A 72,089-nucleotide genomic window follows, 5' to 3' on the forward strand; every position below is an offset into this window, starting at 1 on the left:
ACTTTAAAATAAATTAAACACAGCACTTGGGGAGTCCTCTGCACATTTGAAGGGGAAAAAAATATTATTAAATGGGCCCACTTTGAAATAAATAAAACATATCTGCACCCTAAAAAGAGTTAAAGGTAAGAATGGAGAAACCAGCTCGAGTGCGCTAGAATTTGAAAGTACACAACCGGAAAAAATATGCCTCTTCCTTCAGACTTTCTTACAGAGTCCATCCTCCAACACACACGAACGCGCACATGACCAATGAGGGCACGACATAAGTTTGTGCCCAGATGGAAGGCTGACAGGCAGGTAGGCCATCCAGTTATTTTATCCGGGCCGGCTCAGATGATTGGTCGTGCTTTTTACAGCGCTACGGCTTCCAGAGATTATTTTTTGTATGTATTTATTGTCAAAGCATTTAATATATTCATTGCTATCGGGACGTTAAGAGCATTCCATGGAATATAACAAAAAGTGTTTTCTGAAATACATTACATACCCCATTGAATTATGACTGACGATCGTCAGCTGTCTTCCTCTCCCTCGTAAAGGCTGCACCACCGTTGACAACTTCTCTCTACATATCAAACATACCGGTAAACCAGCATCGTTTGCTGTGAAAGCAGATAACTCTGTCCACGCAGAATTAAATCCTGTGTTCCTCCGGTACTTTTCTTTGATTTATCCATAGTTCGCTCATCGAGCCGGGGGTCAGGTTATTCGCCTCCAAGAAAAGGCGCTCGCGCGGGACCGGAGCAGGATGTGACGCATATTTTAGTTGACCTAATTAAAACCGTTTTGTTTTTTATTTATGTGTCACAGTATCACCTCAAAATACAACATACGAAACATTTTCAACCATGCAACAAAATATAAATAGTCCTACAAATACTTTTATTTTATTCTTATTTTTGTCTAAGCTCAAGGGAGCCAGAGCAGAGGGCCTTAAAGGGCCGCATGCGGCCCGTGGGCCGCGGGTTGCCGACCCCTGGTTTAGAGCGAAGCGAATATTCGCATCGCGTCCGGTCTGAACGCAGAATTAAAGCGAGCTCCGCGCTGCACTGGAAACGCGCCATTACATCACCAGAAGTCCTAATTTAAGGGGTCATTCCTCCCAAAAAAATGTTTTACTCACTATATCAACAGCCCCACCAAAGATATTTTCCACCAGCCGCCACTGCACAGACCTTATTTCCAGCTATTTTCCAAAACCCTCTGGAGTAATCCCATTGCTTTCTGTCGAGGGAATCCGAGCGAAGCTTACTTCCGGGTTTTAGGACGCGTCACTGCACCACTTGCATAGACCTCACAGCGGGCGGAGTCATAAAGTCCGCGAAAATAAAGCCCGCCCATTTAGAGGGAAGATATGATTGGTCAATTGTACTGTCATTTGACATTACTCTCTCATTGAGTTACTGTAGCGGGCCCTCTGTGAATGTAGAGAGGGACCAACAAGCTCTCCCGTCTTCACATAACTCGCAGAGACGGTATTTAACCCTTCACATTCCAACAGAAACTGAACGGGCAGATTCGAAGGATTTATTTCTTTGGAAATATTATTTTAAATACAATTAAATCAAGTTATTTTGGTAAAACTAATGAAAAATGTAACAACTCTGTGAGGCCCTCTAGGCCCTCACAGAGGGCCTAGAGGGCCCTGACGGCTCGCCACTGGTGTGTATAATAGGAAGATGAATCCACGATGATATCCATCCAGGACCTATGATCCAAGACCACAGCCACGACTCAAGATCCAGGGCTCGCGATCCAGGACACAGGACCACAGCAGCATGATCAGCCATGACTGCGGATCCCGGCGTATATAGACACCAAAAATAAATTTGGGGAGGCTGGGTTAATCGGAACATGAGAGTACACAGGTATAGACAGAGAGAAGGAAGAAGTAAGATGTCCCCCGACAAACTAAGCCTATATCAGAAAAACTAGGGGCTGAATCTAATCAGCCCTAACTAGAAGCTTTATCAAAAAGGAAGGTCTTAAGCACACTCATAAAAACTGATAGGCTGTCTGCCGCCCGAACACAAACTGGATGCTGATTCCACAAATGTGTAGCTTGATAAGAAAAGGTTCTGGCTCCCATTGTACTTTTAGAGACTCTATGAACAACCAACAACCCTGCATTCTTGGAACGCAATGCCCTAGTAGGACAGTAGGGTATAATCAGTTATTTAAGGTAAGATGGCGCCTGCCCATTAAGGGCTTTGTAGGCGAGAAGAAGAATTAAATTCTGTCCTGTGTTCTATAGGGAGCCAGTGTAAGGCAGCCAGAACAGGAGTAATGTGGTCCCTTTTCCTAACTCTGGTTAGTACTCAGCATTTTGAATCAGCTGAAGCGACTTGACAGACTTCTTGGTACACCCTGATAATAAGGAGTTACAATAATCCAGCCTTGAAGTAACAAATGCATGGACTAGTTTCTCTGCATCGTTTTGAGGCAAGATATGCCTGATGTTTGCAATGTTACATAGATGGAAGTAGGCGGTCCTTGACATTTATTTTATGTGGGCGTTAAAGGATAAATCCTTATCAAATATAACACCAAGATTCCTTACAGTCTCACTGGAGGCCAAATTAATGCCATCCATAGTTAGTATATCTTTAGATAATTTGTTTCGTAGATTCTTCGGGCCAAGTACAATAACTTCAGTTTTGGTCGTGTTTAACATCAAAAAGTTTACGATCATCCACGTTTTTAGGTCCTTGAGGCAGTCTTGAATTTTATTTAGATGATTAATTTCATCAGGCTTGATTGATAAATATAGTTGGGTATCATCCACATAACAATGAAAATGTACAGAATGATTCCTTATAATATTGCCTAATGGAAGCATATATAATGTGAACAAAATAGGTCCGAGCACGGAGCCCTGTGGCACTCCATGGCTAACTTTGGTTTGCATGGAAGATTCATCGTTGACACGTACAAACTGAGAGCGTTCAGATAGATAGGTCCTAAACCAGCCTAAAGCAGTTCCCTGTATGCCAACTAAGTGCATCCATCCCTGACTCCACCGTCACCCAGAATGTTTCCCCTACTGACCTGGTCAACACCTACAACAATGCTCTCTCCTCCTGTCTCAACCAACTCGCTCCAATAAAAACCAAGTATGTCTCTTTCACTCACTCGGCCCCCTGGTACACCGATCATCTCCGTTGCCTCAAAACGAAAGGTCGCCAGCTCGAAAGACTCATGCCTGATTCCCTCAATAACTACCGGCCCATCTCTAATTTCACATTCCTGTCAAAAATTCTGGAGCGAACTGTTGCCTCCCAACTAAAATCCCATCTGGACTACAATAACCTTCATGAACCTTTTCAATCTGGTTTCCGTACTTGCCACAGCACAGAATCTGCCCTACTCAAGGTGACCAACGACATTCTCCTCTCTGCTGACTCTGGTTCCCTCTCAATTCTCATTCTCCTTGACCTAACAGCCGCATTTGACACGATCAACCATTCCATCCTCATCAACCGCCTCCAGTCTTCCATTGGCATTACCGGTACTGCCCTCTCCTGGTTTAAATCCTATCTCTCTGACAGACATCAATTCATCTCCATTAACAACTCCAAATCCCCCACAGCCCCCGTCAATCATGGCGTCCCTCAAGGTTCTGTACTTGGTCCCCTTCTGTTCATCATCTACATCCTCCCAATTGGACAAATCCTCCAACAACACCAACTCCAGTTCCACTGTTATGCTGATGACACGCAGCTCTACCTCTCAACAAAATCAATTTCTCCAACCACACACTCCCAGCTCAGCACCTGCCTCACTGACATTAAAATGTGGATGCAAAACAATTTTCTAAAACTTAACTGTGACAAATCGGAACTTATAATCATTGGCCCAAACTCACTTACCCGCTCAACCCAAGATTTTTCTCTTACCATCGATGGCTCCATTGTCAACCCCTCCACTCACATCCGTAACCTTGGCATCATCCTCGACCCCACCCTCACTTTCCTCCCTCACGTCAACCAGGTCACAAAAAACGCATTCTTCCATTTAAAGAACATCGCCCGCATTAGACCCTCCCTCTCATCGACCGCTGCTGAAACTCTGATCCATGCCTTTATAACATCCCGACTGGATTACTGCAACAGCATACTTTTTGGATCACCTGCATTCACACTAAAAAACTTCAATATGTCCAAAACTCAGCTGCCCGCTTGCTCACCTCCACCCGACGCTCCGACCACATCACCCCTATCCTCCATGACCTCCACTGGCTCCCCATCAAACATTGCATTGACTTTAAAATATTACTTTTCACTTTCAAAGCTCTCAACAACCTTGCCTCCCCTACCTCTGTGACCTCATCCAACGACACAACGCCACCCGTCGCCTCAGGTCTGCTGAAGCTAACCTACTGCAGCCCATCAGGACAAAGCTCCGGACCTGGGGTGACAGGGCCTTCGCAGCAGCCTCCCCCACACTCTGGAACTCCCTCCCCAGCCACGTCAGATCCGCCAACACTCTCACATCATTCAAACAATCCCTCAAAACTCACCTTTTCACTCTTGCCTTCAACTCCTAATCAACTAACCCCTTGCCCTTATTCCTCCTAGCTTAGCACTTTCTACTTTTGTTGTTATTTTTGTTTTACTTGCTTGTAAGCGCTTTGAGCACCAGGAAAAGCGCTTTATGATTAATTGTTGATTCATTAAATGTAATGTATTATTATTATTATTATTAAGTGCTCTAGTCTTTGCAATAAGATATCATGGTCGATTGTATCAAATGCAGCACTGAGATCGAGCAAGACAAGAATAGAGACAAGTCCCTTTGTCTGAGGCTATTAGAAGCTTGGTTAATGTTGTGCCTGTAGTGATGGGGTGTATACCCATGGAATCTGTGGAATCTCAGCTTTCAGAAGATGTGTTGTTTGTGCAGAAAGTATGAATTATAAATGATCGTTTTTGTGAGTTATGAGCAGAAATAGCAATTTTGTCATTTAGAGGCTTCTTGTGAGACTTCTTTTTCGAAAAACTTTTTTTTTTCGTATCGTCAGTTAGCCAAGTTTCCTCCGGTCAGATGGGTATGGAATATTAATAGTTTCATGAATGACACTTCAGATATAGCACTGTTGCTACATATATTTAAGCGTCTTTGGGTTCAGAAAAGCGCTATATAAAATTGATATATTATTATTATTATATAGCATGTTCGGACCCGAGCTCGGGTCCGTGGAGCTTAAGGGTGACACAAGAGACTAAGACAGTACTTTCCACACTTGAATGACTTTGTTCAGTATAAAGGATTAATATCATTTTTGGTGTTTGTTTTAGTAACAGAACTTGTGTTTTCTTTATTTTATTTCTTAATTCTTGTAGGTAATTGTTTCTTTAACTTAGTTACAATTATCAACAGTTTTACTCTGTTGAGTTGTAAAAGTAAACATCTCAATAAACATGATAAAAGCTTGCCACTTGTCGAGGAGTTATCTATCTGCATAGCTGTAGTCATGACGACAGTGTCACGGACGTACAAAGTGTGGACCCAAAAGCACGGACTCAGACACAGGTTTAAAGCACAAAAGAGTCTTTACTTAAGGTTTTGATACAAGATACAAAAATGCTGTGATTCCAAAGCACAGGATCTGCAGATCCAGAAAATACATACAATAAATATCTACACTGAAGCTTACCTATCAATAACTAGACAAATACTAGTACCTGATCTTACCCAGAGTCGGCCTGACCCATTAAGCGACATAAGCGGCCACTTAGGGCCCCGCAGCCGTGATAAGTATGTTTAATTCATTTTGTTAATATGCCTAGATTGCCTACTCTTAAAGTTATACATTATATTATTGAGTCAATCAGATAATACATTAACCATGCTTTACCTGAACCTCATCATGAGAGGACGGCAGGATTGCAATTTCCCGTGTTCAGTGAATGCAACAGAGGCAAGGCACCAGACCAACCAGAGAGTTGAATGGAAATAAACATCTGTCTTATTGGCTGACAGGTACCTATCCTGTCAGCTGTGACAATGTTTAAAATAAACTGTCAGTCTCAGACTCAGAGTTTTTGAAGATGGACATAAGAAAACATTTTCTTAAAAAAGACGACAATTTTCAAGTGGTGGTTCACACCATAGATATATATCTATGGTTCACACAACAACCCCAGAGCCAGCACTTGAGCTAGGAGAAATTGCAGCTACGTTGAGGTTACTTTGAATCGCGGGGGTAAGCTAAACCATTAGCAAGTACCTATAGCTAGCCAGATATATTAAATAAACACTTTGTCATACAATCTAAATGTAATGTTTTTAGCGTTACCTGGTGATTTCAAAGAAAGCTCTCTGGGAAATGTTGACTTACTGTTCGACATGAAGCTAGAAGATACCTTACAGTACACAGTTGATTCTGAGTCCTGTCAGTTAAAGTGTTTCATAGTTAGCTTAGCTAAGCATCAACCAAGCACTGAAATATATGGATGGTATGTGACAGTATTTCTGAGAAAAAGTCAGCTGAAATGGTGGCATAGTTGCCACTGCTTTATGTGTAGACAGCATGTTTGAACATATTTGCCACGGTAAATGTGGCTGTTTGGCCACTGGCGTTGCCATAACAACACCAGAATTTAAATGTGCAACCTCTTTTTGTGACAGATTTTTGCATTAAATGATAATTATTCTGAATGATATTCCTATTGACAGTGAACATTATGAGATGGACAGCCAGAGAGAATAAATGAAAAACAGTTATGAAATACTATATGACAAAACAAGAATACAGTTTAAAAGGGGAGAGATTTGTAAAATATCCATAAAGAAAAATCTGTTTACAGTTCTGTTTCATATGGGTGTTGAGAGATGTATCCATACATCTCTTAATGTTGCTCTCAAAGTGCACCAGATTGATGCTTTTAACTTCAATATTTAAAAAAATATCTTCCCGGGGGAACATGCCCCCGGACCCCCCTAGAGGATGTTAGGTCCATGCTGTTTACATGCTTATTTATACAATATGTGTGCTTATGCTAACATCATAAGACACAAGTTGGTTCCGTGTTGTGTGTAGTGAGAACGCGCTAGAGCAGGGATGGGCAACTTTGATGGTGGTGGGGGCCACATCATTGATGTACTGGCCACCAGGGGGCCGCAGATTCACTTGGAACACACACACACAAAAATTCCATGTGTTGCATGTAATTATTAACAAATATACTAAGTCGGACATCTTCATTGACATTTTACAATCGAAGGGAACATCCTCTAATAAGCTCACTAAACAAATATCAGTTCACAGAAATGTTATTTCATTTTTACAAGTGGCATGTTTGTATTGAACAGGTTATTAAACAGTGGAATACAACTATTTTAAACTATTGGAAAGCACGGAAAATGTGTGTGTATTGAGATTAACCATTAGATGACATACACATGAAGTCATGAACACTAACCCAGACATTAGTTGTCTAACTTGAACCTAAAACACTTGTAGCCTGTCTCTGCATTCCCCTTATTCCACAATAAGGGGAATGTCAACACAGACACCTGTCACTCTGCTGTTCCTCAGCACCACTCCCCCTCCCTCCCGCTGAAATTATGAATGAAAAGCGTAGTAATCATAGATAACACGGCAGGGTCCGTGACAGTTTGTTTTCATCTGATTTCAAATAAACAAAGTCTTGGTTTTAAGAATATTAAACTTGTTTCTCCAAATTCAGATGATAAATACAACTTTTAAGCTTGTAAAGGCATAATTACAAGAGGCAACTTAACGTCACAGCAGGCATAACAACAGCCGGTGTTTCTTGTGAGGGTTTCCCCGGGAAACAAACACAATACACACAATATGCGTACAGAAGATGTATTAATTACGTTGTTTATAAATTAATCTGAGGGCCGCAAAAATAGGAGGTGGGGGCCGCATGCGGCCCGCGGGCCGCCATTTGCCATCCCTGCGCTAGAGTGAGGAGGGCCCCCAAGCCAAAGCTCGCTTAGGGCCCCCAAAAGTCTAGGGCCGGCCCTGATCTTACCTTACTATAACTATGAACTTGGACTATGACTATAATGGCGTGTTTCCACTGCACCGCTTTAAGCGTGTCGAGCCGTGCGGGGCCCATTTTTGGTAGCGCTTCCACTTGGCCTAGTTTTGGCCCGGGGCTACTTTTTCACCTTTTTTCTGGCCCGACTAAATCGTGGTTCTAGGGCCAGGAACAACCAGGCTGAGTCGGGCTGAGTATGCTAAACTAGAGAGAGAATCGCTGGCAAGGGGGCTACTACAACAAGATGAACATATTTGACCGTGATTTAATTGTAATACACGTTTCAAAATGATGCCGAAGTAACAACATACTGATACCGGTTAGTAAAAACCATGAATTAATGCTTTGACAAGTCTGCAGACAGACGGGCGAAAAAACCCTTTAAAAATGCGTGTTTTCTAAATGGAGCTTGGCTAAGCTAACGTTATATATGCTCCGACCGTCCACACTCACAACAACGGCCTATACAGACATAAATAAACCAGCGACTGTATTCACCATGACACAGGCAGTCTGTGGTTTGTACTTGTTTAACTTTTGTCTTGTTTCTGAACAGATATGAGGAGCTGTGAGCTCTGAGTGCTAACAGCTAACGGCTGTGTTGTTTTTTGGGGCGCTCATTGAAGATGACGTCACGGCTCCGCCTACACTCTGTTACTATAGTAACTACCCCAGTTCCTAAACTGTAATGGAAACGCAGCATTAAAGTGAGCCGGGCCTAATAAGGCCTAACCAAACGGAGCGAGGCCGAGCGAGGCTGGGCCTATTTATACTGGCATCACCAGGTGCAGACAATAATGATGTGACAAACAATCCCCGGGGCGGGAAACAGACAACGGGAGGAAGTGTGCGACAAACCAGAAGACAGACCATCAAAATAAAACCCTGGAACTAAACTAAACATAAAACATGAACGTGAATAAAACTGAAACTTGACAGTCTTGCGGACAACAGACAGTGAGGGCAGAACAATCAACATCCCCCCTCCTGTGACCCATGGTCTGTATGTGTATTCAGAGCCAGTAAGCAATGGACTTTCAAAATAATATTATCAATAAAAAAAACTGTTAACACCCAATAAAATAATTGGCCACATTAATAATTAATGTGTTAACGCGATGATAACGTGCTAACTAGCCCAGCAATAGTTAGAAGATTATGCAATACGCTGCACACTTCTGGTTCAGTTCTGTGTTTGCATACCCACACCCTTGTCTGTGTGATTTACTAGACCTTTGCTCCCATTCCCTCTTGAGTGCTGAGTGGGGGCGGGAGTACATGAGCTGGATTCCCCATGACTGCTTTCACCCGTGGCATCCTTTAAAAAGATGCAGCAGTTACTCAACCACTCTCCGTATTGGCGGGTGTGTGTGTGCACTGAAAATGCATTATACACAGGGGTGCACATCACTTTTTTGCCCTGGTTCTCAAAGGAGCACCTGGAGATGTTGCTTGGTGCTCATCCTTAAAATGAAATAAACCGTAACTTTTGAGGGGGTCTTGACTTTATTTGCCAGACACACGGCACTGAACACACGTGCAGAGGTGAACACAGAACACACATGCAGAGGTGAACACAGAACACACATGCAGAGGTGAACACAGAACACACGTGCAGAGGTGAACACAGAACAACATTAGCACGACCAGTAATCCTACAAGCTGTCATCACTACCCTCCTCACTGTTCTCCTCTCAGTTCTCCTCTCTGTTATCCTCACTCTCTTCCTCTCTGTCAGACATGGTAGCTGATGATGTAGGCCTACTACTTCCTCTCTGGTTGAGTCTGCGATTAGCTGCTGGGTTTGGGTCGAAAGTCTCTGTTGTCATCTTAGACAAGTGGATGTAATCAAATAAGTATGTGAACATAAACAATAACCTACCATAGCCAATAACAAATGAATGTAACTTATTTTATTTGTGTTGTTCATTCATATCTTATTTGACCTTAAAGGTGGGGTAGGTAAGTTTGAGAAACCGGCTCGAGATACACTTTTTGTTATATTCCATGGAATGCTCTTAACATCCCGATAGCAATGAATATCTTAAGTGTTTTGACAAAAAATCCATAAAAAAATGTCATCTGTAGAAGCCGTAATACTGTAAAAAGTACAGATGGCCTACCTGCCTGTCAGCCTTCCATCGGGGCACAAACTTATCTCGTGCCCTCATTGGTCATGTGCGCGTTCGTGTGTGTTGGAGGAGGGGCTCTGTGAGGAAGTGGCAGATTTTCTCCGGTTGTGTATTTTCAAATTCTAGCGATCTCGAGCCGATTTCTCAAACTTACCTACCCCACCTTTGACATTTATTTATTTATGCATTTTTTTTTTATCTCTCCAGTTTTAAGGGATATGTCTGGTTACTGCACTATAGTATACATTGGAATGATTTCAAACCTGTTTATCCCAATAATTATAAAGGAGTGCCTTGGAAATAAGTGTGTTTACATAAATAGTGACCAAACCGTTTGAACTTAGACTAAAGTGAACTATCTAAACACTCAGAGTCCTTTACCTCACTGAGCTGTAGTATCAGCCTCTCAGTCTGACTGGACAGGACTCTCCCTCCACATCATTGTAGAAACATCTTCTTGTTATATCCGTTAGAGCAGCTAGCACCAGATGCTAATAACAACACCGGCGCCAGATAAGCCAACATCCATGGGCGCGGGAAGGCGGATGCTGAGGGTGCTGCAGCGGCGAATTATTATTTGACGGTTATTGCTGCTCATCAAGACACTAGAGAGGACGGCAGGACTGTAATTTCCCGTGTTCAGTGAATGCAACAGAGGCCAGACACCAGACCAATCAGAGAGTTGCATGGAGATAAGTGTGCTTGTGTCATTCAAGCTCGGCTCTGTGTGTATGTGTGCGGAAATAGTGCATTTAGTGTGTGAGAGAGAGGGAGAGAGGGAGAGAGGGACCGGTGCCAGCAGCAGGGACCATGTTGTTAGCATCTGGTTAGCTAGCTGCACTAACGGACATACGGAGCTGTTGGTTCCACAACAAGCTGGAGGAGTCCTCTCCTCTCAGACTGAGAGGCTCAGGTGAGCTAAAGGACTCTCTGAGTGTTTAGATAGTTCACTTTAGGCTAAGTTATCTCAGTGGGTCTCAAATGGTTTGGTCACAAATTATTCAAAAGATTATTTCCGCGGCACACCTTCATATGATCATTATAGTTATACAAACAATAAGAGAATAAAGGAAAAACAGTTATGAAATACTATATGGCAGTAAAACAAGAATACAGTTTGAAAGGGGAGTGATTTGTAAAATATCCATAAAGAAAAAGAATATCTGCTTACAGTTGTGTTTCATCTGGGTGTTGAGAGATGTATCCATAGATCTCTTAATGTTGCTCTGAAAGTGCACCAGATTGATGCTTTTAACTTCAATATTTAAAAAAAATCTTCCAGGGGGAGCTTCCCTAGACCCCCCTAGAGGAGGTGAGGTCCGCTCCCCACTCGTAAAAAAATAGCACTTTAGCACCCCTGCCTATATGCCGTGAGCTGATGATCGAGCCTTCGTTGTAACAGTCGCGGGTGTACTGTGTGTTTGCGTGTGGGGAGTGCTTTTGTGCGTGCTCTATAGTGCCCGTAATAGTGTTCACTGGAGTCCAGCACCTCAGCACCCCCACTCAAAATACCTTCCCGCGCCTCTGCCAACATCCCCCATTTTCATCACTTACAGCGCCCATCGTATAGGGCAAATGAAACGTGTAACCGGGGTGAAAAGGGTGTTACATTCACTTAATTATGAATATTGTTACATCAAGGCCGAAAATTAGGATGAGCACCAAAGGTCAAAAATGTTTTTTTCCCTCTCACAGCTGTCAGCGCAGCGACCTCCACAGATCTGGCGCATGCGCACCAGTTATGTGCAGCCCTGATTATACAGCAGACTGATTGCCCATCTGTAAGCTGTTAAAGATAATTGTATGTGTTGTGAGGTTGTTTAACACCTCGTAAAATGTGTACATATGGTCCTGGGGAGGGGAGATAGGAGAGAAAAAAAGAAACGGGGGAAAGTTTACCGCCCATGAAACATCAAGATCATAATGTAACATCTCAGAGACCTTCAGGTCCTCCTTTTTAAAGACATGCACACATTCACCTCAACCTAAATGTGCATACTGTATTCACAGGCTTTCAGTCTTACCACGAGAAATTTAGTTATTTGTGGTAATTGTAGTTTTCATGAAAGATCTAAATGTAGCACTGCATGTTAGGGTTGGGTAAGGATTTTATGTCAGTATGTACTTTTAGTGGGTGTTAGTTGGCAAAGTTGGAGAAGAGTGTATGTTGTTACAGATACAACAGAGGGTGAAACACATTCCAGGAAGTTCAGTTTTAGCATTAGCACAATGGGTTGTGCACACTACAAAGTCATCTAGCAGGATTGTGCACTTGTACTTATTTTACAGGCCAACAACGTTCAGCGCTGGATAACATGGAAATGTGTTTATCTTGTGTTCTCAGTTAAATAAAAGAGTGGGCACACTTTGCTTAGGTGAGTCTGACTAAAACAAATCATTAAACATCTTGTTTTGCTCTGTGTTACATCACTTCATGTTTGTTAATTTATTCATGTCATGTTTAGTTAATTAAAATCAGGTTTATGTTATATGTTTCACGTTTAGTTTGAAGTCCATGTTGAGATTTAGGTTTATGTTTACTCATGTCGTTGTTTACGTGTTAAGGTACAGTCCCTCATGTCTCGTCTCGTCATGCACTGTCTGTGTTTGCACATCCTGTTATTTTGTGCTTACTTTTCCCTCTCGTTTAGAGCCCTTTGGAATAGCGGAATAGCATTAGGTCCAAACTGGGTTAGCATAACCGTCTTTCCTCTCAGGGTGGTCTCACTGCTGGTGATGGGATGTGGTATTGCTGGGTGGTTGTAAAGTGTAGCAGATCATTGCCAGATCCAATGCTTTTGCCGCCTCCCCTGATTTTGGTGAGTTTATCTGTCGTAGGCCAACCGGCCTCAGACACAAAGGTGAAAATAAAAACACATAAAATATGTAGGAAATATATGGGATCTAATGGCCGCAATCTTATGAACCATGATCTGACTTGAGGTGAAGGTAACACTGAAAACACTTCACTGAGGCTGGGACAGTGCTGGATGAGGTTACGTCTGGGGGGGATGGATCTGGAAGGTTGGATGCCCCTTGAAGCGATTAGAGTATCAGCCCTAACTTCTGATGTTTCTTTCTTTCTCTCTCTTTTTTTGATTGGATCAAACTGGCTGGCCTGGTTTTCATTCAGTTCAATGCACTTGTTTTGTAGTTGATGAATAATTGATAATAAGGTGTGGTTGAATTACTATAATATCCAGAATAGCAAAATGTGTCTCTTGGTTTTTCTTACACAGTAATGTTACTTTACATCATTAGATTGTTTGGTTCATGTTCTGCATAGGAGTTGCTCCTTGATACCACCTACTAGTGTTCAGTGTCATGGAGGAGACTGAGATCATGCCCCTGGTACTCTGTCTGGCAATAAGGGGATTTGAAGAAGAGTTTCAGAAGAAATACTTGAAAGAAGCCCCATTATCTCTTTGGGGTTTTCCCTTTTCTGTAGTGTGTTCTATAGTTTGTTGTGGTCTGCAAAGGGTTAACCTTAAGGGTCTAAAATCCCTGTGTTCCCTCCAGAGGGGGTTTCTCTTTCAAAATAACAACATCCTTTTGTAAAGGGTTTGATGACGGATTGTCTAATCTGTGAGTAAGTATGAAGGTTTGCTCATCAACTAGTTAACTTAGCATGGAATAATACATGTTGTATTGTAACTATTTAAGTGTTAGTAATAATATAAGGGTTTTCTACAATTGTTTCTATTTTTTGAAAATGGTGGAAAGTAACTAAGTACATTTACACAAGTACTGTAGTTAAGCACACATTTGAGTTACTTTGACTTTACCCAAGACATTTTATTTTATACTACTTTGTACTTCTACTCTACCACATTTTGGAAGCCAATTTGTACTTGACATTTATTTTACAGATGTATTTACTAGGTACTTTATAAATTCAGATTTTGACACACAATACTTAGGAAAAACATTTTAAATATGATTAATTTTGGTGCAGATTAAACCATCCAACATTATATTTAAGTAACTCAAACGATTAGTGGGTTAAGAGAAAATTATGTAATGTATTTATTAAGTAGCTGCTTTTGCTTTAAAATATTTTTACGAGATTTAGTTTTTTCTGCAACGAGTACTTTTACTCCCTGCAGTACTTTTACTGTGGTATAAGTACTTTTACCCAAGTAAATACTCTGAATACCCTTTCCACTGGTCTTTGATGTTGAAGATCGATCTTCGCATTGAACTCTCTGCAATAAAGGTAAATAACATGTTTTCATTGAGTTGTTGTCTCTGTATCTTTAAAGCTAAGCTCAGGGTAACACAGGGTTAACGTTCTTATGTTTCTGATTCACGCTTACAGGTGTAACAGGAGCGCCTCGCACACAGCTGATGAACACAATACTACACATTGTACTTCCCTGTGGACTGCTGTCATGTTACAGTGGCTGTGAGGGCAAATAGGCAAGGGTTATTGTTGGATGTTGTTCAGCTTTGTCTTGATTGTTTCCTTTTCTTTTTAAGACATGGAAGCCTGCTGAAGATACAATGTCGGAAGGGAGAAATATAAACCAGATCCTCTTAAATGGAGCAGCTGCAGGCTTTTTACAGGACTCAGACCGACGTGTCACTCTGCTCCGCTCTATCATTTTCTCTGTACAGACACAACCAGTAGTTACATCTGAAATATGATGACATTTGAAATCACAAAGCACAATGGAGTCTTTGTGAAAGAGAATCTAGTTTCTGTGGCTTCTGGCTGCTACAATATACTCTGAAAGAGAAAATGAGAGGCTTGTGTTCCAGAGACCTGAGGTCATGACTCTTTGGATGAACTGTTTTTCTCCAGTGACTATTTTTGACTTTATTTAGACATGGTGTGTAACTACTTCTGCCCCCAAAAAAATCATAACAAAATCAGAAAAATTATAATTTTCCCACTGAGAAACTTCTCTTGATTTGTGTTACAGTATTTCTGTAAGGCAAGGCAAGGCAAGGCAAGTTTATTTATATAGCACTTTTCAACACAAGGCAATTCAAAGTGCTTTACAAAAAACGAAAGACATTAAGAAAATGGCATTTAAAATCAGTCATTACAAATAAAAGATAATAAAATAAACATAAAAATAAAAAATACATGGATAAAAGTTAAAGTGCAGTCTAAGATATGAATAGTTCAATTAAAAGCAGCGACAAAAAGAAAAGTCTTCAGCCTGGATTTAAAAGTAGTAAGAGTTGCAGCGGACCTGCAGGTTTCTGGGAGTTTGTTCCAGATATTTGGAGCATAATAACTGAACGCTGCTTCGTTGAAACAATTCTAAAAGGGGGAACAGTAAGCATAATGTCTGGTTCGACGGATATAAATACAGTTAATTGGTACCCAACATCTCAATAAAAGGTTTTTACAAGAACAGCCAAGGGGTCATTTTACCCCTGCAATTTCAAATACTTTTAACTCTTTCAAAATAAAACCCCTGCATCTCGTATGTATCACAATTGCTCTAATCACCCCTGCTAGCATATCATTCTTTCCCATGTATGCACCATGCACAGATGTACAAAAATAACCTTATTGCCATTATAAAAGGACAACAAAATACTCAAAGACATGCAAAGGCTCAGCCAAGCCCCCAGGAAGTGCGCCGGACTCAGATGAAAATATTCGTTGTGGCCAAACGGCGGTACTACACTTTCTTTAGGTTGCTGGGCCCGGAAACACTTTTCCCCATTGACTTACATGGGGAAAGAGTGGTCTGTAACTCGTTGGATACTTTTTTTTAAACTATATCAACAGCCCAGTATGAACACTTGTATAGCCCTTATTAAAAACATTCGTTCCTCAAGTTGTAAAAATGTGCTAATAACGTTATTCTGAGAGTTATTTCCCTCTGCATTATGAACGCGCATCTAACCCACGGGACCGCCCCGCCCGACACGTTCATGTGACGTGTTCAGCACTACATGAGTTTCTCTTTACCCATGGATGCACAATAACAACGGACCATATCACCTTACTGCCACCCCACGGAGCTGTAATAATGGATATATTGCACATGTTCATATCATGCTCATATCATTTTTCATGGCGTGAGAGGACGCTGGCGCTGACTGTTCGCCGCTTCTCTGTCCGAAAATCTCGTCTTTCTTTGTGTTAATCTAAGAGTTTCTGACCACTTTCTACTGCTATAGTTTTCTAACTATTCTGTGGCTTTTGTGTTCTGATCTGGACATAATTGTTACACCAGATTGCCATTTTTGACAGACGCTTTGGTTTTCTACCCTGCTACACCTGCCATTGTAGCCCACCTGCTAACGCTGCTCCATCCATCAAATAACCAGCCCCATTCTTCGTCCTGCCCCTCCCCGTGGGTCCTGACTCTGGTTCTTTAAATCTCCCGCTCCTGCTTGTCCCCCCATCTGCTGTAAAGGACAGCCTGCAACTGACCTCTCATCCTGTCTGACGGCTGCCAACAGCTCCACTTTCAGCGCCGCTGGTCTACAACCATAGCCAGCGCTGTGATAACGCTAGCATCCTACCGCGGCACTACGATGTTACGATACTCTGTCTCCCAACTTTTTAATCTCAATAACTTTTCTGCGCTTCCTCTAAGCTTGTCTGTCATTAATTGCCTCGGGCTTCTACGCAGACCGAGGTATGTCCATAGAGGTTCCAAACGCAGATTTGTTTACTCCCAGTCCGGAAAATCATCCATAACATCTATCTGGTCGATTAACCGCCATGTCATGTCATCTGAGCGCACTTATTACTCCATATTATACACCCACCACTGGTCCGTTACAATACCAGCTGTACCGAAAACCTGGAGTGGATTCCACTGCCCTCTTCTCAGAGCTGGTCCAAATTCCTGGAGTGGATCCCACTGCCCTCTGCTCAGAGCTGGCCCAAATACCTGGAGTGGAGTACACCAGCTGGGCGTAAAAAAGTAGGGTTTAACTCTAACGTCGGGCTTAGCTACGTCCAACTTAGTGATTCGAATTTACACCGAGTGCACCAAGCCTGACTAGTCTCGGGCGTAGCTGCGCCTGGTCTTAAGATGCGCGTCCACGTGAATACACGCGAAACAGTAATTGTTGCCAAGCAACGCCATTTTTCCATTTTACAGATTCAGAGGACCGCAGAGAAGAGGGAATTCCCACACCCACAGCATCAGCGATGACTCAAGGGGAATCCCAAATGGCCACACTCCGAAAGAGAAAGAGGGATTAGTCAGAGCTACAGCGGGAACTGACGGAGAAAGAAATCGGTGCTGGAGGGCCAATGAAACTTGTCTTATCGCCCGACATGCAGTTGTGCGATGAACATTAATCATGTCTCCCACAGTATTTTGAAAGGCCCCGTTCACGTAGAATCTGAGCGCAATCAGCACCTGCAAGGTTGGGGAGAGCGCAGCGTTTCGATCTGATCCGTGCTGGAGTTGAGGGGAGATCTCCTCGATTAAATCAAAAAGGGCTTGTCTGCCGAAACGAAACCTCTCTATCAGTTCACTGTCTGAATAGATGTCCAGTGGGTTTGTTCGATCAGGGACGACTCTTTCTCTTCTTAACCTGTTAAGCCCGAAGGTCCCCGCCGACGGGGACCCTGGTTATTTTTTTCACAACACTGTGTCTCAGGGCATCTTAATATTTAAAAACCTATTAATGTGTTATACCAGATTAACGAAAAGAATCTCAGCTAACTGACAATACGAACCATTTTTACAGAAACAAAACACAAGTCTCACAAGAAGCGTTAGCATTAGCCCTTAGTTAAAACGGGCAGATGCTACTTCCGGTGCTAACTAGCAAAAACGATCTTTAAAACTTAATATTTTCTGCACAAACTACATATCATCTGAAAGCTGATACTCCACAGATTATTTTTGTTATAAGTATCATCACTGTAGAACACAAACTCACTGAGCTAGCAGCCAGAACAGAGAAGAAAAAAAACAACAGTTTTCAAAACCATAACAATAATTATGTCTTACCGTTGCTGTTTTGTGATCAAAGCTCTTGTTCAAGGGAATAAAAACGCTGTTTAAGGTTAATCCAATGTCTCTTAGTCACTTTAGAATTGTTACATTCATTACATCCATGGCAGCAGAGTAGGTATAAAGTTTCGCAGTCCCGAGCTAATGCTGTCTCATGTGCTGTTTACGCAAACCTCTCTCTCCTTGACGTAAGTGTTTAGCGGGACTTACTAACTGTCACTCGATTCTATTGGCTCTAACGGTTCAGAAAAGGTGTCAATCACCAAAATCGACCAATGGGTTCCAAAGATATGATCCTGCTTAGTATAAACTACGCCCGCTCTGGCTCCATTACGCATTACGCAGCCAGAAGGGAGAGCTTCACCACAGAGCAGGTGCTAGAGATGCTAGCTATGATCATACCAGATGACTCTTTGTCGGATGAGGAAGATCTCCTCCAGCCAGACCTGGATCCGGACAGTAGTGACTCGGATGTTGAACTTCCACCACGGGAAAGGTATGTAATCTCTCTGTTTTTATATATTACTTATGTGTTTGGTGGAACTGCGTCACAGTGCTAGCTTAGCCAAGAAGCTACAGGAATGATTAGGCAAAATGCTAAATAGTGTTACTTGTCTTTTTGGAGTTACATTTTCTAAATGAATGGCCAGTGAATGAATATATATGTGTTTACTTATTTATTTGGTGTAATATTATTCATTTATTGTCCAATATTATCCTTTTTCTATATTACTTTTGTGTTTGGTGGAACTGCATCACAGTGTTAGCTTAGCCAACAGGAATGATTAGCCAAAATGCTAAATAGTGTTAACTTACTTGTCTTTTTGGAGTTACATTTTCTAAATGAATGGCCAGTGAATGAATATACATGTGTTTACTTATTTATTTGGTGTAATATTATTCATTTATAGTCCAATATTATCCTATAAGTATAAGCCAGTGAATTAATCTAATCTCTTTGTTTTTCCACATGTGTTAGATGAGGTGTGACCCCAGCAGGTCAAAGCCACACACCCAGAAGACTTTCAGGGAGCAGCTTGCTGCAAAATTGTTGGAGTTTGCTGAAGGCCCTGCACCTCCACCACCACCCCCTCCTCCACCACTCACATGCATGCCCGAGTATCATGGGGAAGATGCCACCAAGGTCAGGAAGAACTCCAGGAGGTGCCTAGATGCTGGACTCAAAAGGGTGAAGACACCTGTGTACTGCAGGAAGTGCCAGGTCCCGCTGTGCTTCACTGTCAAAAAGAACTGTTTCAGAGAGTGGCACGACCTAAATACTGGAACATTCAGGTAGGTATAAAGTTCAGGTAGGTATAACATTTTGCGAGTGTTTATTTAAAAAAAAAAAAAATTGTTGTTTTTATATACCCAGTGTGATTTTATTGTATAGTACGTTGGTCAAATGTTTGTTTTTACATGCCTATAGTGTGTTGGTAAAATGTTTGAAATAAATCTGCCCCAATTGGAGTCAAATGTTATTGTGCAAGTACACCTACACACAATGACCTACGGTGTAGTTGTATTGTATAGTGCGTTGGTACAGTTACATACACACAGCTACACTTACACATACACACCTACACATACCCACACAGCCACACTTACATACCCACACAGCTACACTTACACATACACGCCTACACACACACCAGAGATGGAGTACTCGAGTCCTGGACTCGGACTCGAGTGCCGATTTTCGGGACCCGTGACTTGACTCGGACTCGCGCACTGATTGATGACTTGGACTTGGACTCGGACTCGAACACAGGTAATGATGACTCGTACTCGGACTCGGCTCGGACACTCCTTGGATGAGTCGGACTTGGACCTGTTTCCTGGCGTGTGCACCTGCGAGGCGAGTTCACGTACTGGGCGCGCCCCGCTGCTATACCAGTCTAAAGATGCCCAGAGACACACCCCGCATCGTGCTGTATGCTTTTAAAGATTTCGTTTCCATATTGGGAAAGAGCAGCGAAAAATGCACATTATGTGGACAGAAGATAGAAGAGAAGACTGGGACAACGTCGAATTTCAATCGACACCTTTCACGGCGGCACCCAGAAAAGTAAGTAGAAATGCTATTGTTAGTTTGCTAACCCACGTTAATGTTAGCCACTAAATTGACTCCACAAAGGTTTTAAGATGTCGGGTTAGATGGAGGTTGGGGTTGATATCACATCCTAGGGACCAAGTGCAGTTTTATTGTCTAGATACTGTTAAAAAGCTATACATGTCCTTGGTGATACTGCAGATGATGAGTAGCCTAGCCCTAGCCTACAATGAACGTGAACATTAGAGACTGAAAAACACATCTTTTCAACTCTGTCTACCCATTAGCCCCCCCCCCCTCTCAATCAACTTCCTCTTGACTGCCTTTTTATTTTTTACTTACTTGTTTACCTGTCCTTGTTTGTCTACCCTCCCTCATACTGTAAAGCGTCTTTGAGTTGTGAAAAGCGCAATATAAATAAAATGCATTATTATTATTCTGTTTGCTGTAAGTCATCATTTGTAAAATATTATACTACATGGGCTGTATGATGTAAATCTTGTATTAAATAAAGTTAATATTACCGACGTAGATTAACGTCCCTGTAGCTTCTTATTGTATTTGCAATAGGAGTTGAACGTTGCCGTTTGCTAGTACTATAATACCACGCAGGGATAACCCAGAGTTTAGAACCTTTGTGTTACGATGTGATGTTACGATGTGTGAAGCAGGTAGGACCCAAATGCAGATTTACGTGAAATTCCTTTATTTCAAGGCTATAAGGACAATGACAGAACAGAACGATAGTTACGGCTGTAACTACGGTTCTATGAGTCCCGGATGACCGCCAGAGGCGGTGCTTTAGCACTGGATATGTCCATCGCGCGCATGCACAGCTCGAGTACCAATAACAACAAAGTCACCTGTGACCCACGTGACACCGGCTACATCAGCCGGTGTCGACAGAGGATCTGTTCCCAGAATCTTCTCGCGAGCACACAAGAATTCTGAGTGACAGGAAACTCTGGCGGTCATCCGGGACTCATAGAACCGTAGTTACAGCCGTAACTATCATTCTATTTCGTCCCTACTGACCGCCAGAGGCGGTGCTTTAGCACTGGATGACCTATACCAACCATGTCATGAAGAATCCAAGCACTTACTCACCTAGTTGGAAGCAGCGGAGCTTGGCCACAAGACCACCCCCAGGGGGTGAGGAGTGGCGACATTGACCCGGTAGAACCTGGAGAATGTGCCAGAAGACGCCCATGACGCCGCGGCGCAGATGGTCTCCAGGGGCACCCCTCTTAGGGCAGCCCACGATGTTGAGACGCCTCTTGTAGAGTGGCATCTGGCCCCTGATGGCGGGGGGCGGCCACTGGCCCCATAGGCACATGTGATGGTATCCACCACCCAGTGGGACAGCCGCTGCTTCGAGAGAGCACGACCCTTCCTAGTGCCGCCATGGCAAACGAAGAGCTGCTCTGACTGTCGTATACAGGCCGTAGCATCAATATACGCCCTCAGGGCACGCACAGGGCACAGCAACTCAGGTGTGCCGTTCTCCTGTGGAATGTTAAAGCGTGCCAGCTGGATAGGCCGATTGGAGTGGGCTAGTGGAAGCACCTTGGGCAAGAACGCCACATTCGGCCAGAGGGTGACACCCGAGCCATCGGAGTTCCACCTCAGGCATGTACTGCTTACGGAGAGGGCATGAAGCTCTCCGACTCGCTTCCCTGAGGTTATGGCAAGCAGAAATGCTGCCTTCAGGGACAGCCATTTAAGCCCGACCTGGGCCAAGGGTTCGAAGGGAGGAGATGATAGTGCATCCAACACTAGGGGCAGGTCCCAAGCCGGGGCCCTTGGGGTGCTAGGGGGGCGCTGCCGTAGAGCCCCTCTTAGAAAGAGGGACACCAACCTGTGGCGCCCCACTGTGGCGCCATCGACTCCGACATGTCGGGCAGAGATAGCAGCCATATACACCTTCAAAGTGGAGTGAGAACGTCCACTATCCAGAAGGGACTGCAGAAACTCTAAAATGGTGGCCACGGAGCAATGTCCCGGATTCTCAGCCTTACTCACACACCAGTGGGAGAAGAGCCTCCATTTGCACTCATACTGTGCCCGAGTGGATGGAGCTCTGGCATTCAGGATAGTTTCCCTGACAGATGCCGTGACACCGCTCAACAGTGGGTTGGGCCCTGCAGAGGCCAAACCCAGAGCTGAAGGCGGCGAGGGTCGGGATGCCAGATCTGACCCTTGAGCTGTGACAGGAGGTCCTTCCTGTCGGGGAGACGCCACGGTGGGCTGCCGCAGAGACTGCGTAGCAGTGGGAACCAGACTCTCCCCGGCCAGCGGGGGGCGACTAGAAGGAGCCTGTGCCCCTGGGTAAGGACCCTCTGAAGCGTCTGAAGTATCAGAGGCAACGGCGGGAAGGCATACAGGAGAGTGTCCGGCCAGTCGTGCGCCAGGGCATCCTGACCCAATGGGCTGGTCACCTCCGACCAGGAGAACCAGAGGGGGCAGTGCCTCGACTCTTCCGAGGCAAAGAGGTCCACCTCGGCCCTGCCGAAGAGGCTCCAAATTATCTCCACCACCTCCGGGTGAAGCCTCCACTCCCCCGGTGGAGGCTTGCGCCGTGAGAGGAAATCTGCGACCTGATTCAGGTCCCCTGGCAGAAAAACTGCCCGCAGACTGGTGAGGCGGGGGAGCGCCCAAGGCAAGAGGCTCTGCGAAACGCGGAGCAGCTGTGCGGACCTGGCGCCCCCCTGGTGGTTGATTTGGGCAACTGCGGACATGTTGTCCGAACGAACGAGCACATGCCTGCCCGCCAGTTGGGGTAAAAAGTGCATGAGTGCGAGCAACACCACTCGAAGCTCCAGCACATTGATATGGCGTGCACCTTCCTGGGCAGACCACTGACCCTGCACAGTCCTGCCCTGCCACACCGCACCCCACCCCGAGAGACACGCATCCACAGTGACAGTCTCCCGGCGGGATGGGATGGTGCCCATGGGCACACCCCTCAGGAGATAGGCCCTGTCCCTCCAGCGGGACATAGAGTGGAGGCACCGCTGAGACACCCTGACTCTCTTGTGCCTGTGCCGCTTGGCGTCCAAGTGACGGCTGTTCAGCCACATCTGCATGGGGCGCAGTGACAACAGGCCCAAGGGCACGACGGCTGAGGCAGCTGTCAGTCTGCCTAAGAGCCGGAGGAACTGTATGTAAGGCACCCTCTTGCCTAGTCTGAAGATGCGAAGATGGTGGGAAATGTCGTCCACACGACGAGGTGTCAAGTAGGCCCTCATGGTGACCGAATCTAGGACCATCCCCAGATAAGTGACCTGCTGGGAAGGGTCCAGGCAACTCTTCCCGGTGTTCACTGTCAGGCCCAACCGGGCAACGTGGGATGAGAGGCGCGCCGTATCCTGGGCCCCTTGGGCCCGGGACGGCGCGCAAACCAGCCAGTCGTCCAGGTATGGCAGGACCTTCATGCCCTGTGCCTGCAGGGGAGCGAGTGCTGCCGCAACAACCCTGGTGAACACCCTTGGGGAGAGGGAGAGACCAAAGGAAAGCACCCGAAACTGATAATGTCGACCCTGAAAGGCGAACCTCAAGAACCTCCGGTGATGGGATGCAATTGGCACGTGGAAGTAGGCGTCCCTCAAGTCCACGGTTGTGAACCACTCCCCCTGTGTGACAACACGAAGGGTGTCTGCTGTGGTTAGCATATGGAAGGGTAGTACCCTCAGGAATCTGTTGATTCCTCTGAGGTCCAGAACTGGACGGAATCCGCCAACTTTCTTGCTCACAAGAAAGTACGTCGAGTAGAACCCCCCGCTCTGACGCAGGGGGTCCACTGGCTCGATTGCGCCTTTGGCCAAGAGGACGGACAACTCTTGGGCTAGCGCTAAGGCCTTCGCCGGGTCCTTGACAACTGTCATTCTGACCCGGCCGAAGGCTAGGGGCCGGCGTCGGAACTGCAACTCGTAGCCCCGGGTTAGTGTGGAAACCACCCAGGGGTCGGAAATACAGGCAGCCCAGTAGCTGAGCTGCTGCTGGGAAAACCAGCCGACGACCGGCCCCGGGACTTCAGGGCCTAGCCCCCCGGCCCCTGGAGCCCCTCGGGGGGCGCCGGTAAGGCTCTGAAGCGCGAGGCCGCCTGGAAGCCAGGCGACCTGGGGCACGAAAGTCATTGGTTGAGTGGGCCGCTGGGAACTCTGCCGACCACCCCAGTAAGCCGGTGGCTGAGCACCGCAGCTCCTGGAGAACGGGTAATCCCGCGGCCCCGACTGGATGAGTCGCGAAGCTACACGCAGCCAGCTGTTTGCAGAGAATCCTTAACAAATGTTCCGAACGAACGAACGCTGTAGGCTACAAAAAATGTAGCCAAGGTACTCTCGCGCAGCGAGAAGATGAAAAGGAACAGATCCTCTGTCGACACCGGCTGATGTAGCCGGTGTCACGTGGGTCACAGGTGACTTTGTTGTTATTGGTACTCGAGCTGCGCATGCGCGCGATGGACTTATCCAGTGCTAAAGCACCGCCTCTGGCGGTCAGTAGGGACGAAATAGAACACTCACCGTGGACAAGCCAATACACAAGACAACCCGACAAAGAGAGACAGAAAACCCAGAACTTAAATACACCCAGGACTAATCACATAAACACGAGACAGGTGAGGAGGGAGGAGAAAACACATAGGTACCAGGTGAACACAATTGGGTAATCAGAGAGGGAAACCGACAGAAAGGAAACAGGCAGGAAACGGGGGTGAACACTTTACAAAATAAAAAATAGGAAACCCAAAGATAGAAAAGGACACGAAAAATACCAACAGACAAATCCTAACAGTACCCCCCCCTCAAGGGACGGATCCCAGACGTCCCAAAACAAAAAACAAAAATCCAAAAACTCAAGCAGGGTGGGTGGAGGGGGTCCGGAGGAGGGACGCATCACTAAGCCACCAGGGTGGGAGGAGGGGGTCAGGAGGACGGGACTGAACTGACCACCCAGGGGCACGGCAGAGGACCAGGAAGGGGTCTCGGGGCGGACGGCCCGGGGGCAAGGCAGAGGACCAGGAAGGGGTCTCGGGCGGGCGGCCCGGGGGTAAGGCAGAGTCCAAAAAGGGGGACTCGGGCGGACGGCTCGGGGGCAAGGCAGTGGACCAGGAAGGGGTCTCGGGCGGACGGCCCGGGGGTAAGGCGGAGTCCAAAAAGGGGGACTCGGGCGGACGGCCCGGGTGCAAGACAGAGTCCAAGGTGGGGACCATGGAGGGGCGAAGGCAGCGGCAGGAAGAGTCAGGGGGCCGGGCCCGAGGGCGAAGACCAGACAGCTCCGCAGGCCGGGCAGGAAGGCGCTGACGGGACAGCGCCGGAGGCCGGGCATGACCCGGTGTCGGAGCTGGTGGGACAGGCCTCGGCAGGATCCCCCACGGAATAGGACCAGGAAACGGGATTGGCAGGACCCCCGGCAGGAGAGCAGTCGGCGGGGCCTCCAACAGCACAGAACAAAGGGTTGGCAGGACCCCCGGCAGGAGAGCAGACGGCGGGACCCCCAACGGGACAGGACAAAGGGCCGGCAGGACCCCCGGCAGCAGAGCAGTCGGCAGGGCCTCCAACGGCACAGGACAAAGGGTTGGCAGGACCCCCGGCAGGAGAGTAGTCGGCGGGACCTCCATCGAGACAGGACAAGGAGCTGGCAGGACCCCCGGCAGGAGAGTAGACGGCGGGACCCCCAACGGGACAGGACAAAGGGTTGGCAGGACCCCCGACAGGAGAGTAGTCGGCGGGGCCTCCAACGGGACAGGACACAGGGTTGGCAGGACCCCCGGCAGGAGAGCAGTCGGCGGGACCTCCAAAGGCACAGGACATGGGGTTGGCAGGACCCCCGGCAGAAGAGTAGTCTGCGGGACCTCCAACGGCACAGGACCTGGGGTTGGCAAGACCCCCGGCAGAAGAGTAGTCTGCGGGACCTCCAACAGCACTTCAGTAGGGACTTTAGATGGGACTAGAGAAGGGACTAGAGAAGGGACTAGGAAAGTGACCTGAGGAGGGACTAGGGAAGGGACTACAGAGGGGACTAGAGAAGGGACCAGAGGAGGAACTAGAGAACGAAACTCGAGAGGAGACGCGAGAGGGGAACTAGAGAGGGGACTTGAGGAGGGACTAAAGGAGGGACTAAAGGAGGGAACTGGAGAGGGGTCTCCAGAGGGGACTAGAGGAGGGACTAGAGAAGGGAACTTGAGAGGGGACTCGAGAGGCGAACTAGAGAGGGGACTCGAGGAGGGACTAGAGGAGGGACCAGTGGAGGGAACAAAAGAGGGAACTGGAGAGGGGACTCCAGAGGGGACTAGAGGAGGGACTAGAGAAGGGAACTTGAGAGGGGACTCGAGAGGCAAACTAGAGAGGGGACTCGAGGAGGGACTAAAGGAGGGACCAGAGGAGGGAACTCGAGAGGGAACTCGAGAGGGGACTTGAGAGGGAACTCGAGAGGAGACTCGGGTAGGAACTTGAGAGGAGACTTGAGAGGTGACTTGAGAGGGAACTCGAGAGGTGACTTGAGAGGGAACTCGAGAGGAGACTCGAGAGGTGACTTGAGAGGGAACTCGAAAGGAGACTCGAGAGGGGACCTGAGAGGGAACTCGAGAGGAGACTCGAGAGGGGACCTGAGAGGGAACTCGAGAGGGGACCTGAGAGGGAACTCGAGAGGAGACTCGAGAGGGGACCTGAGAGGGAACTCGAGAGGGGACCTGAGAGGGAACTTGAGAGGAGACTCGAGAGGGGACCTGAGAGGGAACTCGAGAGGAGACTTGAGAGGGAACTCGAGAGGGAACTCGAGAGGAGACTTGAGAGGGAACTTGAGAGGAGACTCGAGAAGAGACTCGAAAGGGGACCTGAGAGGAAACTTGAGAGGGGACTTGGGTAGGAACTTGAGAGGGGACTCGAGAGGAGACTCGAGAGAGAACTGGAGTGGTGACTTGAGAGAGTTGGTTCGCCAACAGAACACGGGGGGCTGGAGTCGGCCGGTATGCTGACTGGACTCGTGGAGCTGGCGTCGGCTGGAGAGCCAGCAGGAGACGAGGTGCCGGAGTCGGCCGGTATGCTGACAGGACTCGGGGAGCTGGCGTCGGCTGGAGAGCCAGCAGGAGACGAGGTGCTGGAGTCGGCCGGTACGCCGACAGGACACGGGGAGCTGGCGTCGGCCGGAGACGAGGGGCTGGAGTTGAAACCATGGCTGTTGGGGCCAGGACTGAGGCTGGAACCATGGCTGCAGGGGCCGGCACTGGAGCCGGAACCATGGCTGTTGGGGCTCGGGCTGCTAGCCTGGCCTTGCGACGACTCCTCTTAGCAGCCGCCTGAATACTCCGTGGACCTCCATAAGCCAGACGAGTTCCGGAATACGACTCCTGGACAGGAGCAGGAACTGGGGCAGAAGCACGGGTTGACTTCAGGCGGAACCCACCAAGGCGTATGGTGCCAGATTGGGAATTGGGAGACATGGAGCTAGCATGCCTAGGGCTAGCAGGCCGGGAATCACATGCTTGAAGGAAGTCCAAAATCCAGTCAGGTAAGAACTCAACGAAACATGGTTTCTCTGCTGCCAACCGGAGCGCCTCTACCAGAGCGGCCCTCTTCTGCCGAACACTGGACGCTCCCTTCCACCAATCGAAGCAGCAAGCCAGATAGAAGGTTAAATGCTGCAATTCAACCTCCCATGGATCATCTGCTGGGTCCATTTGTGGTCGGGTTGTAATGTTACGATGTGATGTTACGATGTGTGAAGCAGGTAGGACCCAAATGCAGATTTACGTGAAATTCCTTTATTTCAAGGCTATAAGGACAATGACAGAACAGAACACTCACCGTGGACAAGCCAATACACAAGACAACCCGACAAAGAGAGACAGAAAACCCAGAACTTAAATACACCCAGGACTAATCACATAAACACGAGACAGGTGAGGAGGGAGGAGAAAACACATAGGTACCAGGTGAACACAATTGGGTAATCAGAGAGGGAAACCGACAGAAAGGAAACAGGCAGGAAACGGGGGTGAACACTTTACAAAATAAAATAGGAAACCCAAAGATAGAAAAGGACACGAAAAATACCAACAGACAAATCCTAACACTTTGCATGTGGGCACAACACGTTTTGACACAGATTAATTAGCTATACCATATGATATCGCCCGAGGAAGTCGTCATACTTATACATATATAAATAAAGATATGTGTCAAAGCTCTAATCAAATTAACAGTGTATACACACAAATGAACAACTTTGTTTGTGTCAAATAACACGTTGTATTGTAGTGTTTATTTTAGTGTTGTTTTATGCTTATCCACATTTTGATTTCAGAGCACAACAGTTGGGCACAACATAAAGCTCAACAGTGAAGCTGGCAATGCTGAACAAAACCATCACTAGATCCTGTTACATCAGCGTAATATAAAAGTACATAACGATTGATGTTACATTAGCATAATTACGAATGGCTCGGACGTTACACAATTAGCCGCTAGCTCCTAACTGCCGCGGCCGCCTCGTTATTCGTTAATATCAAATCCATAATAACAATCCAGAACGCGCAGTGCTGTTACGTGTACGCAAATTGACGTGCTTGATGTGAACGAGCCTTTTGGGGGGCGTGGTTAACGTTGTGCATGCTCTATTAGCGCACATACAGGTACTTCTCAGGCATGCTGGGTAATCTGTGACGTTTCACTCTCTCAAAAGTTGGCCCATTTTGTCATCCATGCGCCAATAGAGAACCGCAGTGACGCGTCCTAAAACCCGGATGTAAACTACTTCCGGTTCCTTCGTCAAAAAGCAATGCAATTTCTTCATAGGATTTTGGAAAATAGCTGGAAATAAGGTCTGTGGTTGAGACACATTTAAGAGACGGATCACGTTTTGTTCAGCCGGATAATCTCCACATGTCTATCCTACCTTTATAATTTTCGAAGCATAAATCTAGTCGCAAGAAGCAAAATGCTAACGTTATGCTATAAAGGAACTGCAGCAGGGTCGCTGCTTCAACGTCACGCCAACTTAAGATCCATATTCAAACATACAGATTGTAAATGGAACAAGTTGAAGCGTTTGTTTGAACACTTTGCAGGAGGCAGGTATTGCTTTCAAGCAGAACAGGGCAAACAAACTTAGAGGAGTGTTTACGTGTTCGGCGTAATGACGTAAAACGGCCTGGACAACTTCTGTAGTCCTATTCAGCCACTTGGTAACAACCATCGTTTTTCAGACACGTTAACTCTTCAAAAATCACCAGTGCGGTCACTGCTGATGTATTTAATGTCGTAGAACAAAACGTGATCCGTCTCTTCAATTTGTGTCAAACACAGACCTTATTTGGAGCTATTTTCCAAAACCCTATGGAGAAATTGCATTGCTTTTTATCGAAGGAACCGGACATGGTAAAAATGCTAACTTACTTCCAGGTTTTAGGACGCGTCACTGTGGTTCTCTCTGAGCAGCTCTCATAGGAGTGAATGAGGCCCCGCCTTCCACGCTGTATCCAGTTCTTATTATACATCCATGGGCTCAGCAGCCAAGCTGTGTCACGTGACTTGAATTTTTTATTGAGCCGTCCCTTATAGATACTATCTCTTTACGTATGCACACACACACAATAGACCAGGGGTGCCCACACTTTTTTGGCTGGTGAGCTACTTTTGAAATGACCAGCTCACCGAGGTCTACCAACCAAAAATATAATCCCAAATTGCAAGGGTTGCTGAATAACACGTTTTATTTATACATGGGATAACTACAATAGGGCTGCAACAAACGACTAATTTGATAATCGATTAATCTATTGATTAATTGACTATTTGGACTATTACTGTATGCCTTGCACAATTTCTCAAGCGCTCTTATTTAGCCATCAACTTTTAGATTTAGCTTGAGGTTGTTTTAGGCATGTGGAAACTAACAATGAAGACAATAAAGATGAATACTTGATTCAAAAATACATATATTATTAAATTAACTTAACAAATTGTTTACAAAATTAACATTCCTTTTTATTTATACAAAATAAATAATATTTCATATCAAAAGAAACAACAATGTTTTAACAAATCGTATTAAATAATCTGACAGAACTGTAAACAGAATAGCTGAAACTTTAACAAACTAAATAACTCAGTTACCTCTAATCATTAACCCATGTTTGAATCATTGAGTTAACTCTGTGTGTTGCTGCTAGCATACATAACACCTGACGTGGAAACATTACTTGTGGATGGGGCTACAGAGCTGCTAGAAAGAGAGTCGAACCCGGTGCATTCCTCCGTCTGAATGTGGAGCACTTTTGCTAAATATTTAGACAAATTGCTTGTGTTAACGCCCTTAGCTAAACACTCTTAGCAACGAGCATTGTCCACCTCAAGACGGGTAACATTTAACCACACCTTGGAGCGCTTCTCTCCGCCATCTCCGCCGTGTGTTGCTGCATGTAGCAGCCGCGTGTGTAAACTGCCCCGCCCCCTCGCACACAGACGGGAGAGAGAGATCTCGTCTGGATTGGAAAGGTCAAAAATACACCGACCATAGACGCATTTGTTTGTCTTTTTGCATGTTAGAAACGAGTTGGCGACACTAAGACTGCAAGATAATGTTTGTGTAGCAATAATACATGACCTTTCTCTTTCTCAACTCGCTACTCGGAGGGAAGTCGCTGCTATCCCTTGTGAACACTCCGATAATGCCTCTCCACGTTACCTTTCTTTGGCAGAGCGACGCTTGCTTTACAAATAAGGCAAATAACCTTTGAATGTGACATCACAAAAAAATATTCTTTCTCCCATTCTGGGTGGAAGTGGAATGTCTTTAGCTTCTTGCTCGGTCCCGCACTCATTTTGTTGTTTGTCTCTTTAACTTAATTTGAGTTTTCCCGGCACTTGACTGATTTTGTATCGCTTTGCGTTCTGGGTTAACAGACTGGAAAGCGATAGGTCGCTTTTTCTGTCAATCATGTAAACTCCTGAATTAAGGAGAAGCCCCTCACTGCAGTGCGCAGTACCTCAAGATGGGCGGGAGCTCAAGATGGGCGGAGCCTCAACGCCCCTCCTTCTCAACCTTTGAGGCACGGGAGCTCAACGTGGGCGGAGCTTCACAGATGACGCGTTGCATCCTGTTTCCGGGGTACCAGTTCTGTTCTGTTAATCATGTCGTCAGAGTAAGATGGAGGCAAATTAACTATTTGTTTTTGCTGCGGTTTAAAATGTGTTGATTTTAAGTCTCACTTATTTGCTGTCAAATGTGTCAAACTACATTTAATAACTATTAATTATAACTACAAACTACTTTTGTGTTGCTTCAAAATAGTAGGATTGCTGAGTGCTGAAAACTTTAGGAAAGTTTTTATATTATTTTTGCACTACTTGAGAAATACTAATAACTATACTATGCATAACATATATTTCAATTCGATTTTTACAAAATAAATGTATATGCAGCGTATTTTATTCCTGCCTATTGCCTAACTATTTTATTTGTGTTTATTTTCTTGGACCAGAAACACATCACAAACTGATGAGAGGGATGTTCTCAGAGGGATAGAGCTTGTGCCAGAGCTGGCGGGGCGCATAAACAGTCAATGTGCGGAACAACTGTTCTCAGGAATGAAGAAAAACAATAACTTTTTGAACATGACAACACCCTCAACACACATATATCTGCACATAAATATACTGCACCACGACAATGTGACAACAAACAACAAAGCTAAAGAGCAATACAGAAACATCATCCCAGCAGATGTGGAAATGCAGCTTGATGTCAATGGGAGGATATCATTAGGTGAAGCATTTCTTAGAATCATTATGTTCTTGTTCTTTTATGTGGTTTTCTGGAGAACTAATAGTATTTCATTTCAACAGCTCCTCCTTCACAAGTTGGGATGGCCACTGCATGTTCAGAACCCCACGGAGATGGTCAGGAGCAACAGGAGTGTCAGTTATCTGCTTGATACTTGTACTGTATAAAGACATACATGTTGTGTTGTTGATTTGTTATCAAGTGAATGATGCCAAGGACCAGGGAGACTTTACTAGTATCAACACAGTTATGGCAAGCAAAGGTTGCTGGGGACAGGAGCTTCAGGAGGTTCAAAACAAACAAGTAAAGTGAACTAGTCAGCAGTTCAACATATTGTATGTTTGCTAAATATGACTTCAAATGCCGGTTTTCATTTTCTTTTTTCTTCCTTTACCTGGCACAGGTTCTGGACGAGACCCAAAGCCCAAACACACATCTAGCCTTTGTGAGCAAGATGGCTCTCACGCGGGCAGATCTTTGGAGTCAGGGTTTGGCTAATGACTGGATGGGATGGTAATCAGAGGGATCACGCTCTTTGTTCTTGTACTCTTTCTAACTGATTTTGTTTTAATTGTTGGCACGTTTCATGTACTCTGTATTTTACTGACTGTGTGTTTGTATTCTGCCAGATCCTGAACAGCTGTCTTACAGTTATTGAGAAGGTATTGAAGCTGTTCTAAAATATGTAAATATATGTATAAAACATACTATATTATATCAAACAATTATAAGATATTACATTATGAAACTACATCTGTTACAGAGAGTAGATGGCGTTGTGCTGCCAACAGCCATGTTATAGCTGCCTGGTTTCCACCATCTTCCACCATCAATCCGATGCAACACCTGCCGGTATCTGGATCATGATTATCCATGTTGCTGCTCCATGTTCTCGTACCAACTCATTACTGAAGTCACATCAACACAACTGCTTTTTGCTTTTCCAGGAAAATGCAGCAAACCTCCAACGGCTTCTCCTTCCAGTGTGGGAACCTGGACACTCTGTGTGAGTACGTGTAGTCTTTGCTATTGTTTGTTTACTGTACAATGAAGTTTGCCAATGACGCAAATAGTGTTTCTATCTTTCAATTCAACGCTTCATTTAGTTGTATAATACAGATCCTACAACTTTATAATATAACGTTTGTATGTCAAAGTATATCTGTTAATATTGGAACGTGTGATATTAACAGATACTGAGGCCACAAGCTAGGGAGATTTTCTTTCTAGATCCCCTCCGTGGCGCTGGCTGGAGAGATGATATCGCACCAAACCATTCAGGTCTTTTGGCGCACAGTTCCATCACATCCGGACAGTGCAGTTCTGTTTCAGACCACTTGTCTATCTTTTTTTAATCTATGGCTCTGTTTTATTTGAACTAACATGGGATGCATTGTATTAAATAAAAGGCATTGAACAGAACCATAGATGCCACTTGACAGCGGGGCTGTTCTGTTTTACCCCTTAATGACTTTTTTTTGGAAGTTCAAGTTTGTTCCTGTTCCAACAGTGTTCAAAGATTTTCTGCATGATTTTCGAGTACTTATAAAGTTGAATTAAATTGTACTTATTCTTAACTTTCACATGCATTGTGGTCACAGACACCTTGCTCAGATCTTGTGCCCTGGGCCTTGGGCAAGTCTTGGTGTGGATGATGTCCAGGTTAGAATTGTTACAATTATTCTACTGAAGAGTATGATGTTATTGTCATCTTTGACTTTTCTTGGCCTACAAGGGTTCTCGAACAACTGTGGGGGAACAACTGTGGGGTGTTTGTCTTGATGGTAAGATACTGGATATACAGTATACATATAGTAGTCCTATGTTTCTGTTTATAATAATGTATACAAATGTATAATGCTTTCAGCATGCTATGCACTCCATTATTGCTCATAGTTTGAGACATGCTGTGATTTATTATATCCAAAACAACATTCACGGAGGAATATTATTTGTCAATGAACACCATAGCATCACAACAACCTAACATAATATACTATTTCTTTATTTACAGTACGCATTTTACATTGTGGCAAGAGCCCAATTTGATTTCAATGAGGTATGTAGAAATAAGGGTTTCATATTTCAGTTTTTCATTGATATCACTTGTGGATACAAGACTTTTCAGGACATGTGTTGTTGACCCATCTGGTTGTGTGCTTTTTATATTCCAAGACAAACATGCAGCAAATTAGGCACTGGTGGTGCCTAGTTCTCCTCAAAAACGTTCCCATGCCGTATGTTTCTTTAATTTTACAATTTACATTTGCATTCTTGAGACTATTTGTTACACTGTAACCTGACTATATCATTTTTAATGAATGTTTTTAATGTTTGTCTTTCATTCACCAAGGTCTGAACAAGAGAGGTCGCAAGACTGCAAGAGGCGACGGGAGGAAAAGGCAATGCAGGTAGAAGTTGTTGAATCACAAATGATAAAGTCTTGAACCAGTGTGAGTGTTAAACATTTAACCTCTCTTTGTCAAATATATTTCAGGATGAAGAGGTTGTGAGGTTCCACAAAAGAAGCAGGCCATCATTTGAGATGGGGTCATGAGTGACCGCGCTGGGGGGGAGCTGTTACAATCAGCTGCATTAGGTTCACTAATGCCTCAAAATGTATTAGTTGTCACGATCTGTCTGTGTTTTATTTTGTCCTGTCTTGTCTGTTGCTTCCTGTCTCTGTGTTCAATAAAATTGAAAGTCCTGAATTCAAAGTGTTTCTTAAGTAAAAGAGTATAAGTATTATCAGCTAAATGTACTCGAAGTATCAAAAGTATAGTACATGCGGAATGGTTCTGTTCACAGTATTATATTACCATTGATATTATCCTGTCAATTCTATCAATTTGTCAATACGATGGCACTTTTTTAATATATTTTTTAAAATACTGGTAGGAAATACAGTAGCTACTATATGATTTCATTTATTTCACATGTTTTTCAGTAAAAAGTGAGTAAATATACAATATTGCCTCTGAAATTAAAATTAAAAAGGTGTACGTTAAAAAACAAATGAAGGCTCTTTCTTGAAGTCATAACTGAAATAATTTATGCAATTAACATGCAAATAGACATTAAAATATGATTTGAAGGCTGTTAATGTGTTTAATTTGAGTTTTACATTTTTAAATGCCGTTGCCATGGCGACAGATCACTCGCCATCATCACAGACTTCAAGGTATCATTATATTACCGGTATCATTATATATATATATATATTAATAATATAAGATATATATATATGTTAAAATAGTTAATACTCTGACGCTATGATTAACAGAACAGAACTGCTACCCTGGAAACAGGATGCAACGCGTCATCTGTGAAGCTCGTCACGTGTCTCAAAGGTTGAGAAGGAGGGGCCGTCCCGTCACGTGCCTCAAAGGTTGAGAAGGAGGGGCGTTGAGGCTCCGCCCATTTTGAGCTCCCGCCCATCTTGAGCTCCCGCCCATCTTGAGGTACTGCGCACTGTGGTGAGGGGTACTACGAATGAAGTGGCAGGGAGGCCAAGGGAGGAGGGATCAAAACCTGTTTTGTCTATTTTAACGGAGCTGGATTTTTTTTTTTATGAATGACTCGCGATCTACCAGCATTGCCCCCGCGGTCAACGTACTGGGAACCTCTGCAATAGACAATAGTAACGTTTGTCAATACATGATACATAATTTACCTAGTATCAAATCACCGCTACCAACAGGGACACCCCTCCTGGCATGGTCCTTGGATAATGCGGCAGTGTTTTTCCGCTCGAAACTTGTCCAGGGCTCTGCTTTTTTGGACGCCCTCGGCTCGAGTTCAGGGCGTTCCGAGCTGAATAAGGGCTTCAAATGACGGCAAGACGCCCACCTGGCGGAAACGCTTCTATTATAGTGCCTAATTTCTATATTGTGTTTCTTTCAGTTTTACTCTGTTGACTTGTGGATGTAAACATCTTATTAAAGAAAATAAACACTCGCCACTTGTCTGTCTGCATAACTGTACTCATAACAACAGTGAGGGCAGAACAGTAAAAAGGCAGATTCGTCTACATCAGTGTTTCTCAAACTTTTTCATACCAAGGACCACTAAATACCAATAAAAAAATACCAATAAAAAAACACTCGCGGACCACCTAACTCCACTAATATACAAAAACACATAGTTTTTTACAAATCGCCTGAAAATGGTACAAACAAGTGGCCACATGTGATGAAGGTGTTTATCTGGGCTATATCATGCAATCGAAAGTTAAACTTAAGCTCGCTCCAATGCGGAGATATTCCCGCGAGAGTGCGGAAAACTTAAATGTATTTATTTATTTCAAATGTGAAATGTTACCAATATACTCACGGACCACTAGGGGGCGCTCACGGACCACCAGTGGTCCGCGGACCACACTTTGAGAAGCACTGGTCTACATCATAGGTCAGTAAAAGGCAGACCGCGGTCCGGATCCAGACGCCGACTTATACGGACCCGGACCTATAATCAATACATTAATAGGGGATTTAAATTTTGACGGGGCGATTCTATTTTAACCGCCGCCAACAACCGCGCTTAATTGCTTCGCTTTACATAAAACAGCTCCGCTCCGGCCTTCCCGCGCTATGCGCGTGACCTGCAAGTGTTTTTGTTACGTATGCTGGGCATTCTTATGAGAGTGATAGATGACAGAATGCCAGGAGCAGGGCCGTTTCTAGCTATTTGGGGGCCCTATGCAAGATGCTGTTTGGGGGCCCTATTTTGTCAAACTACATTGGGAGGATTACAAAGCTTTTAAGATGATCTGTGGAGATGCATTAATCTGTTACACTTTAAGAGGAAAACAGGCTCAGGGCATGACATTAAGGATTTTGGGAGATGGCCCTGTGGGCCATCTAAGCTAATTTACAGATGGCCCTGAGTCCAATAGAGATGGCCCTGAAAAATGCGCGCGGACGAAAGGACTCACGAAAGGTTTGGGGGACCTGCAGGTCTTAGATGCTGTCTGGTGCATTCTCTAGAATTATAAGATGAACCACCACAATATTATATTGTACAATTTCAATTGTATTCTTAATTTCACTTCTTCTTGTTTGTGTTTGCTGATTCAACGACTCAATGGCCCTCTGTCTGTCAGAGGGCCACTGACTGGGGTTGAAGATGGAACATTTTGAAGGGACACTCCCTTTCTGGAGATCTTGGAATCTTTTCTCCAGGTGCTTGATGAGCACATCTGCAAACACATACAAAATGTCAAATTATAATCCCTGTCTCTGGACCACCATAAAAAAATCATTTATATCATAACAAATGTGAAATTATATTCCTGTCTCTGGACCACCATAAAAATATTATCTATTAAAACATGTTATGCCCATATTTACTTATGAAGAAAATATTTACTTTTGAAGAAAAAATATTGAATATTTACTTTGAAGAAAATATTATTGGGCACATACCTATCACTTTGATTCTCTTTTTTCGGGGGGGGGGGGGGCTGCAGCTCAGTCTTTCTCTTCTTTCCAGGTTGTTCACCTTGCTTTGGTGGACTAAGAAACATTGTAATACACTCTGACTTTAAATTATTTGATCATTATGTATTCAGCATCAGAATCCGTAACAAACTGAAATTCCCGCGAAAATGTGGTTGCATTCGATTCATTGTCCGGGTAGTATTCAGTTGCGCCACTTATGTGACAGACAAGAATAGTCAACTCTAATGTCTAACACTTAATGTGGAGAAAGAGATGTCCTGTATGGGTTGATTGTGCGTTGATCTGTTGGTAATGCCTCGGGGTTCCGGTGGGCATGTAAACACATGCATAATGCTGCGCTATACTTTGTGGCCTCACCCGGTTGCATAGCGACACTTATTGTTTAGGTGTCTTTTAATAAGCAGGTAGTCATATCATTAGCTAGAACTAGCTGCATCTGATCGATATGGACATAAACGCGAGTGAAGTCTAATCTGACGGGAGAGAGAGATCACCTGCTGCTGCTGCTGAGTCGACACGCAGCTCTGCATAATCACATGCAGCGGTGAGCGGACAACACACACACACACACTTCAGGTTAGAATATCACACGTAGCTATTTTAATTACTTCTCAAACTACCTAAACTAGTTATAGATGTGTTTAGTTTTACTGTCGGGTCACTCATTACTGGATCCGCGAGCTGCATGATACTGGCATAATAGATTGCCCGATCGGGCCACCAGCAGGTGAGGCTTCATTGCCCGAGCTAAATGCTAGATGGCCCCGGGCCATCGGGCCATCCTTAATGTCGAGCCCTGAGGCTAAATTAACGAAAACCTCATACACACATGCAGGTGCTCATTGGTTACAGTGATGCAAACACAGGTATGGTGAAAAAAGAGAGAACTATTCGAAGCAGAAAAAAAGCAGCGTCAAATATACCATCTGACAAAGGCCTGTGCTATAATGCTTCAATTAACTGGCTATTCTTTATAATATACTCAGATCAATAGGAGACAGAGATGTTAAGTTATAAATCAAGGGTTTTTATTATTATTTATAGCAGGGGTGGGGAACCTTTTTCCTTTCAATTTTTACAACATCCTCCGAGGGTCGTACAAATTATTGAACTCAACCTCTGCTTAAAAAAACTAAAATCACAGCCCATTCATTTCGCGTTTCTTTCATGCTGTGCAAAGAAAAAGCAACCAATCCAGATATCTCACCATGACTCACGTATGCATGCATGTGCACGGTGTGGCATGACCACCAAAACAGAAAGATATTGACACAAGATGTGTGCAAATGTATTTAGTATCCTATCCATGTGAACATGATTTAAGTGGGAGGGGGACCTAACCTCCTTTAGGGGAGTCCGGGGGCATGTTCCCCCGGGAAGATTTTTTTTTAAAATATTGAAGTTAAAAGCATCAGTCTGGTGCACTTTGAGAGCAACATGAAGAGATCTATGGATACATCTTTCAACACCCATATGGAGCAGAACTGTAAGCAGATTTTTCTTTTTGGCTATTTTACAAATCACTCCCCTTTTAAAATCTATTCTTGTTGTTTTTAACAACTTTTTTGTTACTGTCATATAGTATTGTATACCTGTTTTTCATTTAGACTCATTAATAACTATAATGATCATATCAAGGTGTGCCTTAACCTCACTGAGCTGAGGTTATTTGAGCCTCTCAGGAGAGAGCTCTCTTCCACCTGGTTGTAGAAAAGCTCTTTAAATTCGTTAGCATAGCTAGCTAACCAGATGCTAATAACAACAGATCGCCACTGTGCTTACAACTAAAGACACAGCCACGCAAACACTGCGGGATGTGTACGGCTCCTTATGGGTACTGCAATATTTGAACACTCCTTTCAGACGAGACATGTACCACGTGAAGACATGTTACGCTCGTGTTGTGTTCAAGGAACCTGTCCTTGGCCAGGAAAAACAGGTACTCGCTTGTTTAATTATTTTTGCGGTCTAGATTTCTTCTTCTTTTTTGAGGTGAGAAGTTGTCCGTCAGTCGGACTCACTCCCCACCCCCAAAACGAAAACTCTTCGGTTCTCCACGAATTACACAAGTCACCCAAATCAGCATTAAAAAAGCGGGAGGTGCCGAAAAATCCCCTATTAATGTATTGATGTAGCTCCGGGTCCGTATAGGTCGGCGTCTGGGTCCGGATCCGGACCGCGTTCCACCTGTTGCGACCCCTGCTGTACAGTATGTGCCCGCGCCAAGTCCTCCCACCAATCTCCCTCTGGCCTGCTTCGTCCGCTGCCGGTACCTAGTCGCCCTTGGTCGCATGTGGCCTTGGATTTTGTTACTGGACTTCCACTTTCACAAGGTAATACCATCATCCTAACTATTGTGGACAGATTTTCCAAGATGGTACACTTTGTTGCACTTCCCACAGCCCGAGAGACTGCAGATCTTCTGGTCAACCATGTTGTTCGACTCCATGAGATCCCCACCGGCATCGTCTCTGACCGGGGTCCCCAGTTCATCTCCCACGTTTGGAAGGCCTTCTGTCAGGCTCTGGGAGCATCGGTGAGCCTGTCATCTGGCTATCATCCTCAGACGAACGGGCAAACGGAACCGGCCAACCAGGATCTGGGGGCGGCTCTTCGCTGTGTGGCTTTCAGGAACCCTTCGTCATGGTGCCCACATCTGCCATGGATCGAATATGCCCACAACTCCCTGTCAAATGCAGCCACAGGTATTTCACCCTTTCATTGTGCCATGGGTTTTCAACCACCCCTGTTTCCTGCCCAGGAAGAGGAAGTTGCTGTTCCTTCCGTTCAAACCCACCTTTGTCACTGTCGTAAGGTGTGGAAGGAGACCCGAGCCGCACTGCTCCGCTCCGCTGCCCGCAACCGCCTCATCGCAGACCGCCACAGGACCCCGGCCCCCAACTACTTACCTGGTCAGAGTGTTTGGCTTTCCTCCAAAGATCTCCCACTCAAGACAGAGTCGAAGAGACTCACCCCACGTTATGTCGGCCCCTTCATCATCGACTCGGTTATCAATCCATCTGCAGTCAAACTCAAGCTCCCCCCACACATGAAGATTCATCCTACATTTCATGTGTTTCTGTTAAAACCTGTTACCAGCAGTCCCTTGTCTCCTCCAGTGAGTGTTCCCCCACCCCCCCCGCATCATCAATAATCACCCAACCTACACCATCAGGCGATTGTTGGACGTTCGTCACCGTGGAAGGGGATTCCAATATCTGGTGGATTGGGAGGGCTATGGTCCAGAGGAGAGGTCTTTGGTTCCCCGGCGAAACATCGTAGGCGCGTCCCTGGTACGAGACTTCCACCGGGATAACCCTGGTAGACCTGGTAGGAAATTCTTTGTTGTGTGTTGCTGCCGGCCCGTCTCTCCCCCATTCACATTGAGTATTTTACAAAGAGTGAAACAGCGCCCCTCTAGATGTTATGGTGAAACAGTAGATTGCACTCTCTGCTGCGAGAGGAGGCTAGCCGAAATTGGCTTCCCTTTGTGAAAAAAAATGGAGAGATTGACCAATCAGATGAGGCTCACGTGATGCCCCTGCCCATGGCCGTATCTACCATTGAGGTCACCGAGGTCCGGACCTCGGTAATATTTTCCGAGCTGTGTATATAACAAAACTTGTGAAATAATTGCACTACACGGGGTTCTTTGTAGTACTTCCATTTACTGACGATGGGGGCGCTGCATAACTACGTAGCCTCGATTAAAGCAAACAATAAACCACCGCAGCCCGGACTTGTATCGGAGCAGCGGAGGAGTGATGAGGTATCTAGAGATCTGAGTCCAGCGGGCTGCTTGTGTTTCTGCTCATCAGGACATCATATGACCAGCAGATCCTGTGTGAACGCTCTATGTTAGTCAGTGGACGTCCGACAACAAGCACACTAACTTATATTGCAGGCTATACTTTGGTTTAAATTGCGTGAATAAACTAGCTAGAGAGCTAAAGTTAATTACATTCATCCAATGTCAGAAGGATTACCTTTTAACAAACGTTTTAATGGTTTTCTTTCATTTCAATTTGAGTAAAACGTTGAAGATATAACATTGTATTGTTTTCTTTTTACACTGACTCAGATATAATGAAAAGACTACGTCAGTCGAAGCTCAGCTTTGATAAGGAAGAGACAGGACAGGCAGAGAGAAAGAGAGAGAGAGACAGTGATGGAAGTCAGGGAGGAACTGCAGGTACAGTCACACAAAAGAATGTAGGCTTAATAACCCCATCTATCCATCTCTCCATCTATCAATCTATTTATCTATAACAATAGTCTTCATTTACAATAGGCATAATTTTTAAACAACATACATCTATTGCAGTTATGATGTCATAATAACATACGATTGCTTACATCTTTGTTCTCTTTTGAGAATCAAACAAAACAGATTTAAATTAAAAAAATAATGCAAACAAACAAGTGAAATGAACTAAATTGCTGAATTGCCTTTAATTCACTGGCAGTGAGGAGGAGCAAAAAGTGAACAAGGAGGGAGAGATTGAACAAAGAGAAAGAGTAGAGGACAGAGAGAGTAAAGAACAGGAAGAAGACAGAGAGACTAAAGAAGATGGAAGAGAGGCTGCAGGTTATGGAAAGGAGAGAGACATGGAAAGTGAATGTTGACAATGTTTTGTGATCATTTTAGCCTCTTCTGCATGTCCAGATCATTAATAGTAACAATCAACTGATTCTTATGCATTACACTTTCAGAAATAATGTATGCTGCAGCCTACTGACATGGTTTGAAATCAATATATTATCCAATGTGTGACCCCCCACAGGACTTAAAAAGCACCTAACTAGATTACGAAAATCCCAAAAATCTCGGGGGATATCCCCCAAACCCCCCTAGCATGTTTGGACCTCGGTATTTAGGAAATCCTGGATACGGCCCTGCCCCTGCCAACCTGTGATTAGTCAGGGCCATGCCAAGGGAAGCCAGAGGCGGCTGGCTTCCCTTGCCTCACAATCCAATCAAATCGCATAAACTTAGTGTTGCAGTGACGCGTCCTAAAACCCGAAAGTAAGCTGCGCCCGGGTTCCCTCGACAGAAAGCAATAGGATTTCTCCATAGGATTTTCGAAAATAGCTAGAAATAAGGTCGGTGGAAAATGAACCTGTTAGATAAATGCACGTTTTGTTCAGCCGGATAATATCCACATGTCTACTCTACTTTTATAATTTTCGAATCATAAATCGAATCGATAGAAGATAGATAGCGTCACTGCACCACTCTCACCGCCGTTAGATAGTAGCACGCAACCGAAGCAAGTGCAATTATGGAGGGTGAAGATTTGGAGTATTTACTCAAAAATAATTGTACTAAACTTCCGCTACAGCAGCAACAACAAATATAATCTGATGACAGGCCACTGCCCAAACTAGAGCTGTGTACAGCGAGGAAAAAAGGAGCGAATCGGACGTAAAACGTTAAAGGTCTCCTGATTTAGTTTGTGAGTGAATGCTTATTAGAGTTTGGGCTGGAGAGTGCGTGCGGACATGTCGGTTAGATAACAGGCGTGTGTAAGTCCTGCATCTGTATGATACAAATGTGTGTAAAATGATACCGGTTGCTGTAATCACTCATCTGGTTACGTTATTATATTGACCACCACACCCTCCCGACCCGAAAGAAAGGACGTATTATTGGCTTCCCCTAATTTTTTTCCCACGCCACGCTACTGCTGGTAGACCTGGTAGGCCGCCTGGAGGCATCCCTTAAGGGGGGGGGGTACTGTGGTGGCTGTACTCTGCCAGCCGCCTCCCTTGTGTTTGTTTTCTCTGTCTGTGTTTGTGTGGGCGTGGTGGCTGTCACTCCTGGCTCCCGGCTCAACCTCCACCTGCTGCAATCAGCTGTGCACCCTCCCCTACTACACACTTGATTCCCATCAGCATTTACAAATGGCATATCAGCGGAGGCTCAACAACCTGTCAGCGCCAGATCGTTGTTTAACCCACAGTGGTAAAACTCTTAGCCTTCTTACGGCCCGTCCACACAGCAGCTTTGAAAAAATCTTGAAAATCTTGGAGGTGGGCGTGTCTGAAAGCTTGGGGATTTTTTGCGAGCAACGCGAGCAACAACCAATCACATGAATCTCCCGCCCCCGACATACAAAGCAATAGCAATGTTAAAACGAAGTAAACTGGATATAAAATCCCCAAACAGGCGAAAACCTACCAGTTCCACCCACTGTCTCTGCCACCTCCCTCCATGCCTGGTTTCTCCGGTTTGTATCCCGGTAAATAGTCTGGTCGTAAAGAACCGGGTGATTTGCTACCGTAATTTCTCGTTTGGAATATGAGGAAATGAACTGCGGTCTGGCTCTCCCAGTTTACGCGTGGTTTGATTGGCTAGCGCTTGTACTGTCAGATTTGCATAAACGGGATTTGATTGGCTGACGCTTCCAGCTCAGCTTCAAAAGTTGAACATTGCTCAACTTCTGAATCCTTAAAATCCTGGAAATCCTGGAAATCTTTGCTTTGCTTCCCCACAATGCAGTTCGGCTAAAAGCGAGGCAAAGTGACGTCACCCCATTCAAAGTGAATGGAAAGAGAAGCGTTGGAAGAGTTTTTTAACACTGCTGTGTAGACGGGCCGTTAGCCTTCTTAGCATTACTAGCTATTTCCTCAACACTGAATGTTCTTCTTATGCGTTTCGTCTTGTGCTCCAGGATCACTCTCCGGCCTCCGTGTTATTATCACCAGCCGCCACCAGTCGCCATTCCAGCCGGATTATTCTCCACGCTCCTCCACCTCAAATAAAACCTTTTTTCCAACACTCTGCCGTGTCCTGCGTTTGGGTCCTCTCAGATATCGTAACAGAATGTATACAAAATATGAATTAAATTATGTGAAAGTAAAAAAGCCCAACAATTGGACACATTTCTAAACACTTTAATTCCTGAGTGAACACTGAGTGTCATCATGCCCTCAGTTTTGAATGAATGTTATGAAAACTATAGATTATGTGCCTCTTTATGATGTATTGGAATAATTGTTAAATGTTGAAAACAAAACAACAAAGTTATAAAATGATAAATTAAAGAGAATGTGAGGATATTGCCTGAATAACAGCTATAGGTAATATCTGTAATGAAGCGTTGGGACTGCCTCAAACTGCACCTGTCCCTTGTATTCTGTACCTCTTATCTTCATCTTTTCTGCGTCCTCCTCCCTACTTATATGTATTTTATTCATAACGGAAAACATCTGCTAGATTTAGGCTTAACGTACACACAAGCTTTTAAGCACGCCAACATGTAGACATTAGAAAACACTGCTTAGTAGTGGTGAAATGTAACTAAGTAGATTTACTCAAGTGCTTAAGCAACACATTGAGGTACTTGTATTGTACTAGAGTATTTTCACATTATGCTAGTTTTTTGTTTTACTCCACTACATTTTGTTGGCAAATGTTGTACTTTTCAATCCGCTACATTTATTAAACATATTTATGTACTAGTTACTTTGCAGATTCAGATAAAAAAAAAAATGTTTATGGACACATACATTATCATATATTAGGTTAAGCTAAACAGTGTTGTATACAAATATTCAAATAAACCACACTTTTACCAAGTGCAACACTGAAGTGATGAACACATTAATGCACCAATAGTAATATATGGCGCTTAAATGTGCATTTCTGCATAACAAGTTTTTACTTTTGGTACTTCAAGTATATTTTAACTCTTATCCTTTGTTACTTTTACATAAGTAAGGTTTTGAATGCAGGACTTTGACTTGTAACTGAATATTTTTACTCAGCAGTATTACTACTTTTACTTAAGTAATTAATCTGAGTACTTTTTCAACTCTGCTGCTTAGAACTATGATGCAGAGACCTACGTTTACTTCTGGATTGGTCAGTCACAAGGTTCCTTTAAGGTTTAAAACACCCTTAAAAATAAAAACGCAGTAGTGTGGATGCAGCCTCTGTTCCTCCCCTGCTGTCCCACACATGCTGGGCACCTCCTGCTAAAACTGCAATTACTGCAGGAGATTAAATTAAGGGGGGGGGGGTGGGGTGGTACTTAAGTGTATGAAACACACAAACAGAAAGGCATCTGGCTGTGAAAAACAATGTCCTCTTCATGGAAAAAGCATTCTTTCCAGACGTCCTGAAGTCTTATGTTGTCTTCCCCCTCTCTGTTACCCCTCCTTACACCTCTAACAGAACGCTCTCGACTAAATGAAGGCTAAACAAACCCTATAAAAAGTCTGCCCCCCCCCACACAATGCAGGTTGAGGGTTTATGAGCAGGCCCATTAAATGTTGGGGCTCTAATTGCGACAGAGAGCTGAGACAAAGAGCGGGGGGGGGGGCATCAGAGGAGAATAGGAGGTGTAACCTCTCGGAGAATAAAACTGTGGCATCAGGATCCCTCTCTTACGACCTGCAGGATTTAGAGGGCACAGGCCAGCGTGCACGTCTGTCACAGGAGGAAGATTAACGTGACGTTTTATTATTATTTCTCTGAGGTCACCTCGAAGAGGTCAGTCAGATGAGACTAAAGGCTTCACTTAGGACATTTGGGTCAGATACATGACTCTCGTTACCACAGAGTGTTTTTTTTTAAGGCTATTCATACTGCTATGCAGAGGATGCCTGTATGTTGTATGTTGTTCAATTGATAGATTCTACGTCAAAACAATTAGCTTTTATTGTTTCCAATGATAACGTCACCTTAAGTGGAGGAATGCAAACCTGTTTTCAAATGTAGGGTTTTGATTTTGTTTGACGTTTCTCAGTAATGACACCCTCAGACGCCCACTATCATTCATGCTATGCCTTCAGTGGTAACTCAGATGTTAAGGGGATGAAGCTTTTCCTCCCGAATCAGATATGCTTTGTTTTCCAACGAATGTATGCATTTCCTGCATAATATATGTTTCTCACAATTGTTTTTTGTGAGCTGCGCATAGGTGATACTGAGTCTTCTCGAGTAATAGATTATAAACTATACCATGCTTAAATGGACTCCTGAGTTATTATTTCATATGTAACATATGTAAGAAAAGGGAGGGAAGAGTCAATTATATTGAGTAATTGCTTTTATATTGGGTAATTTATTTCTCAAACCTATGTTTTATGGAAGAGGAAATGTATTTCTGATAAACTAATCTTTTATCAAACGGTAAATGGTGAATTAATATAACATTTAGAATCATTGAGAAGGGGTGATATCCACAGGGACTAGCTCGCCTTTAACTTAAAATAACATTTCTCTGCTTTGGACTGATGAGTATATGATTCTTGCATGTTAAATGACTAACACAAACCTTACATTTATGCATGTGCATGTGTCAGGAAGGCTCCCAAATAATTCTGAGGGGCCTATCCTATTTTTGTAATTGAATGATAATGTGCTAATCCATTACCTTAAGTTGTCTGCACTCAGGAAAACATCCCTATCAAGTGTTAACCCTATAACTAGGACAGCTCTGAAGGCCAAGGGTCAGAGAGAGAGGGTCACACTCTCCGGCTGCAGAGGGCAAGGAGGCACGAGGTCGTTCGAGATGAGAGGATTCTAATCTTCAACTTTCTGATGAGAGGGGGTTCTTCTCTTCATCTTTCTGCTCTGTGGGCTCAAGCAGACAACCCTGCAGGTAGAGCGAGGGCTTCAGAGGCTTCTATAATACAAGGTTCCATGTTTCTTGGAGGAGCAGATGTCTTCCTAACCTCTCCCATCACGGGGGGGAGACCTGGATGCGCCACATGGAATATGCAGTTGCACTGCTCTCAAGCAGATAGCAGAAGGAATGCAGGCGGATGAGCCTCCGTTTCACTGGGGGATCAACTACAGTGCTCACTGAATGAGCCACAAAAGCAGAGCAATTGTGGGGGTTGAAATATGGCGCTCTGATGAAGAAGAGTTTTGAGCCAATCAGCACCTCAGTGCTAATCTACAGTATCAGGATGCCTTCACACACCAGACATTCTGTGTCATAAAGAGAGGAGAACGAGTCAGGAGGACATGTTCTTCCAGCTCTCGTACAAAGATAACATTTGAATTGAATGACCAGATGTTTACAGATGTACAATTCATGATTGTTTTTATATTTCCGATGAACAGACATGTGTTAAATAGTGGTGAATATATTTTGTCGGATCAGATTACACTTTCACACTAAACAAAATAAATTAATTGATATTTTCAGATTATAAGGTATTGAATAATAAGATATTTCTAATATTATAACAGATAATGTTAATATCCTTAATTGTCCAGCAAGCAGGCTTAACAACACTACTCTTCAACATATTACCCATGCACAGACAGACCTCAAATGATGTTTCAAGTTTTAAGAATGTTTAATCCTTTCTTTCCAGGTTTTTACAAAAGTCTTTGAATATTTGCCTAACGTTTCCTTTTCAGATTATTAAACATTTTGAGAATTGTTTAATTTTCCTTCAGATTTTGAAATGACATAATGATTGATAGTTGAAGTAATGTAATTATGTTATCATGCCATAGTCTTTTGATTTAATATGTAATGAAGTAAACGTAAAGTAATCCTAAAATTGAAGACACTGCAATTTTGCAGATTACAGATTCATCAAATCACAACTGTGAGTTGGATACCTTAGCTGGATCTCTTATGGTCCTGAGTTTAAAATGCTTTTGACTAGTGATTGCCTTGAAGTAAATCTTTAAACTGCAAGCTGGTTTTGAATTTATAGTTTGATAAGTGAGATTAACTAATGGTTAAATGTTAAAACATATTATTTTAAAATAGATGTTTTTGCTATTATGCGTCTGTGTTTTATGTGTGTTCATTATTGTGCTTTTGACAAAATATGATCCAAACACTGATGAGAGATGATTTTTCTATTATGATTGGCTGAGCAATAATTGTGGTTGAATGTTTCGATCTTATTCTACTTTGTGATTGTTATTGATGTAATTGATGTTGTGTAAGACCACAATCAAATCTGAAGACGCCTATTGATTTAAGTATTGACCAAATTATTATTAGACTAATGTTTTAAGGTTATCATAAATGATAAAAAGAGAGGACTGTTAGCGAATATTTCTGTCTTTACAACACACTCTCACTCCATAATCGTCCAGGAGCGACGTTTGGTCAGTGTCCGTGGCGTGCAGTTGTGACGCTCCTAGGCTCCTTCAGCGTCATAAAGGGACGCAAATAGCTTTCAACCGATTGCAATGTATTCCCATCTGCGGCGGGATTTGATGCTCATGGAAGCACGGCATTCGTTTGTGTCGGCTGCCCTTAAAGGCAATGTGAGCGTCCATTTCCATTGGATAACGGAGAATTGTACACCCGGAAGTAAGTATTCTCCTTACTGTCGATTGATTTTACAGTGATATCTGCACTACTCATCGACTAAAAAACACCAGATTATCCTTGTTAATTACACAACATTGATTGGTTTAAATTGTGTGCAATGCTTTTGTATTTTTCCCTTTCGATTCGGAGAAACAAATATTTTTTCGGAGTAAAGGATGGCAGAAGACACTACACTACCCAGAATCCCCAGCTATCGTTTGGACTACACCATGTGCTCTGTTTGACAAACCCCGTGATTAGTTCTCAAGCTCTGTGATTGGTTGACCTCCAACTGCATTCCCGTCACGGGACGGATGGCGCAGTGGTCTGTGCATCCGATCATCAGATCAAGGGGGAGTGCTGGGGAACTCCAGTTCGAAACCCGCTCCCGCCGCCACTGCGTCAGGCCGTTGTGTCCTTGGGCAAGACACTTCACCCTGATTTGCTCCTGTGGGTATTGTCCACAGTACATGTATCACACCAATGTATACTTGTAAAAGCGCCTCGATGACCTCGAGGCGTGAAGATGGACGGTGTGGCGCAGTGCGCTGTGCAATGATCATCAGATCAAGGGGTGAAACCCGCCGCTGCTGCGTCTGTAAAGCCGGTGGGTCCTTGGGCAAGACCCTTCACCTGAACTTGCTCCTGTGGGTATTGTCCACAGTTTCTGACCATTGCATGTATGATGTGCAATGTGTGCAAAGCGCTTTGAGTCATTGATAATGCGCTATAATAAATGTAAGGAATTATTATTATTATTATTCCATTCGTAAAAGATAAAATCATGATCAAAATCATACTTTATTCAGCAGCTTTTCTTTTCTTTGAAAGTCATCACATGAATGCATTGTAATAAATGGTTCGGTTGCATTAAATATATTACACATCTGTCGTAGTTCTTTATTTTTATTTATCTACAGAGATCGGGCTCAGAATAGACCGGAAACTATTCTTTTACCGTTCAGTTTGAATTTCACAATAAAGTTAGTAGTAATATTTTGTTTTGATATTATTTTTTTAGACCGCTGGGTCATGTTAAGATCATCTTTTCTGTGTGGCTGTGGGTTTTTTCCATCGCTTTTGTGTTACAAATATCAAAACAATAACAGAATATATCGGTCGTAAACTAAACCAGAAACAGCAGTATATTTTATTTTGTTAACACTGTAAACTTGACAGCTTTTTAACCCAAACCACCTACTGGTTAAAGCAGGTTATTACACGTTTAGAGTAATGCAATGCAGGTAGATTGTGTTGCTTTTTAATGACTGTTTCAAATGCCTTTTTCTTAATGTCTTTTATTATGGTCTTTATTGCTACCCCCTTCCCCGTAAATGTATAGTGTTGGTCCACAGCGCAAACGTATTAGTTTAACAAAATCCACACCTAAAATTGTGGCATACATAGCCTATGTTATTTTCCCCTGTGCAATTCTCCATTTACTCAACAATAACACATAATTATTCTTGTGTTTATTTATTTGTTTGATTAATAAACACAAGTTGGAGTCCGTCAGGACCGAGGGTCGGAGCAGCTCACTTGCTTTAGAGAATATTACACCCGGAAGTAAGTATTCTCCCCGCATCGCTTGACAAACCCCGTGATAGTCCTCAAGCTCTGTGATTGGAGAGTTCCCTTGAGGATTACGCCGAGCGTCGAACAGCACTTGAAATGGGATGGAACCACGACAGACTGTCCAAAACTGGATTTGAACGGGTCCACCGCGTCCCCCCCTCCCCCACCCCGTCCCCAGAACTACACATGCTGGCTATTCTGTTTCGCAACATGTTCTCTATCTATGGCATGCTGGGAGTTGTAGTTTTAAAAGACGTTTTCGTATTTCCCATAATAAGATGTTGCCAGTATTAAACTGTGTACATCCCTGGAGGTCTAGGGGATAGGAAACACTCAAATGTAAAACATATAATTAATAAATGGGTGAAAATTGCTTGTGCCCATAATGGGCAGCATTAATATATATACACACATGCCAGCTAAGGTCAGAAGAGCTTTATTTAACACCTGGTTTGTGACCCCTGTGATAACATTACATTACATTAATTGATAAGCCTGAAACATGCACTTGTCAAGGTTCAGAGGCAATCTGGTGTTTTTTAGTCGATGAGTAGTGCAGATATCACTGTAAAATCAATCGACAGTAAGGGGAATACTTACTTCCGGGTGTACAATTCTCCGTTATCCAATGAGAATGGACGCTCACATTGCCTTTAAGGTCAGCCGACACAAACGAATGCCGTGCTTCCATGAGCGTCAAATCCCGCCGCAGATGGGAATACATTGCAATCAGTTGAAAGCTATTTGCGTCCCTTTATGGAGCTGAAGGAGCCTAGGAGCGTCACAACTGCACGCCACAGGGACCCTGACCCAACGTCACTCCTGGACGATTATGGAGTGAGAGTGTGTTGGTCTTTACTCCTAAGATATTTAACCTTGTTGACGTTTATATGATTTGATTTGATGATATACTTTTATTAATCCCCGTGGGGAAATTGTTTCTCTGCATTTGACCCATCCTAGTGTTAGGAGCAGTGGGCTGCCATTTTGAACAGCGCCCGGGGAGCAGTGTAGGGAACGGTGCCTTGCTCAGGGACACCTCGGGAGCACTTGGTCTTGCCGTGACTTGAACTGGTGACCTTCCAGTTGCCAAGCCAAGTCCCTATGGACTTCGCCACCGCCGCCATGTATCTGATGTTCAAGAGGATGAATATATGCAGTGCTGGTGCAGTTCCAGAGACTGTGTTATTTATGCATAATGTTTTCAAATGGTTACCTTGTATCATACAGATGAAGCTTTCTCTTATTTGTGTACGGTTGAGCAAAAAATCTAAATATTGTGGGGAAAAAAAGAAAGATAAAAGAGTGAGATGGAAAAGAGAAATAGGTCAGGAAGAGCATGAGAAATCGGCCATGATGCTGCTCCATAAAACAGAGAGCTGGTGTTCACTGTGGGCCTTTCCGCTCATCCAAGCCAATCTGTGTGTGTGTGTGTGTGTGTGTGTGTGTGTGTGTGTGTGTGTGTGTGTGTGTGTGTGTGTGTGTGTGTGTGTGTGTGTGTCTGTGTGTGTGGTCATAGAAGAACACCTTACCTCCTGTTCTTATACAGGTTCAATAATATCAGTACTTTTTCTTGAGTTGTGTGTGAGAGCTCATTTACATACACCTCACATGAACACACAGTTGCGTCACTTGCTGTGTACACATTACATGTATTACATCAGCCTTGGCTAGTGAGTACACAAAACACACACCCAACTAAAATATTCAGCAGTATTTGGATTGTACTTAAGCTGTGTGTGAGAGCTCACTTACGTCACTGCTGTGTACACATAACATGTTTTACATCAGCCGGTGATAAAGGTAACTAGCAAGTATACACACACACACACACACACACACACACACACACACACACACACACACACACACACACACACACACACACACACACACACACACACACACACACACACACACACACACACACACACACACACACACACACAATTTCATAAATATCCTGTTTAACATTATGAAAGGTGAATGTAGGCAATAGGTCATTGCTGCAGTAGATGTAAAGAGTGGTGGACACAGTGCAAACTAATTCCATGCTAAACGATCTTTCTAGCCTCTACCATTGGTAATGTCTGATTGTGCACACACTTTCATTGCTCCAATATATTCTGGAGCTAATAAGAGTTTAATATATTGCCACAACCCCTCTATAAATGCTTCTGTTCTTGTGTTGGATCAACCCCTGTTGAGCTAGTGCCTTAAAGGATTTCTCAAAGATGTTTTGCCTTGCATGGCCTCAGATCTACTTCATATAGTAAACACATCTCTTCACTCGGGTATTTTTCCACAGGCCCTGAAAACTACAGTCATTAAACTGCTCTTAAAAAAGAATAATCTAGATGCTTCAGTAATGAACAATTACAGGCCCATATCAAACCTGCCATTTCTAGGTAAAATCATTGAAAAAGTTGTTTTTCAACAGTTGAGTAACTTCTTGCATTTAAATAACTGTTTCGATGTGTTCCAGTCAGGCTTTCGTCCAAACCACAGCACTGAGACTGCTCTTGTAAAGGTCTTTAATGACATCCACTTAAACACAGACAGTGGCAGAACTTCAGTGTTAGTATTATTAGATCTCAGTGCTGCGTTTGACACTGTTGACCACAGCATATTACTAGACCGACTGGAAAACTGGGTGGGACTTTCGGAAACTGTGCTAAATTGGTTTGAATCCTACTTAAAGGACAGAAACCAGGAGACTATGCTCCAATTCAGACACTGAGTAAGTGCATTGAACAGTGGCGAGCCGTCAGGGCCCTCTGTGAGGGCCTAAGATATTCTAAAAAATAATATTTGAAAACATAAAAAAAAAATCAATTTTTTTTAAAGATTTTTTAAAATATTTTGTTGTTGTTAAATTTTTCATTAGTTTTACCAAAATAACGTGATTTAATTGTAATTAAAATAACATTTCCAAATAAATAAATCCTTCAAATCTGCCTGTTCAGTTTCTGTTTGAATGTGAAGGGTTAAATGCCGTCTGCGAGTTTTTAAAAAAAATATTTTTGATTTTGATAAACTTTATTAATCCCCGTGGGGAAATTGTTTCTCTGCATTTGACCCATCCTAGTGTTAGGAGCAATGTGCTGCCATTTTGAACGGCGCCCGGGGAGTAAGTGTTTATTTTTTTTTCTCCCGTCTTCACGTTGAGTTACTGTGAAGACGGGAGAGCTTGTTGGTCCCTCTCTACTTTCACAGAGGGCCCGCTATAGTAACTCAACGAGAGAGTAATGTCAAATGACAGTACAATTGACCAATCATATCTTCCCTCTAAATGGGCGGGCTTTATTTTCGCGGACTTTATGACAAGTTCCGCCCGCTGTGAGGTCTATGCAAGTGGTGCAGTGACGCGTCCTAAAACCCGGAAGTAAGCCGCGCTCGGATTCCCTCGACAGAAAGCAATGGGATTTCTCCATAGGATTTTGGAAGATAGCTTGAAATAAGGTCTGTGGAAAACGAACCTGTTAGATAAATGCACGTTTTGTTCAGCCGGATAATATCCACATGTCTATCCTACTTTTATTATTTTCGAATCATAAATCTAATCGATAGATTTATGATCGATAGATGTATGATTAGCATAAGTTCGTGGCTGGCTCACTTCAGTGATAGTGATGACATCGTTTGCAAAATTATTAACCGAGTCATTTTCAAGATTGAGTTCCAATGATAAACTGGAGTGGCAAAGGATCAGCTGAATGACCTGCAAGTGCTTCATCCAAAAGGACAGGAGGATGGACTTTGTGTTTCAGTGATTTGATCATCAAAGGTAGGCCTAAGTCATTTTCAATGCGGGCCGCCGTGCCGACTTAATTCATTTGTAATTGTTACATGGCTGTGGGTGCCCTGTCATGATAGGTGTGTATATAAATTGTGTTGTTTTGTGTGGTCGAGGGTCGCTGTCATTGATGCGAAACAAAGATAAAACTGAGGTAATGGTTTTTGGAGCCAAGGCAGAACGTATAAAAGTTAGCGCTGAGCTTCAGTCTGCAATGTTCAAAACAACAGATAAAGCCAGAAATCTAGGTGTAGTCATGGACTCTGACCTGAGTTTCAACAGTCACATTAAAACAGTTACTAAATCAGCCTACTATCACCTAAAGAACATATCTAGGATTAAAAGACTAATGTCACAGCAGGATTTGGAAAAACTTGTCCCGTTATCTTCAGTAGACTGGACTACTGCAATGGTGTCTTCACAGGTCTCACTAAAAAATATATTAGGAAGATGCAGCTGATTCAGAACGCCGCTGCTCGAGTCCTCACTAACACTAAGAAAGTGTTAGCAGTCTCTTGTGTGACTGTACCTGCAGTTCCTGACCCCTCTCTCTCTCTCTCTCTCTCTCTCTCTCTCTCTCTCTCTCTCTCTCTCTCTCTCTCTCTCTCTCTCTCTCTCTCTCTCTCAGCTGAGCTTCGACTGACGTAGTATTTTCATTATATCTGAGTCAGTGTAAAAAGAAAAGAATATCTGTTTATATCCCCAATGTTTTACTCAAATTGAAATGAAAGAAAAGCATTACAACGTTTGTTAAAAGGTAATCCTTCTGACATTGGATGAATGTAGTTAACTTTAGCTCTCTAGCTAGTTTATTCACGCAATTTAAACCAAAGTATAGCCTGCAATATAAGTTAGTGAGCATGTTGTCGGACGTCCACTGACTAACTCACTCCTCCGCTGCTCCGATACAAGTCCGGGCTGCGGTGGTTGGTTGATACATGTCGTCTTCTTCTGTTTGCTTTAATCGAGGCTACGTAGTTATGCAGCGCCCCCATCGTCAGTTAATGGAAGTACTACAAAGAACCCCGTGTAGTGCAATTATTTCACAAGTTAAGTTATATACACAGCTCAAAAAGGTCCGGACCTCGGTGACCTCAATGGTGGATACGGCCATGCTTCCGGTGGCCCTCCATGATGGAAGAGGAGGAGCCTCTTGGGGCTGTCTGTGACATGTGTACCCGGAACAAGCACAGTAACTAACCCCCGGCTCGCCCCTTAAGATCTCTTCCTGTGCCACCCTGACCCAGGTTTGTTATTACCCAGCACTTTGTAATGGGGCCGACAGTTTTTGAAGCTAACACCAGTATCTTTATCATTAAGGCTGCCAAAGAAACAGCACACTTCACTCGTGCTTTTGAGCTTCATGGTTAAATACATTTTTTAAAACCCCTTTAAAAAATGCGTTTATAAGCAATTCTCTGCCCAATTCTTGAGAGATATTTGCACACTCGTTGGTGCTTCTGCAATTCAGGTCTTCTAGTTTTATGGCCAGTCAGAGAAGCCAACCAAGAACTGAAAACCGGAACTCTACACAAACGCCAAGTCCTTGATCTGATACATCCCTGGATTGAATATGTTCTAAATTATCTTTCGACTAGATAGCTTAACCCTTTCCCGCTGCTTCCTGCTCAGGAGGAGGAAGTAGCATTCCCCTTTAGCCCACAGCTTTGTTCGGCAGTGTTGGAAAACCTTGAAGCTCCAGCTTGCCTGTTGCAAACCATGACCATCTTTAAAAAGCAGTCTGAGCGTAACAGGTCTACTGCCGCTTTGGAAAGTTGGTCTTGGTTTTCACCAAAATCTTATTCTCTAAAAGCTTGCACCCAGGTTTCTTAGACCTCTTTCTCTATGCCTCTGTCTCATATCATGCAATGCATTCAGCCGGCTTTTCATGTTTCCCAGGTCAAGCCTGTTTTGTACAGGTAGGGGTCCAGCCCGTCCTGGTTCTCCTGTTCTGTAGTGCAGTGTGTGTGGGTGTGTCTTCTGGAGCTGCTCAGGGCTCCCTGTCTGAGTGACTCCCTGCATTCACTGCTGAACTCAAGCCACGTCAGGATTCCTACAAGCTTCTGTCTCCCTCAAGCCTTTGCCAGATTGTGTTGTTTTCACCAAACTCATCAGATAATAACATCTGATCTGATTATAACAGGTGACCACTTCTCTAAATACATTTCCATCTTGAGTTGTATTTTTCGCTGTTATATATATAACGGTGTACAGCCTTGAGTCTTTGGGTCCAGAACTCTGAGTCTTTTCCCAGTCCCCTTGAAGGTATATTCCCTCAAATCAACCTTGGTGTTAAACGTATTATATAAAAACACAAAGATGTCTTCAATTTCCCACAATACCCTAGACTACTTGTAGTTTTGGGTAATCCCAAAAGATGTGTGAGAAGTCTCCGGTTAGTCAGTGTCCTCTCCAACTGATTGCGCAAGAATTCTTGTCATAATTATATATTACAAATGTTTTGTTTTCTACATTATCTTCCAAGACGATCCTTAAAGACAAATGTTCATCCATTGCTCCAGTCTCCTCACCTTTACTTTATTCTTCACTATATAACAGTAAGGATTTACTGGGTCACGGATGTTTTTAATACAAATAATTCCATGTATAAAGGACTCAGGTATAAGGAGAAAAGACAACTAAGAAGACAAACACTCTTTTGTATAAGGTTGTACAAAGAGGACCCTAAAATAAGTAGGACAGCTGAGAAAAGTGTTTTCATCTAAACAAAATGCAAAAACAAGAGAGGATACATGTTGCTAAGGAGAAAAGGCTACAGGCAGAGTGGGAGAGACTGATAGGGTTTCAGGGAGGGTTGAAGGAATGTGAAGTATGCAGACGCCAAAACACCAGTTGTGCCGCATGCCATGAATACCAGATACACTCCCTCCACCTCCCGCTCTACACCTGTAAACAAACAGGCTTAACAGAAAGAGAGCAACGACGTTTCAAAGGTTATGTTAAACTACTATATCAGATTCCTAGGTGATGCTCACAAAAGGGATTGAGTGAGCCCCATCACAAATGAAGGTCTACAAATAAGTAAATCTCCTGGTTGTCTTTAAAGGAGAACAAAACAAATGTGGTACCAGAGCAGTATTTATGTCAGAGTGGTCCTTATGTTATGCGTTGTTATGTCAGTAGGTGGAAGCGCTTAGCCCCGTTGTTTTTCTGGGGACTAAAGTGCTAAGGTCCAGGTGCCGATGTGACTCTGTATTCACACTACTACTGTTCACAATGTTTTACATATTTGTTGCACACTAATCTCTTCATAGAGTGCCCCGCTTGGGACCGTTACATCTACACCAACAAACCGGGCCTGCAGTATCATATCATTGCTAGATAGTTAGCATTATAAGAAGCTAATAACTTGTGGCTAGCCAAATGGCCTTACTGGCTTAGTCGTGTCTAACCAATGTTACAAACTTACAAGCATCAAACATTACCTTTCAGCAGTTCCAGAAAATGAAAGGATGTTCTGCCTCCTTTTAAGTTGTGAGTTAACAGTTAGCTATAGACTGAGAAAAAAAGTCACCACAATGTTGTCTCTCCTCCTTTGCACCAGTGGATGCCACACAGGTTACCACACTTGTCTCAAAAGCTAAGGCTACAACCTGCTCCCTTGACCCCATGCCCTCTGCTCTGGTCAAAACTTGCCTACCCATTCTCTGCCCACCATTGTTAAAATCATCAACTCCTCCCTGGAATCAGGCAAGGTTCCCGCCGTCCTCAAGATAGCAGCTGTCACCCCCATCATCAAAAAACCTGGTCTGGACCCCGAGGACCCCAGCAACTTCCGGCCGATCTCCAACCTTCCTTTTCTTAGCAAGATCATGGAAAGAGCAGTTGCTGCCCAGCTCCACCATCATATGTCCGACCATGAGCTCTATGAACCCTTCCAATCAGGCTTCAGATCCAACCACAGCACAGAGACGGCCCTTATTAAAATAACCAATGACCTCCTCATAGCCGCCGATTCAGGCCTCGTCAGCATCCTCATCCTCCTGGACATCTCCGCCGCATTCGACACAGTCTCCCACACTATCCTACTCAACCGCCTATCCGTCTACCTTGGCCTCTCTGGTACAGCCCTCTCCTGGTTCCATTCCTACCTCTCCAACAGGCAACAGTTTGTGACCATCGGAAAATCCAGCTCTCCCCCAGCCCCTGTGAACCAGGTGTGCCGCAAGGTTCAGTGCTCGGCCCCCCTTCTATTCAACATCTACATGCTCCCCCTCGGTGAAATCATCCGCCGACATGGTCTCAACTTTCACTCCTATGCCGACGACACCCAACTCTACATCAGTACCAATCCATCATCCCAGCTACCCCCACTGTCACTTGTCAACTGCCTCAGCGACATCCAAGCCTGGATGTCAAAAAATCTACTTAAACTCAACAATAACAAAACAGAGCTCATGGTTGTGGCCCCAAAAACACTGCTCCGGAAGGTTGGAGATCTGCTCCTCACCATCGATGGCGGCTCCATCCACCCTTCCCCTGAGGTTCGCAGCCTGGGCGTCACTCTGGACTCTAGCCTCACCTTCAACTCCCACATCAGGTCTACTGTCAAAACTGCTTTCTTTCACCTACGAAACATCTCCAGACTCCGGCCCTCTCTCCCCGACCCCGTTGCAGAAACATTAATTCATACCTTCATCTCCTCTCGTCTGGACTACTGCAATGGAGTTCTGTTCGGGGTCACCAGCAAAGCCCTGGACAGGCTCCAGTACGTCCAGAACTCTGCAGCCAGGCTCCTCACCCACACTAAGCCCTGGCAACACATCACCCCTACCCTCATCCACCTTCACTGGCTCCCGGTCAAGTCACGCATCCAGTACAAACTCCTCCTGCTAACCTACAAATCTCTCCACTCCCCTCCATACATCTCTGAACTCATTCAGCCCTACACCCCCTCTCGTCACCTGCGGTCCTCTGACAAAGGGCTGCTCTCCATCCAGCGCTCCAAGCTGAAAACATTTGGCAACAGAGCCTTCAGTGTCGCAGCCCCCACCCTCTGGAATTCTCTGCCCTCTGCAATCAGGAATGCAGACACTCTGGACACCTTTAAAAAACACCTCAAACACCATCTGTTCACTCAGGCCTTTGGCCTCAACTAAATTATAGTCACTTATTTCCTGCTATTGCTCTGTATGTTTATTATTACCTTTTGTTTTGTTACTTCTCATTGTAAAGCGTCCTTGGGTTTCGTGAAAGGCGCTATATAAATTTAAATTATTATTATTATTATTAGTAGTTCCTGAGCAGTTTATCTACAACATAAGCTCTCATCCACATGGATGGATGTTTAAATGGTTCAGGATAAATTCTATACCAGCATGTCACTGGCTGAACAACTTGTCTGACGTAAAGAACATATACAGTATGAAGCATAACACATGGGACAGTCGCTGCAGCCAACACCATGCACTTACTGTGATTTTGTTTGTTTATTAGCTGTTTTTCAGCCAGATATAATTAAGTACTGTTTCATATGGTCTCTTATTTGAGTGTTCTTTCCTCACACACCATGACAGTTACTGTCAGTGTTTAACACATGCTGTGCTACATTCAGCTGCATGTTAACACGTGACCTCTGTATCACATTACTATAAATGCTTTTTCCCACTACCTGCATGTATTCTTGGTTGCCTGTTGTTCATCTTCCTAATTTTAGACGCATGTGCGGCCCAGAAATTCTTTATTATTGTTACAAAGTGATAGTTGTTGGGATGTTCACTGTGGAAGTGCAGCTGTCAGAGTTTCAGACAGTCTAGTAAAAGCAACATCAGTTTAAGAAAATACATGTGTTTTTTGGACATTTTCTAGAATTTGGAAAACCTTCATATTTCGCATCCTTTAAATCCAAAGCATTGACATATTTATTTGTGTCAAAATGGTGCCAGTCTGCTTGCAGCTCTGTTGAATAACACATGTTTACAATGTGCCATTCATGGCAGAGCATTCCTGGACAGGAACTCCAGCCAAAGGAAACCTCGTTCTGCTTGCCTGATCCCGAAATACAACTGTATTTTACAATCTATATTTGACGTTGCTAATGTATAAAAACAACAATATTTATGAGTGTTTTACACACTTTCGGTATTTTAGTGTCATGACTACAAAATGTGAATTAAAGATAGGCTCTGTATGGGAAGCACACAACATACCGCCTAAGTAAAAGGGATGATGTGAATGGGCCAAACGAACATGATGTCTGAATCTGTTTCACACAACGCAGAAAGGTACACTGAGTCTGAACTGACTCAGTGTTGCTACAACAACAGCTGACTCACACACAGCTTCATCTTTTCTAATGATGTCCCTGCTCATCCAGAACACTTCAGCTGACAGTCGTGTTTTTTATCATGGAGCTTATTCATCTGAGCAAGTGACACACTAACACACACCGTGGTTTAATGTGTGTGTTTCCTCGTCCCCCCAAGGCTTGAGCCCTTTGTTTTGTTCTGACTCACCTTCTCCCTGAACAACAGACCCGCTGTTTTACCATCATACCACCCTGCACACACACACACACACACACACACACACACACACACACACACACACACACACACACACACACACACACACACACACACACACACACACACACACACACACACACACACACACGCACACACCCACACCCACACACACACGCACGCACGCACACACCCACACGCACACACACACACACACACACACACACACACACACACACACACACACACACACACACACACACACACACACACACACACACACACACACACACACACACACACACACACACACACACACACACACACACACACACACACACACAGTGCCACACATAAAAGTTCAGCTTAAATTGTCAAAAGTTAGTGTCATTTCACCTAGAGACCTTAACATCTGTTTCCATTATCAGAAACCTAGACTGTGTGTGTGTGTGTGTGTGTGTGTGTGTGTGTGTGTGTGTGTGTGTCTAGTTCTGACCATATTTTTCCAGACAGCTGGTAAACCGAGATGAGGCCTTTCAGTGTTGCTTCAGTGCACAGTTCCCAGGACAGTCTTCCAGCCACTGTCAGAGGGTTTGTTTTGTAGAAATTGAAGTTACTGTAAACCGAAAGGTTTAAAAAGAAGTTTATGACATTTTTTTGTTGTGCTTAAGAACAATTGGAGCCTTTATGTTAAAGTCACAAAATGCCTTTTTCCCTGGCCATTTACCACCCCCTCTGCAATTGCGAGCCACACTGAAACTGTGAATTGTGGTGTAGACACAAGCACAGCTGAGAAGCACCCGTAGGACTGATGTCAACCGTGGTGGACTACTGAGTTCCCTTCAGTCTCTATTGTTATTACACGGCTTAGTTGAATACTCGATTCGGATTTGTCAATTTGCACATTTAAGAGGTTGGTAATACTCAATAAGACATCGCTTCTAAGATGAATAATGACCTTTGCTAGGGAGGATCAAGGGATTGAAGGTAAAAGAGAGTGTGCTGGAGGTCAGAGAAATCAACAGTAAACACTAACAGGATTAGCAGAAGAAGACAGACAGGAAGTAAATACTAACAGGAACACAGACTTGTTAGTGGAAAAGAAACTGTGAACAGACTTGGGCAGTTATAGTAAACACTGATCGGTGCTACCTTTATTTTAAGATATGTTGTTTTGTCGCAGTTTGACCGTTGCTACGCAGTAGAACAGACTTTCTTTTCTTAGCGGAGGCAATACGCACATTTTTAAGTCAATCGAAATTGTTTTTATCAATATTGGGAGTCAAGTCGTTAGTGTGTTGAGGATGTGGCCGTGTAATAAGTGGGCTTGTGTCGGGCTCCATGATCACCCTGTCAGGCGTTATTTTTCCAATAATGACCGCCTGCACATTATCCCTTACTTAACAAATGTATAGTCTGGTCCTCATATATTTTGGTAGCAACTCAAAGGTCTGGACTTGCTCAGCAGGACTGTGGATTCCCCAGTTCGAGAAACAACTGAACCAAAAAGAACCATCAGCACCAGCAGGGTGACCAGGTGGACTACTTTGTGCTGGACGGCACAGAGATGTATCACTCGTAAATTCAGTTGATGCGCTGCACCTGATTGACAGTTACCCGTTTGAAACTACGCTTTCACCCAATGGCTGTGAACAAATCAAGATGAGGCTATCACAATCACTTGTGTCAGATTAACCAACACACATGAGGCTGGGTCAAGAGCTCGTCAACCTTCCCTACGGGCATCAAACAGCACAAGCTAGCGGAACATGAAGGAATCAACAACAAACAAAAGGAGATGCAGAAACAACAAAGTCCAGTAAAGTATGTACTAATGGTGAAGCCGGTAGAGTTTGATTCTCAGAGTTCTTTCGGCAGTTTTGACTTTTTATTCAAACCTTTGCGCATGCTCATAGAGAATAATATTGATCTATTGATACAATACTCCTGAAACCCAAAGTGGATTACTAAACAAATAAGGTAATAGAAGCGGAAAATATCAGACGTTTGGAACATATTTATAAGCTAATGGTTTCGAATCAATCAATCAATGTTTATTTATAGCCCAATATCACAAATGTTACATTAGTCTCAGTGGTCTTCACAGTGTGTACAGAATATCAGTATGACAATACGGCACCCTCAGCCCTTAGACCCTCTGTCCTTAGACCCTCTGTCCTCTTACCCTCTGTCCTTAGACCCTCACATCGTACAAGGAAACACTTCCAGAGAAAACCCACAGTTTAAAGGAACATGGGAGAAACCTCAGGGAGAGCAGCAGAGGAGGGATCCCTCTCCCAGGACGGACAGACGTGCAATAGATGCCATGTGTAAATCGAAGAAATAATACATTTGCAACATAGGTAGTCCAAATGTTTGGAAATGCATGTGTGTATAATGGGAAGAAGAATCCACAAGGATGTCAACAATCCTGAGGAAGCCATCAGGGAAGCAGTATGGCGAGAGTCAGGCAGGACCGCAGAGACTGGTTCAGCCACGACTCGAAGTCCAGGACTCAGGATGCAGGATCCAGGATCCAGGACCACAGCAACAGGATCAGCCACGACTCAGGATCCCGGCGTAGATAGACACCAAAACGAAAGACATTTGGGGAGGCTGAGTTATTCGGAACATAAGAGTACATACGGTTGTCCATCAGCTTTCCATTCAGCATACAGTATGTGTGCCTGGGTGTGTGGTCAAAAACTATTTGGCCTCCCGTCAGAACCAAAGTAAGCGCATATTAGTTCCTATTTATATATCCAAGAGTGCTAATTTGCAGTGATCATCTCAAGTGGAAACATCATTAGAGTTTAAGGGAATAATTCTACATTATTGGAAATATCTTTATCTACTCTATTGAAAAGATAACTCCTCAAAAATAAGAATTATACCTACCCGACAATCCAGGTATGACTTTTTTATTTAATTCTGTATAAATAGCGAAGTCTCTCTTTCCCACAAAAAATCTTTAAAAGTACTTTTTCTTTGTATTATGAAATACATAATATATAAACTGCCACACAGCCTCTGTCAGCTTCCCAGTGTTCAAGAAGCCGTAGCGAGATATTTCTTAAGTAACAGTGGAGATACACATACAAAACTAAAAGTCCAACGAATCCATCGGAACCATCCATGTCTCGATAGCTTTTTTAGTGCTCTAAAAAATGCTCCAAAGTTAGGCTGGTTTCTATTAAGTGAGGTGGCCTGGCATGTTTAAATGATGTGCATGATACATCTCTGTTATATTCATTAACAAGTCTGGATCGCTGCAGGTACAGTACCTGAGCAGAACATTCCGGTTACTCTGCTGCACTCCTTGTTCCATATTCAGTCATCCTCTCTCTCTCTGCACACCGTCAGTGCATCACAATGGAAAGAGGAGCAGGCTCACAGCTGGCCTGACGTCAGAGGGCTGTTCCGCATTCCGCCCTGCAGCTCCGCCTCCAGTGAGCTGAGGCCGGTCTGGATCCAGCATCCCTGCAGCTCTGTTTTAAACTCAGCTCAGACGCAGGCTGGACGATGATACATCACCATGTGGATGTGAAGAAGGAGTATTTATGGAGCCTTTTAAAGTCTAACATAGGTCATTTACAGCAACAATACTCTTTAGAACATCACCATGAATCACAATCCAAACAAAGTAGGACCAATAACAGATAGCATACTTACTGATGATTAGAAGGTACATGTTCTTTAGTGCTGAAAGAGCCAAAGGTATATTAAAGAGGACATATTCAGCTCACTTTCATTAGTGTGTTGTGTCTCTACAGGGACATGTCTCCATGCTTTAATGTTCAAAAAGCTCTTTATTTTTCTCATACTGCCTGTCTTTTCACCCTCTGTCTAAAACCAGAGCCTAGTCTGCTCTGATTGGTTAGCTGGCCGGCTCTGTTGTTATTGGTCAGCCACTTAGAGATGTCGTGCCGTGTAGGGGGAGCCGTGTAGGGGGAGCCGTGTAGGGGAGCCGTGTAGGGGGGCCGTGTAGGGGGAGCCGTGTAGGGGAGCCGTGTAGGGGGGCCGTGTAGGGGGAGCCGTGTAGGGGGAGCCGTGCAGGGGAGCCGTGTAGGGGGAGCCGTGTAGGGGAGCCGTGTAGGGGGAGCCGTGTAGGGGGAGCCGTGTAGGGTAGCCGTGTAGGGGGAGCCGTGTAGGGGGAGCCGTGTAGGGGGGCCGTGTAGGGGGGCCGTGTAGGGGGAGCCGTGTAGGGGAGCCGTGTAGGGGGAGCCGTGTAGGGGAGCCGTGTAGGGGGAGCCGTGTAGGGGGAGCCGTGTAGGGAGAGCCGTGTAGGGGGGCCGTGTAGGGGGAGCCGTGTAGGGGGAGCCGTGTAGGGGAGCCGTGTAGGGGGAGCCGTGTAGGGGGAGCCGTGTAGGGGGAGCCGTGTAGGGGAGCCGTGTAGGGGGAGCCGTGTAGGGGGAGCCGTGTAGGGGGGCCGTGTAGGGGGAGCCGTGTAGGGGAGCCGTGCAGGGGAGCCGTGTAGGGGGAGCCGTGTAGGGGAGCCGTGTAGGGGGAGCCGTGTAGGGGAGCCGTGTAGGGGAGCCGTGTAGGGGGAGCCGTGTAGGGGGCGGTTTGGAATTGGGCCGAGGTGTTGAAGTTGTAGCTAAGAAAAGCCTGGGTGTTTCAGGCGAGGGGGGCAGGGATTTTAGCCTTTGCAGACCATTTATATTCACAAAAACCTATATAACTACAGGGAAGGAAAAACCCCAAAGAGCATAAAAGGTCCTCTTTAAAATAAGTCTGAGTTGATTGAACATTACATTCAAACAAAAACAACGAAGTACAGTATAGTATATTGATGATGATAGTATATATGTATATATATATATATATATATATATATATGATAGTATATTGTAATTTAGTTCAAAACAAAAGTGTTGGATAACTTACTAAATACAGAAACGCAGTAAAAACAACCCAACACTTTTGGAACAAACGAAAAAGGGACTCTTTTAAATGCCTGATGGCATTAAAAATAAAGATCCGCAGTGATTTGTTTAAATCACGTGGAGCTGAACTTATTTTGGAAATAGAAGGAATACTGTGTGTTTCCATAGAATGAGTGAATGGCCTTTAAGATCAGCAGCTGGTGTGACAGCATACACGTGTCAGTATCCTGAGTCATGTCAGTAGCATGCTTCACATACCGGAGGACAGCCCGAGCTCTGAGGTCCTTCCTTAAATGACATATGTCTTTTAACTTGTGACAGGACATGTAGAACCAGAAGACACAAGGAGGATGTCATCTGCATACGTGATGACTACAGATGGGCAATCTGTCACACGGCTGTCAGTCAGTAAACTGTCAGCGAATGGCCTGGAACTACACAAACTGGGAGGGACTTTATGATTTAAAGGAATGAAAGTAAATACTTCAACACAACAAAAGTCAATGACTAAACTGTGGAGCCACAACATATTTTTATGATGACATGTTTGTACAGTTTCACTCACTCAAACTCCACCTCACCAAACGTGTGTGTTGAAAATATGACATGTTTGAATAATGTTGTAACATGTTAAATGCACAGTGGCCAATGGTTTACATCTCACCCCCTGCGGTCACCATGGCATTATGAAGCAATATCTACATTATAGAAGTGTATGTAAGACTCTTGGGATAAAACAATGATGATGTACATCACAACAACGTAGCACACCATGACTGTGATTTCAACTGCAATTTGAAACAGTAAATGGAATGTATTTATAGAGCGCTTTATCCAGTCTTTACGGCGACTTACATTCTACAAGTCCTCATTCACCCATTCACACAAAGCAATGTGCCATTTGCTCAAGTTAGCTAACATTTACAAACGTTCACACCCCGTTGGCCATGGCAACAGGAGAAATTTGGGGTTAAGTATCTTGCCCATACATACATAAGATAAGATAAGATAAGATGGACTTTTATTAATCCCTCGTGGGGAAATTGTTTCTCTGCATTTGACCCATCCTAGTATTAGGAGCAGTGTGCTGGTGCAGGGAACGGTGCCTTGCTCAGGGACACCTCGGTAGCACTTGGTCTTGCCGGGACTTGAACTGGTGACCTTCCAGTTGCCAAGCCAAGTCCCTATCGACTTCGCCACCACCACCCATCGACATTCAGCAGCAGGGCTGAGATCAAACCAACAACCTTCCGATTGAAAGACGAGCGCACAATCACAGCCACGGTCTCAAGAACTGAAAAAACAGAATGCACGAAGTCTAAAGACTAGAGGCACCACAACATCACTGAAACCAAAGTGACTACTTTCTATTATTACGAGCGGCTTGTGTATTTTCATGTTGCTTTCTCCGTTACTTAATCACATGCTTGTTACAAAACAAAACAACAAAAATAGATTTTTATAAAATTGTAAATGGAGTGCCAACGTCCTCGTCCTTGGTTCAACCATCATATGTCGCTCAGAGCAACTGGTCGGGGTGGGGGGGAGCTTGTGTTGTTTTCACTGACCGTTGTTCCCATTAATGCTATGATTGATTTTTGAGACGCTGATATCTGTATTATAGACTTTTTTCATATCTATCCGACTACCCCAAAACTCCTCATGGGGTCATAACATATTGAGGGCCTGTTTTCATACTTTTTTTATTAAAGAATTGATCTTATGGTTGAGAAATAAGGCGAGTAAGGCAGGACACAAGATATTTTTTAACTATGGACGATGTTCCTCGTGGATGGAAGGGCTTCTGACCTGCAGACCCAGGATCAGATGTCCTTCCTTGGCTTGATGAGTGCTCTATGTCTGGAAATAGATCAAGCAACAGACAGATTCTTGACAAGCTGAATTACAAGAGGACGGACGGTGCGATGATAATTGGATCACTGTTGTATTTCCCTCCCTTCACTGGCTGCCAGAATCCAGTTCCAGATCCTGGTGCTGGCCTATCTGGTCCTTCTTACATCCAAGACATGGTTAAACCATCGATCCAGCACTTCGCTCTGCATCGGCCAATCGGCTTGCTCCACTCTCACCGCAAAGTGAACCCAGGTACACCTCAACAGAGTCATGCCTTGTTGCTATCCTGGCTCCAAAATGGTGGAAGAGCTTCCCACTGATATCAGGACAGCGGAGAGTCAGAACATCTTCTGTTGCAGACTGCAGACTCACCTGTTTCGCTTGTTTTGAAGCCAATATGTCAGCAATGTTCTTGTTGTTTGAGTCTAAATCTTTATGGTTTATTGCACCACGTGGCTTTGGATAAAAGTGTCAGCTAAAAGCAACACAGTGTGGTGTATTTCTACTGCTTCATCTATCCTGTTTTTCCTGTTCTCCGTCCCATCAACGCTTGACCATATCCATTCTGTTTGATTCGTACATTAGGGCCTCCGCAGTTATGATAGTACACACTTTGGATGCCACGCAAAATCAACAGTAAAAGATGTATGGATTGAGCTCCTGCAAAGCTCATGCTCATCAAAATGAAAGGCTTACTGAGGGCGTAGTATGAGAGCAGGAGATGGGAATGTCTCAAATACAATCATTCACTGTAATCCATTGTGATTCCAATTCCAATGGTTGTGAACTGTTATATGTTCTTATACACAATGCAATGTGCATAATAGAGCAGCAAAGTCTTTGATGGTTTTCTTCATGGAGAATCGAGGTTTTCTTCAAATCCTTTAAGAGATGGTAACATTGTGTTTTGGACGCTCTCCCCTCATTCTATTTTGGAAGCCATGTCTCTTCTGAAATGGTGCGTAAAACCCAGAGCCTCCCTTTCACCGGCCCTGCCCTGTGACTGACAGACACGTGGATACTCATCAAAACCACAGAGCGTTCTGCAATTACTGCAGTAGGGAGGGAGCGCGCAGGGAGGAAGGGAAGCCGCGAGTCCAATCATCTGTGTATGGATGTGAAAGTATTCAAATGAAGTGACTCATGAGTCCCTGTCTGAAGATATTTGTCTTAAGGTAGGAGTGGTTAGGAAGCAGCTAATTGTCACACACAGAAGAATGGATCTAAATGTTTGGTTCTTTGCATGTAAGCCTGGAGTAAGGAGCTGTAGAGAGGCAGAGGGGAGGATATCAAGTGGAGGGCAGAGCCAGCTCAACATCTGGTTGTGTGTGGTTCTGATCCTGCTGACATCTTCACCAGCGTAACTCCAGAGAGACCTTAGATAATGGGACACAGCTGGCCCTGGCGCCCTGACTTGAGTTGGGCTGAAACTGTGTTGAACCCGTTTTAGAACAGCTATATACCATCGAAAGGCTATTTATGCTACTTTGGAACAGAAGATCTATACTAACACTGGGAGGCTAAACTACAGCAACACGAAACTAGCAATAACACGTCCATTATGTTACATTACAGCATTGCCTAATACTGTACATGTATAGTTTTAATGTTCCAATCTAAAGGCATTTAGATGTATTTCAGAAAGCGAAACCATTAAGAGACCCCTGCACACTTCTAGAGGTTTCCAATGGGCTGTAGGTCTGGAGATAGGACTCACCATGACAGGGTCCCGATCCTCAGAGTCTGGGAACATTATCAGAGCAGAAGGAAGCAAGCTCTCATCGTACACTAATGCAAATATGTGTTATTTTATAACTTGCTGTCGGTGTGCAATGTGGTAGCTTCTGATACGTTCACTGATGGTCATTCCACACGGAACCAGAGCTGGAGATCCTGAAGGTCAGACACTGCCCATCCCGCAGCAGTCAGTATGTCTCACCCTGCAGTCTCACTCCCAAGTTCAATTCATGCCGAGATTTCTTCATTGGCTTGATTCATGCGTCCTTCCCACAAGAAAAAGTCTTCCTTATTTAAGCCTCGCTGTAGCATTCCCACATCATCATGTACCCTCCCACCAATCTCTCCGTTAGAGCTTGACACCGACCAGCGGCTCTTCTTCCTCCGCAACTTCTACAGGTGCACCGTAGAGAGGATCCTGACCTTCTACAGGTGCTCCATAGAGAGGATCCTGACCTTCTACAGGTGCACCATAGAGAGGATCCTGACCTTCTACAGGTGCTCCATAGAGAGGATCCTGACCTTCTCCAGGTGCTCCATAGAGAGGATCCTGACCTTCTACAGGTGCACCATAGAGAGGATCCTGACCTTCTACAGGTGCTCCATAGAGAGCATCCTGACCTTCTACAGGTGCTCCATAGAGAGGATCCTGACTGGCTGCATCACGGCCTGGTACGGCAGCTGCTCCGCCCTCAATCGTAAGGCTTTACAGAGGGTGGTGAAAACTGCACAGAACATCACCAGGACGGAGCTGCCATCCATGAAGGACCTCTACTCCCAGCGGCTCAGGAAGAAAGCCCTCAGGATTATAAAAGACCCCCATCACCCCAGCCACAAACTGTTCAGTCTGCTGCCGTCTGGCAGGCGGTACCGCAGCATCCGGACTAAAACCACCAGACTCAGGGACAGCTTCATCCCACAGGCCAGAAGACTGTTAAACACCTGAACTTAGAAACAACATCCATAACATTCATCTGCTACTTAGTAATCATTTATCTATTTATCTAATATATCATTCCAATAACTTGCATATAGACTCTTATTGCACTATTTCACTTTTCTAAACTATTTTTCTTTTTGTACTTACTATTTATTGTTCTGTTTATCTGTGTTATTGTGTTGCACTGTTGGAGAAGCCTGTGACCTAAGAGTTATCGGCATAACTACATGTAGATATGTTCGTATGACAACATAAAGAACCTTGAGGACTGGACTGGTCTGCGTCTAACTGTTAGACTGCCAGATGTTGGGAAAAGCTGACTCATCAGAGAGGACAGCCTTACTGCAGTCTTTTACAATCATTGTGGCCTTTTGGAAACCTTAGAGTGGATCATCTTTGCCTCTCTCTATCTTTAGCCCTGCAGAGAGTACTGAAGCCTCGTTGCGGTGCACCCTCAATGGCTGTGATGACCTGAACAGCTGTTGAGTGACTTTCGAATGACTTGAACCACATTGAAGACCTCAGGAATCATCAGGATGAAGATGTATGCTCATAAGCCATAAGCCATCAAACCAAGCTGCTTGGTGCCAGGAGTGGCAACAATTCTGCAAATAAATTCTTTATATTACAATATTTGTATTCTAAGACGAAAGGAACCAGACGAATGGAAACAGATCAGTCATAGATCTCTTAAGAAAGTAAAAGATTAAAGACAAGTAATTCAATTAAACTGAGTAAATAGAATGCTGACTAATGTTGTATCTGGAGGGTTGTCCTGTCCTTTCTGCTGACTCACTAATCCTGCTACTTACTTATTGCTCAGACTGCTGAGTCGCAGCAGGAGGAAGCCTCCAATCAGGATAATTGGATTGTCGGAGCAGTAAGAGGGCGCAGGAGGATGGACCAGGGATTTAAGGGTGCAGGGGGGCGGAGCCCGAAGCCTCCACAGGCCGTGATGTGGTTACAACTGCAGTACAAGCAGGAGTCAAATGACGAGCTTCTACAAAAAGCCAAATCTCAGATTACAAATGCGAACATTGTCTCTCACTGTGTTTTATATATCTTTTAAAGTTTGTCAACCAAAAACAAAAATCTTTGAAAATATACATTTTACAGTTAACAAACCTCAATTTGTCTAACACATTACTAATGCTAACAATGCTAACAGTTCTACATTGAACACACAAAGTTGTGCTTTTTGTATTTATTCCTTTTAGCAAATGTAAAAGTGTGGAACGCTTTGCAAAGTGCTACAAATAAAGTCGTATTCCCGTGGCTTGAAACAGGTCGGGAATAGCTGGGCTTGAAACATGAGCAGTCATATGTCGGGGAGGACATGAAGGAGAACTGTAACATGACCGTTGTTCTTGTGCAAAATCAGCTTTTCTGGGCAAGAAGTGATTAAAAGCAAGATTAGTGGAATTGCTCATTTTCACTTTACTCTCCAAACAGTGTTAGCTAATTGTGCTGAACCTTGTGCTTTATGGTGTGTTTGTGTCACTGCCTTAAGAGGTCTCAGTACTTATGTAGATCTTTACTCTGTTCGAAACATTTTGGTTTATTCTTTTCTAATATGCCATTCGTTGTCAATTTACCAACAGAACAAATGTTCTCCTATTTGACACTAATGCCATTTCTTCCTTTTAGTCTATTAAACCAGCATACATTGAGATTAGCATGAAACAACCACATGTCGCATGGACAATGTGTAACAAAGGATTCCTGTGTGAGAGAGAAAGCAGGAATAACTCATCACATGTGCCCTTGGTATAAAGTAAACCTAAGGGATTAGGGTGCATGTTTGAACATGAACTGACTACTGGGGGTTGGGCAGTGATCCGACCCTCGTGGAGGATCAGCAGTTTACATTATTGCCATACCAACAGAACGTTATATTATAGTAGCTCTTTGGATTAGTCTACCATTAGAACAGGTTGCATGACAGAAGAGAAGCATGAAGTAATTACAAGTGAAACTCAAGACTCACATTCACAAAGCCTGATCCTCTGTATCATTTTGATAATTGCCTCCGTCTCAAGTTGTAGCTAAGCTGAACATATCTCTGTCCCTATTCATTTACAAATGGAATATGATGTGTAAAATTGGAAGTTCGCCAGTTAGGCCCTGAGC

The sequence above is a fragment of the Pseudochaenichthys georgianus genome, chromosome 8 (assembly GCF_902827115.2).
Source record: "Pseudochaenichthys georgianus chromosome 8, fPseGeo1.2, whole genome shotgun sequence".
Lineage (NCBI taxonomy): Eukaryota > Metazoa > Chordata > Actinopteri > Perciformes > Channichthyidae > Pseudochaenichthys > Pseudochaenichthys georgianus.